We start from the raw sequence: 72089 nt of genomic DNA, 5'->3' as shown, positions 1-72089 counted from the left end.
CTTGGGTTTCCAATCTTTGTATTTTTTTTTTTCATTCTAGTGAGTATGTAGTGGTATTTTATTGTGGCTTTAATTGGATTTACACTAATAAATAATTGGTACAAAATTTGTTTCTAAAGTAATCAGTGCCTCCATCTTGGACCTGAAAGGCATTCATGGCAGTCTCAACTCATTATCTCAAGTTGTTATGGCTGATAGAATTGAGAGAACTGCCATGGATTTCCTTCTTGCAGGCCAATGTAGAGTTTTTGTGATCACTAATACATATTGCTGTATCTTGGGCTTTAATGCATGGACCAAGTGGAAAAGGTAATAGATAAATGTAAGGAGAAATCCATCTGGCATTCTAAGGTAGACATTGATGATTTATGGGAATTGTTTTGCTGGTTGTACCCTGGACTCTGTGTTTCAAAGTTGAACTCAGTACTGCCTATTGGTCTCATCCTGCTGTGTGCCTAGTAGATAATAGCATTAATTAAATGCTAGACTTGGCCCCATCCTCTTTTGGTCACATAAATCATCAGAAAATTCACCAGAAGCCAAGATGATATAGGAACAAGAGTGGATATAGTTGAGGAAACAATTATCCAAGGGTCTCCTGCAGTTCTACATACATCTTGCAAGTAGTGACACTGACTGCCCTTTGTCTTAGGCTATTTTTACAGGGTTATTTGAATTCCAAAAGATTTGGAAAATAGAGATAATATCTTCTTTTGAAGATAATATCTATCTTGTGAAAGATAGACATTCTTACACACCAGTACAAGAATGATGAAATGTCCCCTTCTGAAGTAAAGTAGCTAAAGCTTATTGCTAATTATCAAAGATTTGAGTTCCCTAAGCTTCGGGTTCTTCTATAACACAATCCACTGCATGTACGGTCATCATCTGGCCCTCTTCATGGTGCTCTGTAGGAGCTGGGACTCAGAGAACTAATGCAAAAAAATGCTAATATTTTGACTACTATTCTTATTGTGATTAATACACTACCCTTCATCTCCGACCCATGAAATTATGGCACACTAACATAACCTTGTTAGAAGGTAGAATCTCAGACCTTTGCAGTTCTTGACAGGGTCTATGTCCAGCAAAATCCAAGTACAAGAATGGTCATAGCTGTGTTATTTATTAACAACCAAACTCTGGGAACAAAGTGTCTACTAAAAGGATAATCAATTTTTAAAAATTGTTACAGTATATCTATACAACAAATACCATACAGCTATAACTGCATGACTACAAAAATTAAAGAAGTGACATCGCCAACAACATGGGTGAATCTCAAATAAAATATGTTGCATGATAGAAGGCACACACAAAATGATACATACAATATAATTTCATTTATATAACATACAACAATGATAAAATGTATCAATAGTGACAGATGTCAGGAAAATGGTTATTAAGGGGGGTTAGGTACTAACTCAGTAGGAGCATGAGGCCAGATTCTGGAGAAGCAGCAAATATTCTGGGATATACTTTCATATATATGTGAATATACATATGGAAAATGCATTTATCAGTGATTAAGAATAGTATACTCTTGTTATTTTACTGTTATATGGTACACCTTAATGAAAACATTTTTAAGCTATTTAAACTTTAGAGTAACTTTTTTAAATAAACTGTGGCTTGCAATATTGAAGAAATTATAATATTGAGAAATACTTAATCTAAGAAACTTGAGAAAAGTTATTTTGCTGAATTAAACATGGTATCTTTTGTCTGATAATATCCATGATTACACTTTATCAAGAAAGGAAGGAAGGAAGGAAGGCATCCCAAGTAATAGTTTACCTAAGACTTTATTTGAAAATTATTTAAATTGGTTTAGATAAAGAAAATGTTTTTTAGAGCAAGTATAGTATCAGATTTCTAAAATATTTATGTGTATCTCTTATCCTTAATTATCTATTACTTATTTATTTCTTATATTAATTATTGCAGATAAAGCTAATTTTAGCTTAGTTTCAAAAATAATTTTATTATCAAAGCTTAGACTCAACGTGTATTCTTTTTGAAGTGTCCTTAATGTGTCAGCTTTTTACTGATCAAAAGAGAGATGCTGTACTCAGAGGTTTCTTTCTTTTTATATATATTTCTTTATTTGAGAGAGAGAGAGAGAGCACACACATGCAGGTGAGACAGAGGGAGAAGGAGAAAGAGACAGAATCCTTAAGCCAACTCCTGGCTGAGCACAGAGCCTGACGTCAGGACCCTAAGATCATGACCTGAGATAAAATCAAGAGCAGGCTGCTTGACTGACTGAGCCACTCAGGCACCCCAAGATCTAGGTTTCTGATACCACTTTCCAATAAAAGGAAGTAGGGCTCCTTGGTGAAATGGCTGATTCTAGGAATGGAGTGAAGAATGTAGATGAGCCTGAGTACCTTTTAATTCCAGAAAGTAAGGAAGTGTTCAACAGGGAGAGAAAAAAAAAAAAAGATCCACAGTGATAGATGTATTAGTCTGCTAGGGGTGCCATAACAAAGTACCAGACTGAGTGGTTTAAACAACAGGAATTTATTTTCTCACAGTTTTGGAGGCCCAAAGTCAAAGATCAAAGTGCCATTTGATTTGGTTTCTGGTGAGAACTCTCTTCCTGGCATATAAATAGTCAGCTTATCACTGTATCCTCACATATTCTTTTCTGTATATGCATGGGGGAAAGAGAGGGAGACAAAGAAAGACAATGCTTTCTGGTATCTCTTCCTCTTTTTAGAAAGACAACTATTCTATTAGATTAGGGTTTTGACACACAAATTTTGGAGAGACTCAATTCAGCTGTAACAATGGGTATATATCAAAGGGACACAGATCAGTAGAAAGGGCTCCTAAAGGTCAAAGGTGGAACAAATTGAGCAATAAAGCAAATCAGTATCAATGAATCCATATGCTGCAAATATGAGTGAGTTAACAATTAATAGATAACAAACAAATAAGGTATGCAATAATCTATATAAATACTCTGTCCTCAAGGGGAAGGAGTATAATTCCACACTCGTAAACTGTAGGCTATGCATGGTGACTTCCTTCCAAAGATTACAGTCTGGGAAAGGGAAGTAATAACATTATAGTGGAGCAAACTGACAAACACTAATTCAGACAGATGTATGAGGTCAAATCAATCATGATAAGTCATGTTGATAATATGTTCTTTTGATATGATATGATGAAAATTGTAGTTTATCTCTGTGATCGTCCTCTTCCTCCCCAAAACATGGAGCCCTAGTTTAATCATAAGGAAGACATAGACAAATTCCAGTAGAGGGACAGTCTATAAAACACCTAACCAGCACACCTCAAACTATCAAGATCATTATAAACAAGGAAAGTCCGAGAAACTATCACAGCCAAGTGAGCTTAAGAAAACATGACCACTAGGGGCGCCTGGGTGGCTCAGTGTTGAGCATCTGCCTTAGGCCCAGGGAGTGATCCCAGGTTCTTGGGATCGAGCCCCACATCGGGCTCCCTGCCTTGCTGGGAGCCTGCTTCTTCCTCTCCCACTCCCCCTGCTGTGTTCCCTCTCTTGCTGGCTGTCTCTCTCTCTGTCAAATAAATAAATAAAATCTGAAAAAAAAAAAAGTGAAAGAAAACATGACCACTAAATTTAATATGGTGTACTGGATGATTTCCCAGAACAACAACAACAACAAAAATATATTAGGGAAAAACTAAAGATATCTCAACAAAATATGGACTTTATTTAATTAGTAATAATGTATCAGTTTATTGGCTCAATTATGACAAACATAGCACACTAATAATTATCAGGGAAACTGCATATGGGCATGGGTGGAAACTATGCTATCCTCACTTTTCTGTAAATCTAAAACTATTATAAGTAAAAGGTTTATTTAAATTTAAAAAAAAATTGCTACATATCCTCAGAGAGAAAGAGATTAGCTGATTTCTAAGGCACATGACTATTACCAGTTTTAAATGTTTTCCAATTTATCCCTATTTTTTGTAAGTATGTTGTTTTATCTCCCTCATTGTCTATTAGTCTTTAATCATATTTTCAAGGCCCCTTAGGAACATAATTAGTATCTACTTAAGTTGCATGTAGTGGTAAGTCATCCATGGGTGATTTTCCATTAGCAAATCTTCATTATTGATGTTTATAAACTACTTCATATTGTGCTTATAGACAATATTTACTATAAAGAAATCAACTGGCTCCACAATAGACCCCAGGATTATACTGTAACAAGTACCTGAGTTCTATATACATGTTATACAATTAGTATATTAAATGATTAATATCTCTTGCTAAAAAAATGAAATAAAAATGACTTGATATTTAATGTCTCATAAGCAAAATATTATTCCAGCAAACAGGAAAATTAGATCTTGACCATAATACCTTATAAGTTGGGAGCATTTTTTTTTTTTTTACTGAACTTTCAAATTATTGTTGCTTAGTTAAAAAAAAAAACCTCTCATATAAATCTGGCTTCAAATTATCAGATTTGCAGAATGGCAGATAACAGCCAATTGCCATTTAACAATTTTGTCAAATATGCACATAACTAAAGAGTTTATGATTTATTCCATTGGCCTATAAAAAATGGATATTTCAATGAATAAAATGGAGAACTGGAGAAACAACAATGACCTTGATAGAATATAATGCCAAATATAACAAAATCTGGTATCACAGGAAAAGTGGGCTGATCTATTCATTTTATACTGACCAGAATTTTGGCAATTATTTCTTTAAGTAACATATTTATAGAAATATCATAGGTAAGAAATTCAGCTGTCAAATCTGATTATAAATTCACATAACATTGTGATCATGTCTCCAGATGTTTAAAATAAAAATCTGAAGATTAGTTGTTAATGTAACTATTCCTGAGAAATTGTAATAATTCAAAAATAAATTTAGTATTAATAATTTGAGGCATTCATATGCTATACAATTTTCTGTCACTACCCATGTTGAATGAAAATCAGAACATAAACAGACTAAAATGCTAATAATTCTTTAAATTGCATTTTTAGCGCAAATACATTAATCTTTTTCATAATTTTGTGAAAGTATATACCCTAATATACCTTTTCCTTATAAGAACTCACCAATATAGAACTAAATTTCCTTTTATATTTAATAAAGCTACATGTATACATGTATACATGAATAAAACTTCAAAAAAGTGTGAATACATACCTGGGAATAAAATTTTAATCTGATTTCCATTGAAAAGAAGATATACCTGCACTTGGCCTGCCTAGTCTTAAGCAAGCTAATTATTTAATAAAAGATATGATCATATCAAAAAATAATTTGCCACATGAGAGGGACCAGACCAGGTAGAGGGGGATTTGTTTTACTTTTCCAAATGAATGTTTGTAATATATTTTGCAGGAAGAGATTGCTAAATCAATGCATAGTTTGTATATCCATTCTAAATATTAGGTATTATAACAGAATTTTCTAAAAGAAAGAATATGGAAGGGGGAAAAGATATTTGATTGGTATGAGTTTTCCGGATTACTCAGAATTGAATTTTTTCTTTATCTGTTATTGTAGTATTATTTTATCTCAAATTCCATTATAGGAATAGAAGTAGGTATCTAACAAAATATAATGAAGTCTATAGATAGAAATTACATTGCAGTAATCATTCCAGAGATGCTAATAGACACGCCATTGACTTTTCTTCTTTTTTTTTTAATCTTATGAGACCCATAATGGGCAGCCTTTTGTTTAATAGCAACTTTTGACATTTATTACTTTGCTTCTAACCATTCTTTTTCTCTTCAATTTATTAAGTTATAAGTGTATCATCTATTTTCTTGAATATTGTGTTATCACTAATATTCTAACTGGTTCTTATTTCTTCTGCTCTAAATGCACAGAGTTCTAATACAATGTCCTTGAATAATGAGCAGAATGTTTGTGTCTGTATAGCTAGCATTTTCAATAATATTGTAAGCTTTTCTATTCAATGGGAGATAAGCTATAGCTTAAAACTTAGGATAAAAGAAATTAAAATATGTATATGCATGACCCTCCAGTGCATATGTGTTCTCGTATGAGTGTGAGTAAATGTATGCATGTAATTGTGTGGGGAAAACATGTAAACCTATCATCTACACCAGACTACTGTCTACTAATCAAACTGACTTTTTTTTTTTTTAGTTATGGGATGCTAGTTTCTTGTACTTCCTGAGAATATTTCTTCTTTTAGAAGAAAGAAAAAGAAAGTCCTACCTTAAATGGCTTTTAGATTCTAAAGAAACAGAAAATAAACAAAATAATTACTGTAATTTCATTGTTCCCAGATTCTCTGTTTCTCCTTTGCAAAATTTAATTATGCTTTTCTTTCAAATTTTCAAAATTATTAACCAAACATACTTAGGTAAATAAATTCCACAGCAAAGTTTAATGGTAGAAAACAGGACAGAGTAGAAGTAATGAAATCATGGAGATTCGGGCACTCAATGCAATGCCATAAAATGCTATTCTTGCATTTTAGATACTTTATAGATTTATTTCAATACAGGATTTATTGAGTCTATAAAACTATATCTGAAAAAATATATAGACTTCTCTATTGACTCCAGTTATATGATTTTTGCTTTACCTATAGAATTTTTTGTCATGATTTACTTCATGTCTTAGCTAACATATTTCAATTATTTGACTTCAAAATAAGCATTTTTAGAGTCGCATGAAGACAAATATTCTGCAAGATCTAAGTTATCTTTAGACCGGAAACATTTAGTATAGCTTCTGAATGTTCTATTTATGCATTCCTTATAGAATCTTCCAATAGAATCTTCCATGGTTATTCAAATAAGAATTCTGATTTGGCTGGTGTGGTGGATATTCAGCTGAAATTCAGGAAGCTTGAGGTAAGAATTTATATTATCCTGACCGTGGCTTTTCCTTTGTTATATAAGGCCACTATCATAAGTGATGTGTAAGGTCCTTTCCCAAATCAAACTCTTCAAGCTTCTCTTGTGACACAGTTCCAAACCTGGGCATTCCCTCTCAGAGCACCCTAAATTTGACCACTTTGGAATCCCCAAAATAAGCAACCTCAAACTAAATTTAAAAAGTGCCTTCCTTGGGGAACGTGGGTGGCTTGGTCAATTGAATTTCCAACTCTTAGCTCCAGCTCAGGTCATCATCTCAGAGTCATGAGTTCGAGCCCTGTGTTGGGCTCTGCGCTTAGCATAGAGTCTGCTTAAGATTTTCTCTCTCTCCCTCTGCCTTCCCCCCCTGCTTTTTTTTTCTCTCTCTCTAATAAATAAATAAAATCTTTTTTTCAAAAAGTGGCTTCCTTAAGAGAGATACACAGCAGAAATTGAGAAGTTTGAAAGATTTGTTTGAGTAGAGTGATTATAAAAGAATCCAAAAAGAGCAGAGAGCAAAAAATTCTTCTCTTGATTCTAACGTCATGATTCCTGCTCTGGTTCTTATTCCTTTCGGACATCCACTTTCTAGCACTCATTGGCTAGCAAGCCTGATATTGTAGTAACATTAGCAACTGAGGTATACTCAAAAGAAGGGTGTTTTCCTGTTCATAATTCAAGACTCTGTTAAAAAGTTGTCTTCACCAGAATTATATTTGTCAACATGATCTGGTCATTTAAGAAAACATTAAAAAATGTTACGACATACTGATGTAGAGATTCAAATCTAGATCCATAGGAATAGGTGAAAAACTTGAATCATTAAGTCTACTGATGAAAAGATTTGGAGAAAATAATGTTGCTTAGTGCAAGATAATTCTATGAAAGCATGATATTTCTAAATGAAATAGTATTTTTTTGTTTACTGTCAGAAAAAAGCTGTGGAAGACCTGAGCATAGTCCAAAAAGAGTATTTGGTGTCTTTCATTTGGAAAAGTAGGTGCCTTCTAGGGTACCTGTCTGAATTGTTGCTACCTTTTATTGTCTTTGACCTATTTTATAATGGTGTAAATTACAGAAAATGGAAAATGCATATTAATTGTGTTCACAGAGAAGCAAATTAGTTGTCTTCAGTGTACTAATTATTGTCCTGTGCACAGACCTATTTGCACCACACGTAAATTCATTTAGGTATTCCTTTTCTGCCTACGTACATGGGATATTTTTATTTTCCTTTAACCACTTGAAACATTTTATGGATCCTCTCATTACATGAGTAAAGTAACATCTTTTACATCTGTTTATTTTATATTGTTATGGGAGTCATTTTACTGTTTTTACTCTTTAGTGTAGTATTCAAGCATTTGTGTTTACAAATATCAGATCAATAAGGATAAGAAGATATTTTGGGGCTATCTTTCACTTTTTTTAAATTATTTTTTACTTGGGAGATTCAGAAAGGTGCTAATCATTTGAGGGCATATCACATATATGTTGCCTTGCTATATATGTGGTACTCACATACACACACACATACTTCATAGCTCCAGTGTGGCTTATATGACATATCTATATTTTCTACTATATGTTAGTAACAAAGATGTCCTGTGATCTCCAGGAAAGACACAACTGTAACCAGACATCATTTTTTTTTAAAGATTTTATTTATTTATTCATTCGACAGGGATAGAGACAGCCAGCAAGAGAGGGAACACAAGCAGGGGGAGTGGGAGAGGGAGAAGCAGGATCCTAGCGGAGGAGCCTGATGTGGGGCTCGATCCCAGAACGCCGGGATCACGCCCTGAGCCGAAGGCAGATGCTTAACCGCTGTGCCACCCAGGTGCCCCGTGCAACCAGACATCATTTTTATCTACAAAGTCTCAGAAATAAAATTTAAAAATGTATTAGTTTTGCTTTAAAAATAAATTAATTTAATGGGGAACAGATTTTCAAAAGATAGTAAGTCTCTTTGTCTTTTTGGTAGGAATATAGTCTTCCATTATTTATATTCATTATTCATTATTTATTATTATTATCTATATTCATCCTAAATCAGCTACCTGATTTTAGTTATGATGTGACATGCCTAAATAAAAATCCCTGGCTTCGTGCCTGAAACTAATATACGTATATTTACTATGAAGGTTGTTCTCAATCCCTTTAGATGCATATGAGCAAAATAAATATGCAAGGCATCACAGGACAAAAGAACTCAAATTGACTCTATTAGCCTTACAGTCTATCCACAAACATAAACAAGGCAAAGTCCCTGTTAAATTATTGATAACCTGCTTCAGCCTCTACTAATTCTTTTCAATGGAGAAGTAAACATTCACATTGAAGGCCATAAAAATGGTCAATTAAGTCATAACTACTTGCCTGGTACCTATTTTCCCTACATACGTCTAAATCATGCATATTTATAATTTTGACTTTATTGTATGTCCTTAATTTATAAATAGCTATTAAAATATGTTTAACCAATTTAAGAATAATAGATGTCCTCTGTTACTTTGTTTTGTTTTTCTGAATTTGCATGTGGAAACCACATATGATAATTTTTTAATATCCATGATAATACTATAAATTATTTTTTATAATTAGGGACCCTTAATTTATTAGTAACAGATAACATTTTTGTATGTTTAATCACAGAATTTATTTGAACAAAATTATTTCTTCCAGTACAGTGCAATTAAAGTTGCATTTCTAGTCTACGTCCTATGCAAAAGAATAGTCTCTGAGCTTCAAAAATGTTAAGGAAAAATAAAACAATTTCACTGGGGCATGTGGGTGGCTCAGATGGTTAAGTGTCTGCCTTTGGGGCTCCAGTCATGATCTACAGGTCCTGGGATTGAGCCCCATGTCAAGCTCCCAGCTCAGCAGAGAGTCTGCTTCTCCCTCTCTCTCTGCCTCTCCCCCTGCTTGTGCTCTCTCTCTCAAATGAATAAATAAAATATTTTAAAAAATAATAATAAAATAAAAAAAAATCACTGCTTTATGTTGTAATCACAAAAGCATGAAAATTACTGTTAGTTTCTTTTATTTATATAGCTTAGGAAAATTAATATACACACGTAAAAATCAATACCTATGGTCATTCATGTTGTACTTTGGGAAGAGATGCTCTAGGAGGATTTATTATTAATGATTGTTATGATCTGAATGTTTCTATCCCACCACCACTCCTCCCCCCCAGTTCGTATATTGAAACTCTAACTGCCATTAATGATAGTATTCAGAGGTGGGCCTTTGGGGAGGTGATTGGGTCGTGAGGGTGGAGCTCTCATGAATTTGATTAGCACCTTATAAAAGAGGCTCAAGAGGGATCTCTAATCCTTTCTACTATATGAACATATAGCTAGGAGGTGCTGGCTATGAACCAGGAGGGGGATTCTTGCTAGATGGCATCATGCTGGCATCTTGATTTTGGACTTTCCACCTTCCAAAACTGTGAGCAATAAAATTTTGTTGTTTATAAGCTACTCAGTCAGTAATATTTTGTTATAGCAGCCTGAACAGACTAAGACAATGATATAGACACATAGCAGAATATGAATGTTTTAATATGAAAACTTATCAATTATATAAATATATATTTTTGTCACTTTGTTGCATCAGTAAACTCAAATGCACATATTTTCCCCGTACTACTAAGAAGTTTTTGAAAGTCAAGGCTTCCATAACCTTTAAGAAAATTTTGATCCTGGTTTTTCAGTTGTAATCATTTTAGTTCCGGAATTATTAGAATCATAAGCAGTCCCTGGGAGACTGTCCAAGAGGAGAGGTGGTCAATGAGCCAGGATTAGCAGATAAATGTTTTTACCAAAGGCCACTGTAAGAAAAATCTGAAAACAAAAAGCTTGTAGGAGATAAGAAATTGCTGCTGATTGCCTTACTTCCACAGATATGATATCCTGTGCCCAGGGCCTAAATGAGTTAAGTTACCTATCAGTATGTGCAGAGGGTATTTCCCTGGGATCACCTACCACCTCTAATTTACTGACAGGAATGGCCACTATCTATACCATAAGACCACATCTGTGGACAACTACCTATCAGATGACTGGGATACCTAAGCCATCCCTCACTCCCACCCCCCAAAAAAGGGAAAGTCCATAAATACAAGTTGAATAAGTGAAGAAGCCTCTTAGGAAGAAACTCAAATATTTTTGAGATTTTTCTGAATTAAAAGAGTTTTCTATGATACCAAGTTATAAGTAGAATATATAAAATATATCTGAATTGGCATAATATTCATGAATTGGTGTCTCCCATTTCACAATATCTGAAGAAATGCTTTATAAAAACTAAAGATAATTTAAGAATAGAAGATACACAAACATGTATACTTACATTTCTTTGGTATTTTGGGTTGTTTATTCTAGTCCCAGTATCTGAGGGCTGCGTAGGAAAGGGACTCTTCTCTCTTCACAACGTTCCTACTAAAACACATAAATAAGCAAAGTCATCCAATTCCTACCTGGTGACAGGAATTTTAGCTAGTTCTCCTCTTATTACTTAATTCTTTCCAGGAGAAGAGCAACTAATTATAAAAGACATTATATTAACTAGGCTGCATAATCGAGGATAGTTATTTTGTCTTTAAGCCTGAAATATACTCCAATGTGTCTAGTCTTATCTGACTTATGAATTGTTTATGAATATTATCTCCTCTCCTGAGTAATTTATTGAGCCTGTGCAAATCTTTCATTTGTGTGATGATTGACACTTAGTATTCATAAACAGGCAGTTTGTAGTAGAAATTGATATTCACAAGATGGATCATATAATCCACCCAATTATTGAGAGCCATCTCAAAGTGGAGGCACTTTTTTGCACACTCACAGGGCACACAAATATTTTCATGTTATGGATGCATTCCAGGAGGCCTATCCACATATCTAGCCTTGAAAAAATTTTCTCAGCAATCAAAAATATCGATTCCAAGAACCAGATGATTATCAAAACACCGAATTTTCTGGGTCATAAAAAATCAAGAAATAAAACGAGCTAAATTATAGTTTGGGATCACTTAAAAGGTACTTTCTTTGAGTCCAACTCCAAGGGGAAAGTCTTTTGAATCAGTGGAAGTAGAACATCTAGTTGTGACATATGTTGTCTTCAAAATTGAAGGAACTCCACGTTTTGTGAGTTTTTTTTTGGTAGCTTGGGGATAGATTGCATAGAGACTTATCTTTTACTGTGAAGACTATATGTCATCATTCCAAGTATATGAGATTCTCAGGATTTCAATTAGTTGTCTGGTTCCTGTATTTTTGTGAAATTCGTTTTCCACTTACAGACAGATACTTGTCTTCTTGAGTGAACATGGTATTGTTGGCATTGCTGGCTTTACAGATCATTTCAGCATGATGTCCTATAATAAGGTGAGAAAATCTAAGGCAACGGAAACCAGATTGTGGCACAAAGTAAGAGAGATGAGGTTACCATAAGTCAAGATGTTTCATTGTAGTCTTTCCCTGAAAAGTCATAACAATCTGCTATTCTCTATTAACTGGGATTGGGAGAAAAGGAGGATTTACCAGATTTGCAATTGTATACCAGCTCTACCTGTGCTCTGCTGACTAGCTTGAATACAGAAAACAACAGGGAAAAGTAATTGCTCTAGAAGTAATTAGCAAATTAAGTTTATAATAACCAAGATCCTTATGTCTTTTTACCTGCCAAGGAGTTGAAATTCCAGGATTATAGCTTCAGGTTCTAGATTTAAGCACTAATCTCGGTGATTTCTCCAAAGTTGCTCTTTACTCTTTTGGTCAGGAGGTATTCTAGAACCTTCTACATGGTTATTTTTACCATAGAAATTCATATTTTGTGGGTCAGGGTATCAAGGTAGGGTTTGTGACTTCTGCCGCTTGTTAGATATATAAATAGATAAGTAGATTCATACATACATGCCTGCATAGTTTTGCATACAATATGCAGAAACATGGAAAGTAATTATGAGAAGACATTAGGATTTCCAGTCATACCATTTTGAGGCAGACTTAGGTTAAAATTTCATTAATTATCTGACATCACTATGATTGTCAAGCCACCATTTTCCAGGGATTAGTATTAGCTCATATCCAGTATTGAACATCCACTAAGGATATCTCAATTTTTTCCCCCAAAGTATAGTTGCTTGTCATTGATCCCCTCTTGAAACTTCTGAGGAAAAGATCCACAAGATATACTTGTCATGCTATTTTGAGTTTGTATTTTAAAAGTACTTGAGCTTCACTTTATTTAAAAAGTATTAGATCTGTGAACTGACGTATTTGGAAATTCGGTGAGAAACTGTAATTCTCTTATAACTGCTCACGTCAGACCTATGTTTTCACATTTAATTTTTGTTTTTTCCAGTGCAAAACTGAATTTTAACTTAGTGGCTTGCCTTACTATGTCAGTCCTAGGACCACAAGACAAACAACTTCTTCAGGCCAGAACATTCTGATTAACAAAGAAATCCTTCTTCTCATTATGAAAACCAAACTTGCTTTGCATTCAGCACTGAAATGCCATTACTTGGTCTATGCCTCAGTGTGAAACTAGCATTCCTACAGAAATTAGAGAACCCATGTAAGGCATCTTTCACCAGCAGCCCTGGCCCGTCAATATCAGGCTCTGCTTTTCAAAAGTTGTAGCTCTCCCTTCACCAACGTGTTTTTCATTGCTTGTTGGAAAATATAATCATGGACCCTCTGCAATAAAGTTTGAAAGTGTGTACACAGATTGCTTTTAATAATTCCACTAAAATATTCTTATCTAAATCATTAAATTCTATCCTGTGCATTTGCCAAAGTATTCTGCCTACTTGGTGTAAGTTTATCTATTATAGATCTGGTTTCCAACAACCACCCGAATGGAACAATACATGTTCTTCCAGCCACTCCTGCTAGCACTTTGAAACCAGTGTATCTGATAGAAATCCCATGCTGATAATTCCACTTTTTTCAAAAATTGTATATTTCTGTATTTGATTGAACATCCCCAGCATCAATTTCCTTACGTATCCTTGTGATTTTGATTTTTATATGCCCTCTCAAAATGTGTATTGTCTTTGCAAGTGTATACTCTTTTGTTCAAGGTTTGACACTGTAATTATCCTTCCTGCTTCTTTCAGGTAGCACAAGTACAACTTTACTGTAATTAAATAGGGATTGCAAAGGATGGTCACAACTGGCCTCTCCTTTTAGAGTATCAGCCCCTTCAAACTGGGAAGGAGAAGTCTTATCAAATATGGAAAGAAGAGCTGCTTTAGCTGCTAAGTATGTTTCAGTAAAGTTTGAGAGTTCAACACTTAAATTATCAAAATGTCTCCATTCTAGTTTTTTGCCAATCAATGTGAACATATCATGTTAGTAACCTGGAGAGTCTGTGGATTTAAGTGTCTTTTGAAATTCAGTAAAGCACAGGATCAAAATGTGAGTTTGATTTTAGTCTGCCTGAAAACCATGGCTTCAAGAAAAAAAGTGTAGCACAGTAATATGAAGTTTTGATCGTCAGTGTATGATATGAGCCCAGGCTATGGAAATTTGGATTTATATTTCTAGTTGTCTAAGCTTCCCATGGTTTTTAGACTAGGGAAAAAACAAAGACCTCCACATTTGTTGATATTTATCTTGACTCTCATTTACTCTACAACAACAGTTCCTGGCTGCCTCCAAAGCTTTGCATTCGGTGGATGTTTCCTTCCGAATGACCACATATGGAAATAGGACAGTTTTTGTTCTATTAATTGGAGGTCTTTCTGAAGTTTTAATGCTTAAGAATAGCTATATTTTCACTGATTTCAGCCCTAAAATTTCAAGGAAATCAATCACAGAATCCTCACTCCTGTCTCCAAATAACCTAGGCAACATTTTCTATATCAATCTGGGTACACAGGTTCAAGCAATAGAAAGTGATTCCAGTAGAAGTAAGTTTTGGGCGGCATCTGGCTGGCTCACTCAGTAGAGCATGCAACTCTTGATCATGGAATTATGAGTTTGAGCCCACACTGGGCAGAGAGATTAACAAAAGAAAAGAGGAGGGAAGGGAAGGAAAAAGAAAAGAAATAGAAAAGAAAATTTGGGGGAGAGTCTCAGAATTGTTTCAATTCTCAAAGAAACGTTTGGAGTGTACTCTGAATAAAGAGTTCAAAATTAGAATGCAAAATTGATCCAGGAGTTGATACTTTCATTAGGTATAGACATTACATACACCACCAGCAAAATCACTGGGTACTAGATGCTGCCAGAATTAATGGCACCATTGTTGCCTCTAGAAGTAGACCTGATTAGACTAACTTTGTAATATTACCCAAATTATTTTCAGATTCAGCACAATCCCTATCAAGTTTCCAATGACAGTTTTTTTGCAAAAAATAGAAAAATCCATCCTAAAGCTCATATGAATAAAGGACCCCAAATAGCCTAAACGATCTTGGAAAAGAACAAAACTGAGTCACACCTCATGATTTCAAAACTTACTACAAACCTAGAGTAATCAAAACAGTTTGGTACTGGCATAAAGAGAGACATACAGACTAATGGAATAGAATAGACATCACAAATAATCATATATATATATTTTTTTCAAATAATTTTTGATAAGGGTACCAAAACCATTCAATGGAGAAAGGACAATCTTTTTAACAAATGGTGCTAGAGAAACTGGCTATTCACATGCAAAAGACTCATAACTGTTCAAGTCAGGCCTATGTTTTCACATTTAATTTTTGTTTTTTCCAGTGCAAAACTTAATATTAACTTAGTGGCTTGCCTTACTATGTCAGTCCTAGGACCACAAGACAAACAACTTCTGCAGGCCAGAACATTCTGATTAACAAAGAAATCCTTCTTCTCAATGAACTATTGGCCTAAATGTAAAATGCAAACTATAATACTTCTACAAGATAATGTAGGAGAAAATCCTATGTTAGGTGGCCTTGGTTTTGGCAACAGATTTTTAAATACAATAAAGGAATGATTCATGAAAGTAAAAATGTTTAATTTGGACTTCATAAACACACACACACATAAACTTCTGCTCTAGGAAAGATATTATAAAGAGAATAAAAGTACGTGCTTCAGAGTAGGAGACAATATTTGAAAATATATATCTAATATAAGACATGTATTCAATATATACAAAGAACTCTTAAAACTCATAGAAAACAACTCAATTAAAAAATAGGCAGAAAAGATTTGAATGGACACCTCATCAAATAAGATATACAAATGGCAAATAAGCATATGAAATATGCTCGACATATGTCATAAAGGATTTGTAAATTAAATGAGATATGACTACATACATATTAGAAGGACCAAAATCCAAAACACCAACAAGACCAAATGCTGGTGAGGATGTGGTACAACAAGAACTCCTATTCATTGTTAATGGGAATGCCAAAGGGTAGAGCCACTTTGGAAGACAGTTTGGTAGTTTTTTACAAAATTGATCATACTTTTACATATAATCCAGTAACTGCACTCTTAGGTATTTACCCAAATAAATGAAAACATGCTCACACAAAAACCAGCACGAGTGTTTGTAGCAGCTTTATTCATAATTGCCAAAAATCAGAAGCAATCACATGTCCTTCAATAGGGGAATGGATACCATATAGTATATATATACCATATACATTCATAAAGTAAAATATTATCTAGCAATAAAAATAAATGAGCTATCAAGCAATGAAAATACATGGGGAAATCTGAAATACATATTACTAAGTGAAAGAAGCCCATCTGAAAGGCTTCATATGTTATGATTCCAATTATATGAAATTCTGAAAAAGGCAAAATTATGGAGACAGTAAAAAATTAGTGTTTTACCAAGGGTTATGGGGGCAGAGAGGATAGGAGGAATGGAAAGGTGATACATGGGGGACTTTTAGGGCAATGACACTATTTTTGTGTCTCCCTCTCTCTCACATAAACAAATAAAATCCTTAAAAAAACAAAACAAAACTATGACACCAAGAGTGAATACTAGTATAAGCCATGACTTTATAGTTAATAACAATGTATCAATATTGACCTCTCAATTATAACTAATGTACCACATCAATGCAAGATATAAAATGGGGGAAGCTTAGGGTGTCTGGTTGGTTCAGTCAATTGAGCAGACTCTAGGTTTCTGCTCAGGTTGTGATCTCAGGGTTGTAGGATGGAGCCCAGTGTTGGGCTCCATGCTCAGTGTTGAGTCTGCTTCAGATTCTCTGCCTCTGCCCCTCCCCCCACTTGTTCTCTCTCTCTCTCTCTCTCTCTCAAATAAATAAAATCTTTTTTTAAAAAATGGCAGAAGTTATAGGATATATATAGAGAGAGTATATGGAACTCTAGTTTCTGTTCATTTTTTTCTGTAAATCAAAAATTGTTCTAAGAAATAAATTCTATTAATTAAAAATAAAATCATGACCCTCTATGATTTGGACCATCAACAGGCTGGATAAGGAGTTTGGAGTGTCCATTACAAATCCATATTTTCTTATGGACAAATGCCTACATCAAAACTTTTGAGGAAAACTAATTTTGTTCTCTGTCTTATATTTGAGATATACTGTTCATTTTTATGTCAGTAATAAGAATAATATTCTACCTTGATCCTCTTGTGAGTATTCTTTAAGGTTTGGTATCCACAGGAGAGATAAACTGAGTTATTAGTACCTTCAACACTATGAACATATGCTCATTCATGATTGTATACACAGTAATCTGAATCACTCATTCACTGTGGTATGTTCTTTTTTTTTTTCTTTTTTTTTTTTAATATTTTATTTATTTATTCGACAGAGATAGAGACAGCCAGCAAGAGAGGGAACACAAGCAGGGGGAGTGGGAGAGGAAGAAGCAGGCTCATAGCAGAGGAGCCTGATGTGGGGCTTGATCCCACAATGCCGGGATCATAGCCCTGAGCCGAAGACAGACGCTTAACCGCTGTGCCACCCAGGCGCCCCGGTATGTTCTTACTTTTGAAATTACTTTTACTAACATTATCAATGGCTTTCTAATTGACAAATCCAGTAGCCTCTTTTCAGTTCTTTCATTGTTTGAACTCTTCTTTCCATTCCATATGAGAGAGAGAAAGAAAAAAGAGCCTGTGGGAATTCCTAGACATTTTTTTTCCCTTCATCTCTTCTTAAAATGATATTTGGTCACCCTGCTTACTTACAGGATGACATTGCTCCAAAGCTCCCCTTTGTGATAGTTGGTAAGTCAAATCATACAAGATAACTTCATAGTAGGCTTTGAGTATAGCTCTCTTTGTCTTTGTTCTTAGATCCTGTCTAGTATTGACAGGAATGTTCCACCTTTCATCACTTTTTCTTTTTTTAAGATTTTAGTCAGGTTTAATTGTTGTGGAAAGTACACAGATGGCTTACTTTGGCTCTAAGCCTGGTAGACAATATAAATTACATTTTTAAAAATTCCATACTTGATCTAGCGTACCTTTGGGTATATAGTTCCTCTCCAGACTTCTAAGGAAGACTGACTATTCAGGATACAAGATTCTTGTTCTTAAAAATATTTGCCTTATATGATTTTTAAGCCAACCCTTAATAATGCTGTGTTCCATTAATCCTACCCAAGCTATCTTTCTTAGTAAAGAAAAAGAAATTTAAATAGGAAATTAAAAATCACATATTTTAATGTATTTTGTGTATAAAGAACTGAAATGTAAAACAAACTGACTTTGTGAAAAGGAAACTTATCTATACAAGTAACTGAAAACTGAAAGATGGGACTGGCTTTATATTATGGTTTGAACTACAGATGAAATATCTTTGTCATTGCTTTGAATCTGTCTTCTACTATCTTCTAATGGTAGTAAACATGGTTTTAGACATTTTAAACAAAACATCTGAGAGGTCTGTGCACTACTATTGTCAAAAAAATTCACATTAATTGGAGGACTTATTAGGACCTATTGCTATGACCAGGCAGCTATAATGATCCGACTGGCTTAAAGCTGATAAGAACACAACCCAAGAGGTACACTTAGGGATAATCCCAGACAGATATAGTAGGACATAAGGGTGAGGTTGGCAGATGCCCAAATATGATGTTAGAAAGAGGGAAAAGTGGAATGACTGTTAGTAAATAAAAATAAATGTATGTAAAAAATTAAAATACAAACACATTCAAAAGGATTTATATGAATTTGTGCATCCGTGATATATCTGTAAAACAGCTTTTAAAAGAACATTGAGAGAACAGAGAAGCTTCACCACATAAAGAGGGAATTACCTAGACAGTGTTTCCTAGTCTTTTTGTCCTCGTGACACATTTAGAAAGTAGGGATACTTTCACAGCAAAATGAGATAATTGGACAAGGCTATTCTGTGTGAGAAACACCTGGCCAAGAGCCCCTGGCTACCCCAGGTTCCCTGCTATGTCACAGGTAGGGGAAATCAACATTTCAGGTACATCTCTAATTCAGCCACTTCCAATTGATGTATTCTGCCAAGACACACTGATCAGAAAGTTCTTGACTACATCTTTCTCACTATTCTTTTCAATTCTAAAATTCTTTAATTTTTTGATCATTAGGACAAAACTTCTGTGTTCATCTGATAGCACAATAGAAAGGTGTAGTCTCTTTCTTCATTTTTGTAGGGTCAAGATCATAAAGAATAATTACATCCTCTTCTAAAGTTTGTCCTTTAAACACAGCAGAAGAGACTGTGTAAGAGATTTGAGAGACACTTGATCAGACTCGATATGGAATCCATTTTGCTTCCATTGATTCCTGTGAAATATTCCAGTGAATTTTGACTCCAGTTTTATGACCCATTTAAGAAAAAAAAAAAGAACTTTTGTTCCTGAAGCGTAAGATAGAAAAACCTAGAGTTTATTAATACAATCACAAAAGGAAACACAATTCACATTTGTAAATTTTAAATTTACAAAATTTAAAGCATCCAAAACGTTTCCAAAAACCTAAAATTATTTGTGGAGTGCTTGGAACAATTTAATTGCTACTTTACAAGGAAAGTTTAAAGTCACTCTTATTTTCTCTTTTAGATCATTATATATGCTATCCTTCTGCTGATTGAAACTTGACAATGACAATAATACCATGTATCAAGTATCAAAATATGGAATTAAAAAAATAATAAATCATCCATAGTCTCTTAGAGGGTATTTTGTTAATGTCCCAGAGTCACCCAGTGGCTCTCAACATGCCTTTAGATGCCTTCCTGGGACAAATAAAATCACACTTTGGTAATACAGTGATGATCTGTTAGATGAAAATGAGCTGACAAAATCTTATCTCGGTATGTGCATTCTTTTCTGGGTGCAATGAATTTGCTAGTCTGTGTTAGTCCATCCATGAAGAAATTCCTACCATTGTCCTGAAGGATCAGAAAGAGATAACTGCAGTACACCACACTTTTATTGATTGCTGAATATCCATAAATAAGCTTTTTAAAGGGAAAACCCAGAAGATATTTTAGAGAGTATGGCAACTTAGATTTTGTGTACTTGTATTCTTATATACACTTGCATTCTTACATACATTAACAATTTCAGTAATTCAGTAATTATTCATTGTTTATTTCAATAATTTAAGAAAACATTAATTTACACAAAGAATCTTGACATCTATGGAGAATTCCTGAAGCAAGATAAACGTATTCAGGTGGAACATCCTAAAGATGGCAGTTAAATGTGCATTTAGCTAAGGGCCTTTCCATTGTTGTGCACCCCCATAACCTCAGTGGTTAAGAGAATAAGTAGGTGTAAGTGGGCTTGAACTATATGCAGGGAGATCTTAGCTTCTGATAATTCAATACATTTTTAAATTGTTCAATTTGATTTATCAAAGAAGGCATGGTAATTTATACTATATTAGGAATAATTCCTTTGTAAAATTGCGTTTTTTTTATGGCAGTTCTAGATCTAGGCCTTAATTACCTGAACATGTCACTTTGAGAGAAAATCCAACTTCCTGATTTTTTTTCCTACAAATGAGGCATAACTATAAGTTATCTTAATTGTGATATATTTTCTTTGAGAAGTTTGCATTCGTTTTCCAATTCCAGAATGAACCAATAGAGTATATTATATTGAAATATATATTCCAGACCGCTAGGTAAGTGACAGGTTTCATTCTGTTTATAGTGTACTAAAACTAAGTGAGAAAAATTATCATTGTTTTTGTTGTTAAGAATGTCATGACAACCTTAGTTCTGAGTTCCTTCTTGTTGGATTAAGCTATGTCCTGAGGGGTTCAGCTCTCCCACACTTCACCAAATAATCTCATTCTCTTTCCTTAGAGAGCAAAGATTAATCATTCAGAAACCTAATGAGCTGGAAAAACAAATACCAGTAGAAGAAAGGTGCCTGAGAACTTTAAATAAAATAAATTAGTTTCCATTTGAAAAGTGAATTAGTTGATTTACAAATCTCTTTTCTGTTTTTCTTCTCCATTTGTACTTCTCTGCATTTTTACCATCTTCATCAGACACTCTGTGACTTCAAAGGTAAAGTCCAATTAGGAGAGCTTTTTTGTCTTTACTACTTTAGAACATATCTTCTGACCACCAGATATTTTTATATTTTGCACGTCTTTTCCTAAGTTGCCTTTCTTTCTAAATATTTTCTGATGATTTTGCTACTGATCAACTACAATTGACTTTTGAAAAATCATAAATAGAAAAATAAGAGAATAAAAATCAAAAATAAAGATGTATTTAATATCCCTTCAGAAAATATTTTCAGTTTTGATACATTCCTATGTGTTATTACCATGCTTATTAATATGGTGTCTCTTTAAAAGTTTATTTTAATAGTCAAATGTTTTCAAATATATTATTTTGTTATCATGGAATTTTATTTAGAAATAAGTTTCATAACATGAGCAATGTAGGAAGGCTCAATAATGTTTTCCTAATTTACGAAGACGATTCTTGGACTTGAGCTAGAATCTGTATATTCTTTCTCTAAACAATGCTTTAAATTTCAAACATTTAATCTATAGTTAGGCAATAGTAACATGAATTATTATAAAATAAAAATTCTTTGGAGGTATAAATATAAAAACAAACTGTGCACATACATAAATATTAAATTCTTATTTATTTGAAAATACACTTTTCTTCTTCTAGAACTTGTTCCATCATATCACCATTTCTCAACTCTTCCTAAGAAGTTCCTATATATCTTTTTGATTACAGCTTAAATATGACTTCTCCAAATGCCTTTTCTGACTTCTTGAATCTGAAGTGCCAGTTCAAGAATTGTGTTCCCATAGTGCTTTTACCAACCATATCCCTGATGTATTTGTTAAATCCTCTAGCACATAGATCGTGATACTGAATTTTCTAGTCAATATATGCCTTTAAGTTGTCATCTAGAAAATTCATAACTTGCCTTGAACTTAGAGAACTCTGAGTATTTACCTGTTAATGTTTAGGGGATCACAGGTCTTAATTTGAGGAAAAAAATAACTCATTCAGGCAATGCTTCCTTACAGATTCTGTATAGCCTTGTATGTCACATTAAAAGGGCTGGATTTTAGTTATAGAGCTTTGTGAAACTATTGGACGAATTTAAGCAAGAATGGACACAATAATTTTTCATATGGAGGGACTCCTCTTGCAGTGCTACAAAGAATAGATTTGGAATAGGGAGGTAAGACAGCTTCAGAAGCATGTTGACCAACAGATGGGAGGTGGCAAGTTCCTAAATAAAGACAATTGAAGTAGGGGTAGAAGAAAAGTGACAGGGAATAAAAATATATAGGAGATGAACATATTAGGTAATTGACAGTTAACCATATGTGAAAAGCAAGAGATGAAAGAGACAAGACTGACAACATCCTCGATTATACTGACACAATGAAGAATCCTCACACAGTGTTGTCTATTGTTCATGTGTGTGTGAGACTGTGTGGCAGTCATGGATACTCAGAGAAAAGATTTTTCCACTTTTTTATATAATATAATGAAATCTGAAGGTTATTCGAGATCTCTTTGTGCTTCCAACTATTCTTTATTTTTTCTATTTTATTTCAGTCATAATATTTTACTTACAATCATATAAGCTAGAGACATATAAATGAAATTTATTGACTAAAGAGGAAATTAGAGAATACATATAATGGTGAGGCTGTTGAGATCTTTAAAAAATCATTGCCATCAATCTGAACCCTTAAATGCACTTTTATTTAAAAATATAGTAGCTGTAAAAATATATATATACAGTAGCTGTTACCTAGATTTGTCCATTATCTCTATAAATGAATTGTTCATTAAATTTATAAATGAAGGGAAATAGGAATTGATTATAAGCATTAAATATTCATTTCTATAAGAAATGGGTATTATATTTATTTTAAGTAAGAAGTACCTTAAAAATAGTATTTGAGAAACAAAACATGAAATAAATGACAAAACAAAAATTATATCTTAAAATAGATTGCCATCTCTCTCATTTTTGTGAAACTAAATATTTTCTTTTTGTCTCAAATTTCAAATGTCTATATAAGGAGAATAAAAATGAATTTTGATATTCAGTAATCCTTTAGTACAGAAAATCTCTCCTAAGATCGTTCAATGCAGCCAGTCATCAAGTCAAGACATGCTGTCTGATGAATATCAAGCCAGACAAGGCAGCTGTCACTGTATAAGTTATAATTGCATTTCTGGAGTCACAAGTCCACAAAATTTATGTGAAATCAAATAGTAATAACTATCATAAGTGAATATTCTTAAGTGAAAATCCTCATGAAAAGGTAGAACAGGAGTGCCTGAGTGGCTCCTTTGGTTCAGCGTCTGACTCCTGATTTTAGCTCAGGTCATGATCTCAGGGTCATGAGATTGAGCCCTGAATTGGGCTCTGGGCCCAGCATGGAGTCTGCTTGGGATTCCTTTTCTCCCTCTCCCTCTGCCCCTCCCCCCCCCCACTCTCTCTCAAATAAATAAATAAATAAGTAAATTTAAGAAGGTAGAATAGTTGTGGTTTGATATCAAGATCATTGTTACTTCAGTGGCTAAGGACCAGTTGTTTTTTCTGCCCCTTATATTCTTTCTTCAATTTTTTCATGGTCGAGCACCTGTCATCATTAAGGCCTCAACCCCAAAGTTACTTCTTCATAGAGTTTCCCTGAATACACTATCTAAAGTAATGTTCTATCCCTGCCGCACCTCTGGTGCTTTCTCCTTTAGCTCTTTATTTTCCTCTCAGTGTTCTTCAAAAATTAAAAATTAAAAAAATTAATATATGTATCTTTTCATTGGAAATGGGCCCTATGGAGGCAAGAATGTTCCCTGACTTATTCACTGCTTTGACCTCAAAGCTCACAATAGGGCCTAGCTTAGTAGGGGAGCTCAAAAATAACTGTAAAAAAATGAAACTAATAAATGGAATTTGTTATTATAGGATATCCTTAAAGACCATTATAGGTAATTTTCCTTAGATTGCATAAATCAGGGCTAACTGATATCAGTGTCATTTTTGGTCTTACAATTATATATTGTATGTTACAAGTGTCAGCCCCTTAGCCAAACTAACTTCAGGGTGACTTTTAAGAAGTTTGATCTTTTCTTCACCTCTTGTTCTTTGGCTCTCCATCAGCTTTCAATCTAATCTGTCAATTTTCCTTACTCCTTGACTTTACATCTTACTTACATCTTACTCATCAATTCTGGTGCCAAATATTATAAAATGGTCCCTGAAAATCTAATTAATACATGATGTTTGTTTCATACCTATTTTTGATCCAAGGTGTAAAACCGCATAAAATACCAAGAAACTAGTAAAGAATGACCTCCCTTGTTTGAAGTTAGCTTAAATATATAATGTATCTTGTTCTTTTCTGGAAGTGTCAGTGATAATTTTAATAGTCTGTCTGTAAATTCGTGACTACAAGTATAGGTAAAGTGTAGTTTAAAGGTCATTCCTTCTTATTTATCCTTACTTGGCAATTTCTGTGCCATTATAATTTTCTTGCTCTGTGTGTGTGTGTGTGTGTGTGTGTGTGTGTGTATAAGAAGATGCCAGATAGGATACAAATATTATTTTTTAATTAAATTCAATTAATTAACATATAATGTATTATTCGTTTCAAGGGTACAGGTCTGTGATTCATCAGTTTTATATAATACCCAGTGCTCATTACAACACACACCCTCCCCAATGTCCATCCCCCAGTTACCCTATTCCCCCATCCCCCTCCCCTCCAGCAACCCTCAGTTTGTTTCCTATGATTAAGAGTCTCTTATGGTTTACAAATATTATTATGAGTACTTTAATATGGTACTTTTGTTTCTATTGGAAAAAGAAAAAGACTCCTACAGTCTTTTAAGGTGTTTAAAGAGTGAAAAAAATAACTGTTATGAAAATAACTTATTTCTCCTGGTAATAAAAGTCAGATATTTTTTGATACCAGGAATTTAAATGTCCGTTCAGTTGTTTTCAGTGCTAAAAATTATATTCAAAGAAAATATTTCAATATTTAATTTTTATTTATATGCAAGTTACAGTAAAAACTTTCCTTCCATAAATAGTAGTATTATGTAAATTGTAAAATATATTTTATTTCCATCTCAGTCATATTCTACAAAAAAAAAATGTGAATGAAACCTTGAGTATTTGTTTCAGTCCAGCAGCGTTAGTATCAGTAGACTAGAGGACATTTTTCTTCAGCACTCTTCACTCTATTTTCTTTCTTTGTCATGCTTGATTTTGATATTACCTGGGGTGTGTTTATTAAGATGGATGTGTTGCCATAAATTTCTGACTTGTGAAATGATTAATGATTCTTTCTTTTTGCACTATTTTTAACTTATTTTTAAAGTAATTTCAGATTTTCAGACATTACAAAAATAATATGAATAATTGCCTTACACCTAGTTTATCATTTAGTATTTTCTCTATGTCTGTTTGTTTCTGTCTCCCCAGTTCTTGGGGGTTCAGCAAAAGTCTTAAGACTAAAGTTTCCAGATTAAGCCAAAGATTAAAAAAAAAAAAAAAAAAAAAAAGACAGGACACCCAGTACATTTGAATTTTAGGTAAATAGCCAATTAAAGTTTTAGTACAAGTATATCCCATTCAAAATTTGACATACTTACATTTAAAAAGTATTTCTGTTTATCTAAATTTCACATTTAATTGGGTGTCCTGTATGTTTCCTGGCAACCCTCGTTGACATGGTACTCAGTGAAGAGGTTTATGCCCCCTGGAGTTTTCAGTATATCACCCCAGCCCTGTGTGACCATCAGAGACAGGGCTCTTTTCTCTGCTTCTCTCAGTGGCCCTATGCCTGGATCAAGCTTAGATTCACAGTTTTTCTAACCTGCAACCAGGATAGGCATCCAGAATAGTCAGAATGCTTCCAAAGACAGCTGCAGAACCTCAGCTCATCTCTGAAAGTTTATCACCTCTGTTGAGTTTTACTCCTAACAGTCCTCATTACTTCTTCAGCAATATGTAGATGTTACATATATGGTTTTTATAATTATTGCAGAGTTTCCAGGGTGCCTGGGTGGCTCAGTCAGTTAAGCCTCGGACTCTTGATTTCAGCTGAAGTCATGATCTCAGGGTGGTGGGATGAAGCCGTTGGCAGGGCTCAGCATTCAGTGTGGAGCTTGCTTGTCCCTCTCCCTCTGCTCCTCCCCCCACCCATCTATAAAAATAAATAAATACAAAAAATTATTCCGGATTTTCCTATTTGTTGTCAATGGAATGCTTGGGCTAATTGCAATCTATTCCATATTGCGGAGCATCCAAAATTTTTTTTTCCCAAATGGTTTTATATGAACTATATTGTATTCTTCTACGTTAAAATATTTTCTTAATCTTTTTAAAATTTCTTCTTTGACACACAAGTTACTTAAAAGTGTATTTTTAAAACGTTTGGCACAGCTTTTTCCCACGCGTCCCCGCCTCTCCCCACCCCCCACGGAGTGCCGCTCTGGCTGCACCTCCCTGGGTTAGAGCTTCGGCTGCTGCTAAAATAGCACCACCGTCGTCTTCCTCTAGCAGCAGGCATGATCATCTACCCGCATCTCGTCAGCCATGATGAGATGTTCCCCGACATCTGCAAGATCTGGGAGATCCCAGATGGGGGATCCCCGGATTCCTGGAGGTGGAGGGGAAGATGCTCAATAGGACAGAGTAACATTGATGACTCATTCATTGATGAAAATGCCTCCACGGAAGGTCTCAAGGGCAAAGGTACTGAGGGCAAAAGTATCAAAACCACAATAGTCACTGGTATTTATATTATCGTGAACCATCACGTGCACTTGCAGGAAACCAGCTTCACAAAAGAAGCCTACAAGAAGTACATCAGAGATTCTAGGGAATCAGTCAAAGGCAAACTTGAAGAACAGAGGCCAGATAGAGTAAAATCTTTTATGGCAGGGTTGCCTAACAAATCAAGCATATCCTTGCTGATTTCAAAAACTGCCAGTTCTTTATTGGTGAAAGCATGAATGTAGATGGCATGGATGCTCTGTTGGACTCCATGAGGATGATGTGACCCCATATATGATTTTCTTTAAGACTGGTTTAGAAATGGAAAAATGTTAATGAATTTGGCAGTTAACTTTGGAGGTGTCACCTGTTCTTGTAACTGGCTCTGCTTTTCATCCACACAATGCCAGGACTTAGACAAATGGGACTGATGTCATCTTGAGCTCTTCATTTATTTTCACCTTGATTTATTTTGAGTGGAGGCATTGTTTTTAAGGGAAAAAAAAAGTCATGTAGGTCCTCTAAAAATCAAATGCTTTTAAACTCAAAAAAAGTTTAGCACACAGCTTCTAAAGCACGTTTTATGTCATTGCTTTATGACTTAATTATATTTTGGTCAGAGGATGTGCTCTATACGATTCAGATGCTTGAAATTGCTTGAGATTTTCTTTATGATTCATTATGTGGTCCAATTTTATAAATATTCTATGTGTACTTGAAATGCACAGAGTTTGTGTAGTATTTTATATGTCAATTTAGTCAAATATGTTAATTATATGGTTCAAATATTCTATATTAATACTAACTTAAAACACTTTTTCACTGGACAACACAAACCATATTTTTAGTGTAACTTTATTGTTTCCTAATATTTTAAATATTTTCCTTATATTGCTGAATTATTTTAGTCAGACTGACAATCTTTGTCTTATTTAAAAACATTTGTTATTATTTTTTAATTGCAGTATAGTTTATAGACAATGTTACATTAGTTTCAGATATACAACATGATTCAACTTCTCTGTACAATGTCCTATGCTCACTGCAAATGTAGCTACCATCTGTCACCATAAAACACTGTTACTATACCATTGATTATTTCCCTATTCTGTACCTATTTTTCCCATGACTTATTCATTCCATAACTGAAAACTTGTATGTCTTACTTCCCTTCATCCATTTTGCCCATCTTCCAATCCCCTTCCCCATCAGTTTGTTCTCTATATTTATAGATCTAATTCTGCTTTTTGTTTGTTTATCATTTGTTTTGTTTTTTAGATTCCACATAAAAGTGGAATCATATGGTATTTGTCTTTCTTTGACTGACATCATTTAGCATAATACCCTTTAAGTCCACCCACGTTGTCACAAATGGCAAGATCTTATCTTTTTTATGGCTAAGCAATATTCCATTGTATTTATACACCACATCTTTTTTATCCATTCATCTGATAATGGACACTTAGGCTGCTTCCATATCTTGACTATTGTAAATTATGCTGCAATAAACACAGGGGTGCATATATCTTTTCAAATTAGTGTTTTTGTTTTCTCAGGGTAAATACCCAGTAGTGGAATTGTTGTATCATATGATATCTCTGTATAATTTTTTGAGGAACCATACTGTTTCCACAGTGGCTGCACCAGTTTGCATTCCCACCAACAGTGCATGAGGGTTTTTTTTTTTTTCTCTACATCCTCGTTCAACATCCCTAATCATCAGGGAAATGCAAATCAAAACTATAATGAGATATCACCTTGTACCTGTCAGAATGGCTAAAATCAAAAAGACAAAAAATAACAGTCTTTGTCTTTTAAATGGAGGTTGCATTGTTTATTGATATAATTAGACAAACACCAGTGTATTATTTGGTGCTTGCTATTGTTCTTTCTCTTTTTTCCATTTTTTTTTACTTTATTTTTATTTTTTTATCATTACACACATTTCCTTCTATTCATTTAGGAGATAAATACTTGATTTCTTTTAGAAGTTGCCCTACATATGTAAACATGAATATCTGACTCTCCAAAATTTGGGATAATTAGTATCTGCACTCCCTTTTTGAATAATGAAGACATTAGAACAGTCCATTTAGTCCATATCACTTTTGTGCTATTACTTTTTTTTTTTTTAATTTGTACTTTTTAAATCTCACTGTATTAGTTTGCTAGGATTCTTATAACAAAATAGCACACACAGGGTGTTTAAACTATGGAAACATACTTTCTCAGAATTCTGGAAGCTAGAAGTCAAGAGATCAAGGTGTGTCAGGTTTGGTTTCTTCTGAAGCCTCTTTTTCCAGCCTGCAGATTGCTACCTTTTGCTGTGTCCTTACAAGGTCATCTCTCTGACTGTTATTTGTGTCTTAATTTCTTATAATGTTCGGACACCAGTCATATTTGATTAGGGCCCACCCTACTGACCCCCTTTTAACTTAATCACATATTTAAAGCCCCTGTTTCTAAACAGAGGCACATTCTGAGGTTAAGGGGGTTAGAACTTTGACATATGAATTTGAAGGGAACACAATTCAACCCATAATATTCACTGAACTTATTATTTTTTAAATTTTTTTATTCAGCCAAACTGGTTAATCTTATTTAGATGTACCCATTTATTAATTTCTTGCTTTTTATTTATATATACATCTTAGACCTCATTATGAAGTTGCTTCATTTTCTTCTTGAATTACATGTTTGTAATTGCCTTTGGTGAGAGTGTACTTGACGCAAAGTCTCTTGGTTTTTGTTGGTCTGAAAATGACTGGGTGTATTATTTTCCTTGAGCACATTGAAAATATCATGTCACATATTCTGGCTTCTATCGTTTCTGATGAAGAGTGTTTTTATTGACTAAATTCAGTTACTAATTGAATTTTTATTAACTAATTCAATTAGTAATTCAAAATAATATCTTTCTTCTTAATGATTGTAACACCATTGCTTTGCTTAATATTTACAGGTTCACCATGATATACATATGTGTAAGTTTCCTTTTCATTTTTGGCATTTTTCAATATTTTTCTTTAATCTACAGACTCTAGATAGACATAATGTAAGTGACAGGTGATAGCAAGTATGTCAAAATACTGAGGGTAGCATTTATGTGTATGCTACAAAATTCTTCCAACTTTGCCATTTATTTGGCATTTTTTATAATAAAATGTTAGAAAAATAATTATACTCTATATAGCAGCAGGAAATATAAGAAAACTAAATATATTTTTAAAAAGTAGTATTCTAAAACATCAAATATTTAACATAGTATCCTAAAATATCAAAGATTTAGGAATACACTTAACAAATGCACCACAAGACTTCCGATTAGTAATTTACATGCAACATTAACACTAAAATAGATCCAAATAATAGTAGTACACTCATGTCTTTGTACTAGAAGACAATATTGCAAAAATGTCCAATTATCTCAAATTTCACTAATAATAAACAGTCCCAAAGTCTTTTCAGATTTTTATGGTATGTGGAAACTGACAAGTAATTTATATAACACATGACAAAAATTGACAAGTGAGTCTTAGAGAATTATAACAAACTGAGAAGACTTACACTGTAAAGATACAGTAATAAAGAGAATGCAGTATTGGTCAAGAGTAAACAAACAGGCATGTGAGCAAATGGAGAATATAGAAACCAACCCACACATGCATATGCTCACTTGATATATGACTAGAAGTCATAGCACTGCAGTGTGAAAAGTATAATGTTTAAGTAAGCATTGTTAAATAATTTGGATATTTAAAAGTGGGTGGGGGAGAATCTTGATCCCTAAAATATATTTTTTATAATAATTTTTTATTATGTTGTTAGTCACCATACAGTATATCCTTAGTTTTTGATGTAATGTTCCATGATTCATTAGTTGCATATAACACCCAGTGCACCATGCAATATGTGCCCTCCTTACTACCCATCACCAGCCTATCCCAATCCCCCACCCCCTCCCCTCTGAAGCCCTCAGTTTGTAACCCTAAAATATATTTTTAAAAAATCAATCTAGATGATTCAAATATAAAATGTAAAGAAAAGAATTCTTCTAGAAGAAAATAGAATATCTTCATGTTCTTAGAGTAGGAAAATGTTTCTTAAAAATAATACAAAATGCACTAACCATAGTGGAACCTATCGATTAATTTAACATTATTGAAATTAAGGACTTCTATTCATCAAAAAGACCCATTAAGAGATGATGTTTCAGAATAGAAGATATTTGCAATACATATGTATGACGAAGGACAACTATTAAGAATATGTAAGTAACTCCCACTCCTCAATAAGAAAATTTCAGACAACCCTACAAAACTCAATAAAAAATGAGCAAAATACTTGAATAGGCACTTTATTAAAGAGGACATTCTAATAATAAGTACATAAAAATATGTTGGATCTGTTTAGTCATAAGAAGAACATAGAGCAATGAGATATTAAAAATATCTACCCACGGGCAAAATTTAAAATGAACAATACTAAGTGTTGCTGAGGTTTGGAGAAGTTTAAAGTCTCATATACTATTTGTCAGACTATAAATTAGTGCAATCACTTTGGAAAAGTCTCTTGGTGGTATCTACTAAATCAGGATTTTTGCATTCTGTATGAAACAGAATTCTTATTCCTAGATATATATCCTAGAAAAGTGCATAGATGTGTGAATCAAAAGACAAATTTATGTATGGAAATTTTCATGACAACACTATTTAATAGTCTTGCTTCAATGTTCATCAACAGTAGAATGGATATAAAATTATGGTTTATTCATAAATGAAATAACGTATACAATAAGAAAAAAGAAATTATAGCAACAGACAACAGCACAAATGAAATTCACATATATAATTTAAAAGAAAAGATCCATACTCAAATGTGTACCTCCTGTGTGAATACCTTAAATTAGAAAACAAACATGGCGAAATCAGTTAAAATGGTCATTACTCTTGGGCTGGAAAGGGTCATGAGAGAGCTTTTCTGGGTACTGATAATATTTGGTATCCTGATCTAGGTGCTGGTTACACCAGTGTTTTTGAGTTGAGAAAATTCATCAAGCTCCACACTTGAAATTTATGTATTCTTCCATATTTCTGTTATCACTGTTTTTAAAAGGTCTTCAAATTTATTTTAAGTGCGTGAAACTTACAGAATATTAAAATATGAATAAAACAAATGTGATTCATAGTAAAGTTAAACATTTCATCAGTACTTTGTGAAAATTCAATTCTGAGTTGTTGAAAAATTATATTAACTGGTTTGTAGCATAACTAGAGGAATGTCAGAGAGCTTATGCATTTGTGCCATTGTGCTACCTTTTTTATGAGATTTCATATATGCCTAAGTATGTGGTAGTTTTTTTAATATGCCTACAGAAAGAAAAAAAAATTCTTAGAAACATATTTTTAGTGCCATGTCACAATTCAAAGATGACACTGAATGGAATTTGGATGTTAATAAAATATCAAATTTCACACTGAAATTTTTCAAAAATTAAAAAGGTTATTTCACTGAAAGTTCTTCTCCATCTCTATTTTCTATAACTAATTTCTTTTATTGCAGAGTACTCATTAAAAGGAAAGTTGATCTATTTCCATTAGTAAACATAAACCAGATGTATATGATTTCACACCCTGGCAATAACAGTTGAGATTCCAGCAGGAAAATAAATAAATAAATATAAATATAAATATAAATATATATATATATATATATATATATATATATATATATATATATATATATGAAAGCATCCTACCATTATGTGTTTCCTGCCTTAGTTTTATGTATGCATATATATATTACACACATGTATATTTACGTATATCTGTATATATATATTCACACACACACACACACATATATATATATTTATACACACACACACACACACACACACACAGCTAAGGCAGGAAATACATAATGTTAGGATGCTTTTCTTTCTCCCGTAAAAAGCATGCTGAACTTCGTAGATTTTTACAACAGTTACTGATCATGGAGGTAGAACATTTGCAGTGGGTACATAATTAGAAAGTGTTGCATGTTCTTTCATGAAAAGGTCAGTAGTGAGAAGAAAATCTCAGAAAGAGGAGTTAAGGTGTCCCCTTGCCCTTTTTATGGTTTTCAGCTAACCAAGTTTCTGAATGTCATGCTCAATTCTAAAAACTGGAAGAATATAATCAGAAAAAGATGTATCAATAATTGATCTTGAAACAAGTATTTTCAATTTTAAAGAATCTCAAGTTTATTAACATAACGAGTCTTAAAATTATTAATGAAATAGTCACAATAAATATCATACAATTTGATAATAAGCAGAAAAATATCAATCTACTCCATGAGTAACGATAAAGAGCATATACATAACCTGAAAATCCCTTTAGTTATCTTGAATACATGTTATTAAAATGAATTTTAAAAGAATGTCTAACAGATACAAGTATGTTGCATACCATTGGGTAATTATGTTTGTAGAATATAGTTTACATCTTCTAAAATTAAATATTTAATCTTTTTTATCGCTAGAGGTGTTCATGGCATTGCAATTAAATGATGTTATGTTTGTTCTCAATTCTGAGATTATGAAGAAGTATTTTCAGTTACATTATACAAAATAGAACCTCTGTAGGCAGCACAGGACTACCAGTCTGCACTGAAAATAGGGAAATCTGAACAAAACATTACAGAAGAAAGTCTTTGTGGGTTATTTAGTGCTTTTAAGCTGAAGACTTATAATGTTTCAGATTTAAATACTTCAGACTAAAACAAAACAAAATATACGCTGTGGAAGTGAAATATATGACTTGCTCATATTCTATTGACCATGTGAATAAAAAGAGATGAAAAAAATCCCCTAATTATATGAGGATTTTGATAACCTTCAAAGTTGAGAAGAGACAAGGTTCCTAAAGGCAATTTCATGTTTGATAATTCCCGTTAGAATGTCCTTTTTTTCTCTTCCCTTTTCTTTTTTCATTTCAATAATGATCTTGAAAAAAAATCTGTATGACCACCGTGTAATTGCTTCCATGCAATTTCTGCTCCCAACTTTATCCTGATACCAAGTCATTTTAATTATAGGAAGATGACAAAGAATTGTCCGTAGAATCAACTTACAAATAATGCAGTTATGTCAAGGGAAGCCTAAGTGATAGCACAGCATGTCAGATAAATATTTAAAATTGCAATAATTTGAATGCAAAGAAGCAGTCGTGAAACTGATTCAAGCTATACAGCTATAGGTACGTGTGAATTCCAAAAACACTATGCCTTTGGATCTACACCATGTCTTTGTGGCAAGTGGTGACTAAACTGCAAAACATCAGTGACACAATCATTATGATAAATTTAAATATACTGAGTTTTGTATTTTTTTAATTTAAATTCCAGTTAATTAACATACAGTGTAATATAAGCTTCAGGTGTACAATATAGTGATTTAACACTTCCATACATCACCTGGTGCTCATCACAAGTGCAACTCCTTAATCCCCATCACCTTTTCACCCATCCCCCTGCCCACCTCCCCTCTGGTAACCATCAGTTTGTTCTCTACAGTGAAGAGTCTTTCTCGGTTTGCCTCTCTCTCTCTTTCTCTCTCTTTCTTTTTCCCCTTTGCTCATTTGTTTTGTTTCTCAGATTCCACGTACCAGTGAAATCATATGGTAGTTGTCTTTCTTTGACTGACTTATTTCACTTAGCTTAATACTTTCTAGCTCCATCCACATTGTTGCAAATGGCAAGATTTCATTCTTATTTATGGCTGAGTAATACTCCAGTGTATATACATAACACAACTTCTTTACCCATTTGTCAGTCAGTGGGCCCTTGGGCTGTTTCCATAATTTTGCTGTTGTAGATAATGCTGTAATAAGCATCAGAGTGCATGTATCCCTTTGAATTATTATTTTCCTATTCTTTGGGTAAATACCTAGTAGTGCAATTGCTGGATCATAGGGTAGTTCTATTTTTAACTTTTTGAGGAAACTCCATAATGTTTTCCAGAGTGGCTACACCAGTTTGCTCATATTCTGTTTTTAATTCATAAATTTGTTTTGATTTTATAGCTGCATGTAGTTCTAAATATGGAAAGTTGATGCCTTGCTTTGTATTTTTATGTATTAAAGTGACATTGGGATAAAAATTATGATGTCAGCACTGGGGGTCCACAATGATTTTATTTTACTTTTCCCTTAAAAAATGTATATGTTACTTAAATATCTTAATTGAAGATTTTAAATTTTACACACAAAGGTCTAGCATTGTTTCTTTAGTTGGGCGGATGTCTTAAATAATTCATTCGAGAAACATTACTTAGGGGGCGCCTGGGTGGCTCAGTCATTAAGCATCTGCCTTCGGCTCAGGGCGTGATCCCAGGGTCCTGGGATCCAGCCTCACATCGGGCTCCCTGCTTCACTGGGAGCCTGCTTCTTCCTCTCCCACTCCCCCTGCTTGTGTTCCCTCTCTCGCTGGCTTTCTCTCTGTCTGTCAAATAGATAAATAAAATCTTAAAAAAAAAAAAAAAAGAAACACCACTTAGTCCAACTTGAAGCCTATATCCTTCATATGCTTACATGAGTGGCACATATGGAGACAGTACTGCTGGACCCGACCCTACAGATTTCAGCTGAAGCAACAAGAGAAAGAGCCATGGGTGAATTTTGGCTTGTGGCTTCAGTGCAGATGCTGGTGATCCATCTTGCATTCAAGGGTCACAATAAGCCAACAGGCTACTTCCAAGTTTTAAAATAATTTCATGACATTTTTTACATTCTTGAAAGGTAGCAACTTTATTGTATTCACTTGTAAGCACAAAACTCAGAACAATATCTGCCACACAGCATTAGCTTAGAAAAGCTTAAGGAATTGAACTTTGTCTAGTACCTAACTAGGTTCAAGGCGTAGAAGTTAAAGGGAAGCAGATACGACTCTGTTTTTTGCTCCAGTTATTATAGTTTTGGCCATTGAGAGCTCTTCCACTTGGCGCCTGTGTGTCCTTGACATACCCCCATAACTATGGGTAAGTTTTTTAATCACCTCTTTGCTTTTAAGAAATAATTTTTATGATTATCTTATATGGACCTACTCCTTGTTTAAACACAAAGGAGGTTATCAATTATGACATAGACATTCTTTTTTAACATAGACTTTTTTTTTATTAAACTTTAAAACTTTTTTTCAGCTGGCAAGAAATAGAAACACTGCCCAATTAATGGATGTAAAACCAACTCAAGTTCCATTACTATGATACATGAGATAATTTTTCAATGAATATACATTTTTATGTGTCCATGTGTGAATACTGTACTTGTAGAGATGGAATGAAAAGCGTCTACTGCTTCATACTCGCAGATAATTTCCTTCTATATAACCTCTAAGCTTTAGAGTCAAAGAAGACAGAATCATTGATTCTGCACTTAAGGGTTTTTTTAGTTCATTTTTAAAGTTTGACAGAAGTAAATAAAACATAATGCAGAAACTGTGCTCTATTGTGCATAGAATATATCATAATTAATTCATGTAGAGTGGATTAGAGCAATTACTAATTAAATTCAATGGTTAGTTTCATTTCTCATAACGAGATATAAAAAGTCATAATGGGGTAGGTATTTTTACTCTTTTTCCTTCACCTCTCCTTCTTAGTCATTCTTATGAGATATTTAATCTGTGGTTTTATTAAGATATTTAAAATAAGCCTTCCAAATAAATAAGAACACAGATATTCCCTTAGGAAATGTTGGCAGTGCATACAAACACATAAAATATTGTCACATTCTTCTGAATTCTCTATCTGGCCTTAGCCATTATTACTCAGATATTTGCAGAATGTGGCTGAGTACTCTATATATGGTAGAAATAAGGTCCATTGTTTCAAAGAAGCAATACGCGTGGCTAGTTTCCTGAAAGAAACACATATTTTCTGAGTGTATGATAGGAACTTTATATATTTTGCTGGCTGTATGTGTGTATCTGTGTCAGTATAAGAACAGAAACATTCCTGAAAAAGGTGATCACTTAAACCGTTAGTTTAGTTTTGCTTCATTCTACTGCATTTCCCTCAAATGCATGATTATTCCCTAATTTTGAATACTTATTGCTATGCTACTCAGATAATGTTACCAAGGGCTCAGAATTTCCAGTAAAGATAAATTCCACGATTTTCCCCCCTATTTTCCCATACATCATCCTGTCCAGGGAAGTTTGATATTTTGGCTTTCTAGTATACCGTTTAGGAACCTAGGGTTTGGAGTCCGTTAAACCTGGTTCAATCACTTACTGTGTGATCTTTTCTAAGTTACTTAACCTTTCCGCACTCCAGTTTCTTTGCCTGTTAAATGGCCTCGTTAGGAGTTTTATAAGGATTAAATGTTGTAATCTGCGCAAAGCACATAGTACAATGCCAGAAACCTTCACTGCAAAACTCTCCATGGGAGGTCAGCCATGTACAGGAAGTATGTGATAAATGTTAGTTATTGTTCTTATCATCAGCATCATTATTATTCAAAACACTCCTGCTCAGCTGTTCACAGCCAGACATAACATACAATTCTTTATAAAGAAGAACATTTCAAGCTTTGCTTAAGACTCTGATCACCTTATACCACAGAGAAAATGAGTTTTTGCTTAATTTTTAGACTGCTTTGGAAACCTAAAATCAGAGGCTGAGGTGAGGGAGTAATGGAATGCCAAGTAAGACTCTTAAATTTGTGGAAGACTTGCAGAATCTAGCCTGAGTCATGGCAGCTTTAGAGGATTTAAGTCCAACCCAGCATATAAAAAGAGGAGGGCAAAAGTAGGCCAGGGAAACTCTGCCTAATTTTTTACGTTTCATCCCTGAAAGCCACTAAACAGATGAGTATCCTTGGGGGTGGGGAGCTATTTGATGTTATGATATCTAAAATGGGAACTTCATGTCTAAAGCTTAATATTCAAACTAAAGAGCTTAACTGATGGCACCCTGATCAAAATACATGGGTATTTACTAGGTAATATATTAAGATTGAAACCCTGAAGTCAAAGACAACAACATATAGAAGGAAAAAACTTACATTGATAGTCAAACCTTTTTAGGTATGGCTCCAACTTAGAGATAGATCAGATCTTACAAATCATTTTGTGGGGCAACGTGGAAGCTGTTTAGAATCCTGCAAATCTGGTTAGATCTCACTTGCTGGTCCCACCCCCATTTATTGATATATGTCTTTGATATCTATCAAAGGAATTCAGTAATCAGCTGTTTAGAGACACATAAAGTAAAAATTTGAAAAACAAATAAATTATTAAACTGCACAAACCTATTGGAAGAAAGCAACATGAAGAAGCTGAGCCTGGGTTAGAATTCTGAAAGAGAGGATAAAGTTAGTAGTCAGGAGCCAGTTCCAAAGGAAGAAGATCACCCCTATGCCTCACTAAGTGGGGTAGGTGCCCAGAGGTTAGTGCGTAGGTCTGTCCTGAAGAGCTGACCGCATAAGCAAGAGTGAAATAGATAAGGTGATAGCGGACTAAAAGGTCAAGCACCTTGAAGGCAAGGATCAAAAGATTAGACTTGAGAAGAAACACGGCTGGCAGCTACTTCGGGATAATGAGAAGGAAGGTCATGTTGCTTTGAGGGAAATAATTCCAGTTGCTGAGGGTTGAATAAATTGGATAGGAGAGAGGTTGAAGACAGGTCTCTACCTTGAAGGCTGTCTCAGTAGCCCTGGCACAAGGTAAATGAATTCTAGATAAAGACAGTGGCAGTATGAATAATGAGTGGGTCTCAGCAATGTCCCAAAGGGCAAAGTGACAAGATAGTGATGGACTGAATGACAAAGTCAAAGGAGAGAGTGAGAAATCAAACATGATTTTATTCCTATGGCTCTCAGGACTATTAAGATGCTGGTATAAGAAAGTTTTTTAAAAAGTACACCGAACTGAAAGCTCTGTTTTTTTCAGGAGTCATATTTTACAGACTCTGATAAACATTGGGTGCAAGAATATGAAGAGCGAAGTACCTTTACATGTAGATGAGCTTCTGGAAACATGGAGAGATTACAGGGGAATATACACATGTAAGAAAATGACTGTTCTGCAGACTTTCATATATAAGGAGACACAGGAAACAAAAACCCAATGTCATCGATGATAATTAAACTGACTTTCAGACTGATAGACTTTTATTCCCTTTGTATGACCAGCTCAGTGCCTGGTATATGAAGGCTACTCAAAAATATTTGTTAATTAAGACCAATATAATCCTTGTCTTCCCTGTTAAATATTGGACAACTCACCAAGTAATCAGATTGAATAAGATGTGTGAGTGTGGGGGCGCCTGGGTGGCACAGCGGTTAAGCGTCTGCCTTCGGCTCAGGGCGTGATCCCGGCGTTATGGGATCGAGCCCCACATCAGGCTCCTCCGCTGGGAGCCTGCTTCTTCCTCTCCCACTCCCCCTGCTTGTGTTCCCTCTCTCGCTGGCTGTCTCTATCTCTGTCGAATAAATAAATAAAATCTTTAAAAAAAAAAAAAAAAAAGATGTGTGAGTGTGTGTGTCTGTGTGTGTGTGTGTGTGTGTGTGTGTGTGTGTGTGTGTGTTATAAAAAGGCTGAGGGTAAGGATGAGTCAGGAAATTAACTTTTAAGATTGGGTAAAATTCTCTCTACTAATTATCAGTTAGCAGGTTTTTTCCTCTGTTAAACAAATCTGCCTGTTAACTAAAATAGTTATTTTTCCTTTTCATCCTTAAGTAAGTTAACTAAGTTAGGTGAACTAAAATTCAAGTTAGACTTTTTCAGTATCATTACTATTTTTCTAGAACATATTGTACATTTATTTCACAGTGTGAAAAGAAAAGCTTCCATTTTGTATTTAGTTAGTGGAAACATGTTTATAGGCACTCACATTAAAAAGAAAACATGATGAGGTAAATTAATATAAAAAAGTAAGATTACTGAGACATGTGGATTTTGAAAGTCAAGGCAATTTATAGTCTGTGGTTTGCCTCCTCTAAATATTTATTTCTCCTTCAGTACCTACTGTGTTCCAAAAGATAGAAGAGGTCATTTGTTTTGTTGTGTTGTTTGTTTGTTTTTTTTTTAAGTAGTCTCCACACCCAGTGTGGAGCCCAATGCCAGGCTCAAACTAACAACTGTGAGATCAAGACCTGAGCCAAGATTAAGAGCCACCCAGGTGCCCCTTGGTCATCATTTTTAAGGCCCTTTGTTTAAAGAGAATTTAAAGAGGAGTCCTTGCAAAAGAATGTGCATTCCTCTCTAACAGTGAATGATTTTGGAAATCAATGTAGGGCCAACTTGAAAATTATATTCCATTTGATATGCTAATTAAAATATTATACTGCCCTCTTTTCTAATGTTTTGATAAAATTATAACTCAATCCAGCTACACACAAACAAATGCCTATCTTTGAAATTTTTATCGCTATTTTCCGGGAAAGGAGAAAGAATCTCCCTCAGTTACTAATTCTATTATACGTTTCTTTATGAATTACATGAAATAATAATTAGTTATATCAAAATCTATATCTTTCAGTTTTATCTAAATATAAATTAAATGTATCTAAGTTCCTTCTCATATAATTATGTCATATACTGAAACAAAGGAAATATTTTAAATAAAGCTAGATAGCGTAAAATCACCTAAAACTTGTAACTCAATTTAAGAGAGGTGAAAAGTAGGGGGGAAAAATCAAATATCTCAATATACCTGTTTCAGTGCTTTTTAAAAAACGGTAGCTTTATTCCCTAAGAACTACAACTTCCACCAGGGGGCCCCCTTTTCAATACTACAACTCTCTGTGGACTTAGTACACAATTTTCTCCCCTTGCTCCTTCAACCCTAAGCAGTCATTTTTGCCGTTCTCTTAACCCTGACTACATCTATGTCATGTAATCTCTTCTATCATTGAACTTGCCTGGATCCTGATTGAAACAGTGATTGGCACCAGAAGTAGCCTCAGGGAGTGGACTCTCCAGATAGCGTTCTGGTAAAGGATTTTACGTACATCTAAGATAGATAGGGATAACCTCCTTGCCGGGAGATATTCAGCACTAGTAATACATGACATTGTAGTGTAATTTTGTCTTCCAGAATTATGGTCTTCTAACGTAAATCTCATAAATACATTTATGCAGACTTTTTTCTTTTTCTTTTTTTTTTTTTTGAGAAATTCTCAACAGATCCCCTTTTCCTCAAATCATAAATCTTAGTCAATCTATCCACCACCAAGTAAGCTAATGAGCAGCTACTATGTTGGAAAAACTCTATTTCCTATTTTGATTGGTGAAAAAGCATAAGATAAAGGTCATCTAAATGCATAGTTATCTAAGTTTTAAAACTGGAGGAAATGAAATCCAAAAAATAAAAACTATTACATGAAAATAGCAATATGCAGGCATTGTACATGTGTGTGTGTTTCTCTGTCCATTATTTTTATGGCTAGAGCCATCTTTCTCAGGCTGTGTATGCACATGATTTATTTATGCTTTAAAAAAATTAGTTTAAATCTATGTCCTCCTTGATGATTAGACATGTAGCTAGATGGGGGTAGGAGAGAAAACCGAGCCAAAAGGCAGGTTTGTAAGGTGAGATAAGGAGGGTCAAGGTGCTCTGGGAGATAAGCTGGCAGGAGATGAATGTGTGTTAGAAGAAGAAGGATGGATCATGACAGCTGAACAGAGGAGATGAACAAGGGAAACAAGGTTTTAACCAGTGGAATACTGGAAGGAATCTATTCCCTTTGCTCAAATGCTTTATGTGTTTTATGTGTTTATGATAAGAAGGAAAATGTAGGTCAAAATAAAGTAGGCAAAATAAAGTAGAAATGATGTTAAAAATTTAGAAGAAGAGAAGTGATCAAGCTAAAGACAAATCTTAAAACATAATGGCTTTTTCATATAATATTTTAGAATTGTTTTCTGCTTAAAGGCATAAGTCAAATCTCAGTAGGAACATAAGTAGAGGAAAGTGGAAATTTTTAAAGGAAAAATAACGAAGTGCAACTGAAAATGTGTATATATGTAATATATAAATATATATGTGCATAATAAATATATATATATATTTTTACATTTATATATATGACAGTAAGCTAAGAACTGTTGGTGAATCAATTAAATGTATATAACAGTACATTTAAGGGGCTCAGACTCTGGTTCTGGTATCACTTCATATAAAGTTCTGGTAACACTTTATAATACTGGGTTCCATGAGCGTTGAGTTTCTAATTATTTACGATCCTGGTTCACTATTTTATTTGTAACCCATATAAATCTGTCTTTTCTTCTTGTATTAAATCTAGTCTTACCATATCTTTGCATTAAAAAGAAAAAAGTGCCTTGTTCCAAAAGCATTGGAAAGTTACAGAAATCCTCACTGAAACTTTCATCATTAAGGAGGGAATGAGATAGTACACCACACTGTGTAACTTCTTTAAAAATATCATTAAACATTTCTTCTTCTCACGAAAGTTTCACTCATTATGGCAGCCTCTTAAACAGAATGTATTACGGTTACTCGAATTCTGTTTATGTACCCATTATGCTGCCCAGGGAAATTAAAACTTAGTAGCTCAGCAAAATAAGTGGTATCCTTGAAAAATGATGTCTGTTGCTATTACTATGTAATTAACCTCCAAAATTTAGTGGATTAAAATGACAGTCATTTAATTATATATTATGTGGATCAATATTTCAGGCAGGGTTTGGCTGGTTGATTCTTGGGTTTCATGTTTGCCAACTGGAGGTCACTCAGTGGTATTCAGCTGGTGGCTGATCTGGTCTGAAGGGTCCAGAGAATTTTGGCTCACATATATATATGATTCCTTTCATCAGAAGTGATGGCTAGAAAGCTAGCTAAGTAGGCCTTGCTGGGATCCTCTTCCTCTTCATGTGGTCACTTCATACTGTCTGTCTAGCTGGAGAGTCCACTCCTCGCATTGAAACTCAGGGCTCCAACACCATGTGTGTCTAGAGTGTCTAGCAGAAGCTACAAGATCTCTTATGACCTAGCCTCAAAAATCCAAGAAAATTACTTCTATTCTGTGGCTCAAGCAGGTTACTAAGGCCAATATCATTCAAAGCAAAGGAAATTAGATTCCATCTTTCAGTGGGAGGAAGAGCAAAGAAAAGCTTTAAATTAACACAGAAGGTAGAGAAAATGGGGACTTAAAAAAATAGCATGATTTAATATGCTACTTTCTTTGACACAGTCAAAAGTCTGCACAAACTGGGGATGCATGAGGAAACGATTATATAGCCTGCTTCACAGATCGCTGAATGAATTGAAGAAACTGGACAGGGGGAAAGATACGTTACTTTCCAACACAGACCAAATTATTTGTATATATATATATATATTTTTTAAAGATTTTATTTATTTATTCGACAGAGATAGAGACAGCCAGCGAGAGAGGGAACACAAGCAAGGGGAGTGGGAGAGGAAGAAGCAGGCTCATAGCGGAGGAGCCTGACGTGGGGCTCGATCCCATAACGTCGGGATCACGCCCTGAGCCGAAGGCAGACGCTTAACTGCTGTGCCACCCAGGCGCCCCTATTTGTATATTTTTATTTAATTTTTATCTTTGTAAACTACTCAGGTATAATTGACAAACAAAAAGTTGTGTGTATTTAATGTATACAACGTATTGAGTTAGGAGATATATATAGACTGGTGAAACCATCACCACACCCTATTCCATAAATATATCCATTCCCTACAAAAGTTTTCTCCTGCCATCTTTATGATTATTATTATTATTATCATCATCATTATTATTATGTGATAAAATACTCAAGATCTACTCTCTTAGCAAATTTTTAAATATGCAGTATAGTTTTGTTAACCATAGGCACCATGCTGTACAGATCTCTAAGTCTTACCTTGTAAAACTGAAATGTATACCCTTTGACAAAACTTCCCTATTTCCCCCTTCCTCTAGCCCCTGGCAAGCACCATTCCACTCTCTGCTTCTAAAAGTTTGACTGTTTTAGATTCCTCATATAAGTGGTGTCATGTGCTATTTGTCCTTCTGTGCCTGCCAAATTTCACTAGGCATAATATCCTCCAGATTCATTCACATTGTCGCAAATAGTAGTATTTCCTTTTTTGAAGGCTGAATAATATTCCATTTTATGTAGATACCACATAATCAAAGAGGAGAGTCAAGATTACATCTATCTCACATTACAAAAATCTAAAGAGCTATAATCCATAAGAAAGACAATAAAAAGATGAAGTTTCTCTCCTTTGATTAGTGGACTGTCTGGTAGAAATATAATGTGAGCCCCCATATGTAATTAGATTTTTTCTAGTAGCCTCCTTAAAGGAAGGTAAAAAGAAACAGGTGAAATTTATTTAAATAATATTTAACACAACATATTCAAGAATGTTACCCTTTCAATGTGTAATCAATAATAAAGAAATTATAAGTGAAATATTTTACTCTTTATATATAAAGTCCTTGAAATCCAGAGTGTATTTTATACTTCCAGCACATCTGCATTCAAACTTGGCCATAATTAAAATGCTCATTAGCTACATGTTGTTAGTGATTACTTTATTGGACGAGCAGCTCTAGACTCTTGCTACTGAAAGTGATACTCAAAGCAGCAACTTTGACATCACCTGCGATCTTATTAGAAATAGGGAACTTTAGGGGCGCCTGAGTGTCTGCCTTCAGCTCAGGGCATGATCCCAGAGTCCTGGGATCGAGCCCCAAATCAGGTTCCTCTCCTGGGAGCCTGCTTCTTCCTCTCCCACTACCCCTGCCTGTGTTCCCTCTCTCGCTGGCTGTCTCTCTCTGTTAAATAAATAAATAAAATCTTTAAAAAAAGAAAAAAAAGAAAAAAAAAGAAATAGGGAACTTTAGGTTTCACCTAAGACCTACTGAATCAAAATCTGCATTTTAATGAGATCTCCAGGTGACACTGGATTTCAGCTTCTCCCTTTCTATTAGTTTGCTAAGGCTGCCCTAACACAATAGGGCACACCGGTGGCTCAAACAACAGAAATTTATAGTTCTAGAGGTTAGAAGGCCATGATCAAGCTGTCAGCAGATTTGACATTTCCTGAAGTCTCCCTCCTGCCTTGCAGATGGACTTTCCTTCTTGCCATGTCCTCACCCCTTTCTTCTGTTGTGTGCACACCTCTAGGGTCTCTTCCTCTTTCTATAAGGACGTTAGTCATATTGGATTAAGGTCCATCCTAATGCCTCATTTTAATTTAATCATCTCTTTAAAGGCCCCATCTCCAAATATAGTCCTATCCTGAGGTTATGAGGATTGGGACATCAACATAAAAATATGGGGGAAAACAGTCCATAATATTAGGTCCAAAATATCTTCATAGTCACCTACTCATCTCCAACCAGTGCTTTCCTCAAATCTTACTTCTTTCCTTTTCTGATCCCATCCACATTATACCCCTCCCATAACGGCAAGCTTTTGTCACTACTAGAATAGTCTATATAGTTTTCTGATTTTCTGCTACAATTTAAGCTCCACCAAAATATGCAACTTGAGAGAAGTGCTAGATCTTCTTTTCTGCAGTATCCTCTGAACTCATCACAACACCTGGCCTGTGAAATAGAAATAACGCAGTAGTTGAATGAATGAAACACAGTAACTATTGAAACCTAGGAGATAATTAGTTAAAGCTAGAAACAGGTATTCTTGGCATATTACATCATCTCTTACCTCCCTGAGGGGATAAGAGGGAGTGAAACCTTTAGAAAGAAACCACCTCAGCTTCCTCAGTAGAAAATCTGCAAATCTATACTCATTTGAATTAATAATTTTGCCTTTGCCATTTTCCTTTGAAGAAGGGTCCCCTATTTAATTGAAATCCAAATCTTCTACTTATGCTATGGGTCTCATGCCCTCTCACCCTCTCAGGATTGCATTCTTTGATTATTTCTGCTCTCCCCCGTATCTTCAAACCTTCTTTTTTCTCCATCCTAAAATGTTCCAGCACTTACAGCTTTGGGGAAAAGTCTTCCGAGGTTAGCTCTAACCATGTTACCCCTCCAGTTATCCTGTATGGACAAGTATTTTGAAAGAAGAAGCTACATTTATGATCTCAAATACTCATCTACTCCTCATACTTCAGTGAGGTAAGATTTACTTTCCTCATACTATTTTACTCATTTATTCTGGAAGAAACCATCTATCTTCTACATATCACTAAATTCAACAAGCAACTTTTAAACTTACTTAACTTTCAGTGACATTTAACACTGCTAATCAATTTCACATTCCTGAAAACTAGCTTCCCCCCTTTCTCTCTTCCAGTGGAAATAAACCCTCCTGGTTTTCTTCCCACCCATCTGCCTGTTCTTCCATCAGCTTGGCAAGTTCTCCTTCTTCAGCCATCAGTTGAATATATGTGGTCTTAGTCTCTCTTTTTTCTTTCTTTCTTTTTTAAAGATTTATTTATGTATTTGAGAGAGAGAGTGTGTGCGCAGAGGTGGGGGGAGGAGCAGAGGGAGAGAGACCGTTCAGGCAGACTCTCCGCTGAGCACAGAGCCTGATACGGCTTGATCCCAGGACACTGACCGGAGCCAAAACCAAGACCCAGATGCTTAACCAATTGAGCTACCCAGGTGCCTTTAGTTTCTCTCCTCTCATGCTACACATTATTCCTGGGCATCTTTATTCACTCCCTATATCCACTTATTATCTATATAGATACATAACTGCTTTAGATACATAACTGCCTAAAGGACATTTCCATCTCTACACCCTGCAGAATCCTTGAATTCAGCATGTACATAAATTAACTCGTTATTTTCTCCCCTTGCTTCCATTCAGTCATATTTATATTTCCTCTGTGTTTTCTGGATTGTATAATGACACCATGTATTCACCCAGTTGTTTGTCAGAAGTCTGGGGATTATTTTTTATTCTCCTTCCTTTCTTTATGCTCCAAATCTCATCAGTGGTCTTCTAAATAGATTTGAATTTCCAGTGCAGACAAGTCTCAACGGGCACAGTGCTGCTTAGCTTGTTTTACTTTCCCTTTGTTCCCCTCCAATCTACTCTAGATAAAATACTGAGATCAGAATGACTGGAAAGGCCACAGTGTTCTCCTCAATATATAAATTGTGGATGGACCCATCAGTTGATCTATGTATCTATCCATCCAGGAGTCATAATTTTCAAATGGCCCCCAAGAGTCCCACAACCTGATGTGTATGCCTTGTTTTGTTCCCTTCCCTTGAGTATGATACCTATAACTTTATTTTGAATATGATAAAAGTAATGTAATGGGATATCACTCTGTGATTATGTTACATTATATGGCAAAAGATGAAGGGCTTTTCCAGGTATAACTAATGTCCTTAATCAGTTTACTATAGGTTAATAAGAGTGATATTATCCTGGAGAGCCTGCCCTAAGCAGATGCCATTTAAAATAATTCTATTCTCTGGGCACCTAGGTGGCTCAGTTGATTAAGCGTCTGCCTTCAGCTCAGGTCATGATCCCGGTGTCCTGGGATTGAACCCTATGTCGGACTCCCTGCTTAGCAGGGAGTCTGCGTCTCCCTCTGCCCTCTATCCCTCCCCACTGTTCATGCTCTCTCTCTCTCAAATAAATAAATAAAATCTTAAAAAAAAAAAAAAAAAGAAGGAAGGAATACTACTCTCTTGCTGACCAAGAAGAAGCAAAGAAGCAAATAGCTGTGGTGTGAAGTCTAGTGGAGAGGGGCAGCCTCTCAGAGTTGATGATGGTCATACAACTGTGAGGAATTCAATTCTGCCAAACAACTAAATGAGTTCCAGAGGTATCAGAGCCTGGCCAACGTCCTGAATTCAGTCTTGTAGAACCCTGATCAGAGGAACCAGTGCCTGGACTCCTCCAACAGAAGCTGTGAGTTAATAAATGCCCATTGTTTTAAAAGGCTAAGTTGTTAATTCTTTTGTTTAAAATATTTCAGTGGATTCTCAGAGCACTCAGAATAAAATCTTTAGCATATCTTATAAGACTCTCCATGAAGTAGGCTGTGTCCCTCTCTCCAGCCCTCTGGTCTTTTCTCTTACCAACTTTTCTCTTGCTGCATAGGAACCAATGATTTAAGGCTTTTTTTTTTTTTTTTTCAAATTTTCACGAGAGTCAGACTCTCTCTTGGCTTCAAATTTTCACATTCATCTGGACAACTCTGCCATCACACACTACCACTCCAATAAAAGCCACAGTCATCCTTTTCCTGAATTGCTGTAATAATCTCCTCACTGATCTCCCTGCCCTTGCCCCTTTCCCTCCCACCGTAGCCTTTCCCTGACAGAGTCGTTAGACTAAAACTGCTAAAACATAAGTCACATAAAGATTCTACTGTGCTCAGAACTTCACAAAGTCTCTCTGTTCTCTTTGGTTTTTTACTTTGCTAAAAACCAAAGTCCTCAAAATGGCTTCAAAGGCTGTGAACAGCCTGACCTCCACTTGTCTCTCTAATCTCATTTCCTTCTCCTTTTCCACTAGCTTAGTGGCCCTGGCCTTTTTTTTTTTTTTTTCTCTATACTCCAGCTTTTTCTACCTAAGAGAGAGAGAGAGAGCACTGCTGTACTGTTTGTCTGAAATACTCTTCCCCTGGACAGACATCGCTTAGACTCACCTCTCTGGTCACTCAAATGTCAACTTACCACTCACTGTATCATTCCTTAACGGTGTTCTTCAGAATGAGAACCTCTCCCAGTACTCCAGAAGTCCTTCCTCTGATTTTTTCCTCTATAACATTTATCATGATCCCATTCTGTATGTACCTAGTTATTTTTTTGTACATCTGGCCACTAGAGTGTAAACTCCCGTGAGGACATGGATTCTTGTCCCTGTCACCGTAGAACAGTGACTAGTACCTAGTAGAAAGTGAACAAATACTTGTAAAATAACCAGTTTAAAACAAAACAAACAAAAAAAAACCTGGTTTGCTCTAACACACTATCCTCTTCCTTCTCCCTTCCCCCACCCAACTCCCAAGAAGGACTCCCTCTTTTATTTTTTTCTAATTAGCTTTTTTGTAGCCCATTCACTCTTAGAGTAGGTTGTGTCTCCACAAAACATTTTCCTAGGACCCTGTTTGTAGTTCAGTTACAGTAATAATTATATTTACCACTGCTACTAATTAATGTTAGTTTCAATTGTTGAATATGTATTGTAAAATATAGAGAAGCTTTTATATTCATTACTCTATCCCTTGTAACTAATACAGTACCTGCAACACATTATGTGCTGCATGGGTATTTGTTGTAAGCAGTAAGGCATATAGCATATAAAATAGCATATAGCATATAAAACACATAAGCAAAACAAGTGAATCTTTTTCTTTGTCTTCAATTCTTACCTTCACCTCGTTTTGCTTAGCAGAATGCCAGACATACAAATAGTCCTAGGCGCATATTTCTTGAATGATTCATTGGTTGAATTGGAGATCTTGCAAGTGTATTTGTCTACATAAAAATAAGGTGTTTGAGATATCATTCTGTTTTGTAAAACTAAATATTCACCACTGGGAAACAATAAGTGACTGACTGCCTCAGGTGCAGCAATAACACTTGAGAGTAAGAAAACGAGCACTAGGGGAAAATGGTCAAACTAACCATGAAGCAATGGGGTGGAGCCACAGAATTCAACCACAAGTGGCGATAACTAGATGCCTCTATGATCAAAAGACTATATAAAAATTAAAAGTTATTGAAGGAGGGGCGCCTGGGTGGCACAGTGGTTAAGCATCTGCCTTCGGCTCAGGGCGTGATCCCGGCGTTATGGGATCGAGCCCCACATCAGGCTCCTCCGCTATGAGCCTGCTTCTTCCTCTCCCACTCCCCCTGCTTGTGTTCCCTCTCTCGCTGGCTGTCTTTATCTCTGTCGAGTAAATAAATAAAATCTTTAAAAAAAAAAAGTTATTGAAGGAATGATACCTTTGAAAATATATTTGTATGAAATGAACACTTTGAAGTGTATGTATATAATGTACGTATATACACATATACACACATATGTATACATATATATTTCTCGGTGAAATTATTTAATGGAATTATTAAATTATGACAATGTATCTTTCCTTTAAAATAATTTTTAAATTGCATTTTTCCTTTGGATTTTTTTTTTAATAAATGAGTAAGTGACTGTGTTTTTCTTCAAAAGATTTCAGTAACAATTTTCCCTACATTTGAAACAAATGTGTTATCTCTCCTTTTAAACACTTTACCACACATGGTGCCCTTACTTGTAAAGCGGTGAAGCATAGGATTCCTGGCCAAAGTTCAATTCCTCCACTCCTGACCTCTGTCATAAATTTTTGTATTAAGTTCTAACTTACAACAGAAGAGACTTTTCATGCTGTTTGAATTTCTTATTATGACTCTATTCAGACCCTCCTCAAACCTCATAATGATTTAGATAACCTATTTAGCCAATATTAACTATTTAATAACCCATTTAAGTAATTAATTCTTCCATTTCTGCTCTGCTATATTTTATTCCAGTGTTTAAGATAGCCAACTTAGAAACTCAAATGACTTATTAATAGATATATAAAAACAAGGAATATATTTTTTAATAAAAAGTATTTTTAATATTTAAGTTTTCTGAACTGAAGAAATTTATAGACACTTATGCTTAGTATACACATTGCAGTTTTATAAACATGCCTATAATATATTATGCGCTCATATTTAGTGGAATGCTATTTTCCAGCATCCTTTAATAGCTTCATTTTGTGGTACAGGATTTATTTATTCCAATGCTGTCAGTTTTATAATAGTTCTTGTGTGTCATTTAGAGGCATCCATCCAACATAATGACAGATTATGAAGAAAGAGGACACGAGAATAAATGGCCATAATAGAGAAGGTAGATGTGGCAAGTTCCCCGTCTTGATTCTCTTAATCATAGTTAAAGTTTCATTTTCTATGTAAATTTTTTCCATCTGTCATTGAGTTCTACAAATGAAAGAATCATGAGTGAAACTATAAGTATTTATTTTCCACCTTAATGACAGATATTTAAGGAGGACAGAAAGCAAGTTTGTGATTTTGAATACAAAAGCCAGACCTCTTAAAATAGGAAAATCAGTGATTTAGTTACATTTTTATTTTTCCTCCCACCTACCCGATTACATGGCTCTTTTCTAGACTTGACGAGAGCCAGAGTTTTTCTACCTAATAAGTAATTGAGGTGTTGTTTAGCAGATAACGCACCACAAACTTGAACCCCATCAACCTAGCTGAGATGGGAAAATGGTCAGTGTGCAGACAGTGAAAGCAAAACTTACCAAGAGTTGCAAAGATGATAGATCAAAGCTGAGTGGTATGTATCTGTCAACATTAACAAAAGTAATGTTCCTTTGAGGATTGTTATTTTAGGGCGAAATAGGTCTTCATTAGGGAGTTAAGCTACATAATAAGAGAAACATCTCCAACATTCCACTTTCTGTAATAAAATATTTTTATTCATACAACTCAAGTGAAAACTGATTAGCATTTTGACTTTGGAATGGCTTGAGGCCCTAGGTCAAAAGAACCGTCTCCGTTAATGTTAGCTACTTTATAGGTCTCATTACTAGTCTTTAATCCTTGCTTAAAATTATGATATTGCCTTATTACCTGGAATTATGATTTATAAATGATAGCAGTGTAAAAGTGTCACTAATTCATAATTTTAGAGAGTAGAGCTCATCAAAATTTTCTCTGATGTGTTTTATGAAAGGGGAAAAACCCAAGCCCTTTAATTAATAACCTGTCCTGGAAAACCATCTTTCTAGAAGAGAACTGAAAAGACTTAAGGATAACCAATAATAGCCTGACATCCTCTTTTATTTCAAAAGGAATCATTTGCTATTAATAATGGTAAGCAGGGTTTCAGGACATTTTATGGGGGCATTATTCCTTTACCTTGTCAGTTGGTTTTATGTTATAAAGAGGATGGTGATGAGGTGAACCAAGCTTGCAGGCATATATAACATTATAGAAAGGGAAGAATCTATGATGCTTCATCAGACAGGCCATTTCATTTTGTCATTGAGTCATAGCAAAGTCACTGCTATCTGAGGAATTATTATCAAGCTATTATTTGCAATCTTAGGCCTTATAGAGCTACTTATATATGAACTTAATATCAGTTTCTGTAATCACATCATACGAGGGAAATTTAGATGCAAATATTTAAAGTATTTTGTTCCATTTCTTTAAAATATGTACATAAATTTAAATTTTGTTTGCAAAATTAGAAATATTATGGTAAATTTTTCATTACTTGACAGTACTACTGGTTGGTGAAAATTGTTATAGCTACACTGAGCATATTCTTCCTTCTTTCTAGTCTAATCCTCTCCTATCCCAACAGTAGGCAGAACTTCTAGAATAGGGGCACCTGGGCGGCTCAGTTGGTTAAGGATCCACCTGTTGATTTCAGCTCAGGTCATGATCTCAGGGTCGTGGGATCGGGCCCTACTGTTGGGCTTCGTGCTCAGTGTGGAGTCTGCTTGAGATTCTCTCTCTCCCTTTGCCCCTCTCCCCTGTGCTCTCACTCTCTCTCTCTCTCCAAAATAAATAAATAAATCTTAATATAAAAAAAAAAGAACTTCTAGAATACTAAGGAACATTACAACAACAAAGAATCAGGATATAGAAACTTGGAAATACAATTATAGATATTAGAATATTTACATAGCATTCCTTCAATACCCTGAGAAGCAAAGCCCCTTAACAAAGACAAAATAGCAAGTGATGGTTTCACCAGGATTTTATGAGTTCTAACATCATAAGAAAATTTATCATATTTATTTATGTTATAAGTAAACTTATATGAGATGTTCATTCACTCAGAAAAAAATGTATTGAGAGATTGTTCACTTCTGTGGAAAGGACTATGAATAAAACAGTTTTCACTGAGCTATTTTATCACATTATAGAAAGTAATGACAAAAAACACATGTTTAGGCAACACTTTAATCAGATATGTTATAGATCGGGTTATGTGCTATGTGGAAGAAATAAAATAGGATCCTGAAACAGAAAGTGAATGGGGAGGATGGGACTGTTCACAGAAGATCTTTCCAACATAGCATTTAGCTGAAACCTGAATGATGAGACTAGAATAAGCCCAGAAAATACTAAGGGAAGGCATTCCAGCTCAGAGCAGTAAATGTCATTTTTCTGTTGTCACTCCTGCCCCATGCTGAGAGGTTCCAGGACTGTACCATACATTTGTAGCCTGTCAATTCTACGAGATCTTCAACATCTCCCTAAATACTGAACACCCACGCCTCATAGACTTTCTGACCCTCAATCCTGAAACTCAAGAATTCATGTTTACAGCGCACTACACACTGTTGAAGTCTGGTAGCGCTTAAATAAACTGAGGCATTCAAACTAAGTTATCTACAGTTAAAAACAAAGAAAATATAGATGTCTAAACATTCCAAATCATTTTGCCTTGAAAGATCTCTGGCATAGTTAATAGTATATCTGAAAATAAGTAGTAAGAAAAATCCTAATTGGGGAGGGTTATTAGAACCTTATAAAATGCAAATGCATAATATCATGAGGAATCTGAATTTGCTCATGGTTAATTAACATCATCACATCTAAATCAGAAAATCTTACCCCAGATAAAATACAAGATAAGGAGCCTGATCTAGGTTTGGTCTCAAGGTGCAACACATGCCCTTTATCAGTAACATCCCTTTCAACTGTCCACAAGTCCCTAAAAGAAGTGGAGTAGAAAGCAGTGTTTCTCAGTGGACACAATATTGGTCCCTGGGGCTGAGGGGGGGAATGTGGGTCTCTGGCTCTCACCCACTTTGCCACTACCCAGTATTTGTGACAAACAAAAAAATGAAATGTTTTTACACATTTCCAAATGAGCATCAGACTAGATAATCATTTCTTAAACTGTGTTCTTAATAATACACTTCTGTGTGATATTAATATGCATTACAAAAAGAAAATGTGTTCAAAGCTCAAGCATTATGTTGGCCACATAATGCATCAAATTGTAAAGCAGATTTCTTTTTCTAGGAATTTTCCAGATCTTAATGTGTTCATGAGAACTAAAAATTCCAAAAGGATGGGGTGGGGCAAAATATTTATAAATATTCTAAGCTGATTTGACGAAGCAAATTTTTTTCAAAAACCATTTATGAGAAGTGAACTAAGTGATCTTTCAAATTCATACAACACCACGTTACCTATGCATAGCTGACAATTTTATTTACCCTGTTTTTGGAGATGCATTTTGAAAAACTAAAAAGCCTTGCAGGAAAGAAGCAAATATGGAAAATGTTTTATATACACAAAGAGTCAAATAAATAATGTAATGATAAGATGAATGATTCTACATTCAGAAAAGAATGGTAACATAATATGCCAGTTACCATGTTAAACATTTTCCTTAAGCATTCTCCTTTTATAACAGCCCTATGTGTAAAGTGATTATCTTTAATCTACTATTGGAAAAATGGAGATAGAGAGAGGTGATTTGCTCAGGTTATAGGCTAGTTGCTATGAAAAGGATCCAAAATGTAGTTGTTCAAATAAGATAGAAGTCATCTTCCCTCTCTTTTTTTTTTTTAATGTTACTGTCAAAATATAGATAGGTGATCAAGGGTCAGTAGATGGCTCAGATTCACAAAATCATCTAGGGAATCAGGTTCCCTCCATCTAATTTCTCTTCTGGCCCCTGGTGTTGCTTTTATTTGCATAGTTGAAGCTAGGTCACCCGTACCGTATCTATATTCTAGCCCCAGGAAGCAGGGAAATATTAAGAGGGGGAGAAGCTTTACAGAAAGTTTCAGGCAAGGGAATTTAAAAAAAAATAGTCCCCAGCAAGTTCCTGCTCAAGCTTGGTTAGGCAGGGGAGAAGTTCTATTCCTGGAAAGAAGGAAGAGAGAGTGGGTACTAGAGGGAAATTTTCAGTGTCTGCCAAAAGAGAACGAGAGTGGGAGAGAAACAGAAGGAAAGAGAAACAGAGAGAGAAGACCTATTTACGTTGAAACACAACGTCCCTCAAAATGCAAACCAAAGTGCATGATAATAATAATGCTATCGAATATTCATAACGAGCGCATTTTGTGCCACACAGTGTTCTAAATACTTTGCATATGTACATAAACCCATTTGATTCTCACAATAACCGTACGGTGTGTGTACTATTATTATTGCCACTTGACAGATGATGGAAATGAAGTAGAGGTTCAGGGACTTGTGCAAAATGACACACTAGTAAGCAGTGACCTAGGATTCTAAAATAGGCTGTGTGGCTCTGAAATCCCGCCCAGCTGCTTCTCCATGTCCTTTTTTCCACGAGTAGAAGAGCTCTTTACATAAATTTGTTCATCTCATGCCTGACTATATTGTAATCCAAGTTAACAATGGTTTTGTTAGAAAAATTTGGGAAATGAGGATTTAAGTCTGTGATAAATAACTTTATTTTCTGTATGTATTATGGTAGAAATAATGAGGGATGAGGCTTAACTAATCTAGGTCTAGGTGACACTACACCATTTTTAACTCCAGTAGCTACCAGACCTTGATATTTAGCCACATTGCGTTTCAGAAATTAGTGTGATTTGTCGTTGCTTAGAAAATCACCATTCACAGCATATCTGTCATGACGGAGTCTGCATATCAACAGTATAAACACAGATCTAAGTCCTTAGATTTTTTTTTTTAATACTCCTTTAAGTATGACATCAAGTAGAACATTAATACATAGTTTTTGGATATCTTCAAAAGTCCTGAATATTTGGCACCGTGTTAATAGACCTCATGTAATTCTATCCTGGCAATCACTCATTGTGCCTAAATTGTGTAGCTCTGAGAGTTTCCTGCCCCTTGCTCAAAGTGGAAGACACCTATGATTGGAATTAACATTGCCCTGAATAGGGTCTGTGCCAACAGAAGGGCAGTACTATCAGTGTCTGTGCCACACAGGGTATTTTGGTACACTCCCTGTATTGCTCATATCAGCAGTCCACCAGGGAAAGCCTAACCACAGAAGGAAAAAAGACGGACCTGAAGCATTTCCGCATTGCTCTGAGCCAGGAAGAGGCAAGAGGAGAATCTGAGTCAAAGGCTCACTTCAGAGCTATCACCGTACACCATGACTGTGGTTCAAGGTTCAGAAGCCCTAATTTACTCAGGGACCCGACTTAGGGAAACCAATCGAATGTAGTCTATTCATATGGAATGTGATTTTTTAAATTTCTAACATCAACTTCTCCATATTCATACCCCATCGAGAATCTGAATTAACTAGTTCAACATAGGTCATTTAACAAATATTGCCAACGAAATCAGCATAAAGTGGTTCTTTTATTCATTAATGGGTCTCAAATTATAAAGTGTAAAGTTTGAATTTTAAGTTCATAGGTGATTTTTTAAAGCTTTATTAAGCCATTATAAGATCTCTAAATTATCTACACACTGTTGCACAAGGGAGAAGTTTTCAACTACATATCTTTTGGTTCTTGATCTTTTTTTTCCCCTAGCAGTTTGCTCTCACAATAGTCCTAAATTATTGTATATTAACATGCTTAACTTGGTTTGCATTCAATACTGCTAGAGAACATTCCTTTCACAAGTATGAGGCAAAAATATGTCCTTGAAGCCTTAAACGGAGTACATAAATATTTTCTCTTGTTTAAGTGAGATACTCCCCAAAGTGACAGCTGTAAATAGATAAATGTTCTAAGTATGAATATCTTTTCTCACACTTACAAGTAATTTCTTCCCACAGGAGACGTGTAAGAGAGTGTTTATATCTCTTGAATCCTGATTGTTTTTTCTAAAGTGCGACCTAAAGTGCATGAGCAAATTAAAGACACAGAAATTCCAGTGATTTCTTTGTTGCCTTTTAAAAGTTAATTGTATTAGAATGTATCCCTGTAAAAATATAAAATAAACCCTAGTCTCTGCTCTTCTCACTTCCCCTCACATTCTCTCCTTTCTGTCTCCCTATCCAAATCAATATTAATTGGCTCACATTCCTCTCAGGAACCAAACACCCTTTTGAAAATGGTCTTTTAGTGCTTTTTCCAAGAATATCATTTACAACCAAGATTAATCTAGCATCAACTGATTTTTCAGGCCAGTGTAGTTAGGGGTATCAGTGTCTTTGAAACATTCTTAGAATTTTATCACAAAGGTAACTATTGTAAAAGTATAATTTTCAAAATTGAAACTAAAGAATGACAAAACTTGGTCAAAGGCCATTTGATGAATATATTGTTACCCAAGAAAGAACATTGGAAGACAATCACTAAATTAGATTAAGAGGCAATTAATAGCGGTGTCTGGGTGGCTCAGTCGTTTGACCGTCCAACTCTTGGTTTTGGTTCAGGTCATCATCTCGTGGGTCATGGGATGGAGCCCCACGTGGGGCTCTGTGCTCTGCAGGAAGTCTGCTTGGGATTCTCTCCCTCTCCCCTGCCCCTCCCCCCATCCCTCCTCAGGTTCTCTCTCTCCCTCTCCCTCTCTGTTAAATAAATAAATCTTTTTTTAAAAAAGAGCAGTTGATCACTTCAGAGAAATATAGCCATAACAGTTGGGGTTATTTTTAATTCCAAACAGAAATCATTTGAATCCTGACTAGACAAAAATCTACAACTGCACAGCCTATCACCACTAATCAATAGTAAGTAGCAAGTCAAACTAAACTAAGTTACCCTGGGGAAAAAAAATCTTTGAGTGGGCCTGTTAGATAATGTTCTGGAATGGCATTGAAAGGACACACCGGCATCCATTTTCCTTATTCCCTCGCTTTGGGTACTTTCACTTAACATTTCAATTCCTTTAATGAGAAAGGTTCACTCCTATAACAATTGAGCATTTTTAGCATAACAATGATTTCCTCTTAAATATGTATTTTGTCTTCATCTGAGATAGAGAAAAGTAAAAGTTCTAGATTAAATGAAATATAATTTTTAACACGAGAGTTGACAAAAAAAAAAAAAGAGAGAGAGAGAGCTATCATCTTCCCACAATTATCAGGATAATATATATAGGGTTTTCTAACATGGCTGTGATTTCCTATGATACTATTTTTTAATGAAGGTGGTTTTATATAACAGACATATTTAAAATATTTGCAGACCCTTTTATATAAACAAATTCACATATTAGAAAACTATACTTCATAAAATACGTTCTTAATATTAGCTCAAAAAAGAAGCTCATCCAATTATTAAGTAAGATTGTTTCTTCAGTCAACAAATAGTTATTGAGCATTACTAAGTGAAAGGTAGTAAGAGAAGGCTGAAAATAAGAACGAACATGCTTTTTTGTACTAAGAAGTTTACAATCTGGATGGTACATGAAAACATTTAGTTATGACATATGAAACACTGAGAGCAATATTCTAAGGAAGCTGGTAAAAAACAGTCACACTAGAGCACAGAAGGGAGAGACCTCTAATAAGTAGTGGGAACAGGTCTAACTTGGTCATGAATGAGCAGTGAGATTCAACAGGTTGAAATGAAGCAGCTTGTAAAGTTATGGTTTCAGGGAGATCAAGAGCAAAGCATGGAAAGCCAAAAGGAAATTTCCTAGGAATTTCAGATATTTGACTTGAGGATATTATACATTTACAGAGAAGACTAAGATGAATTATGTATGAAAAGCTAAGGCTAGGGCAGTTTTTGCTTCATCTTAGGGGTTAGTGTTTCTGTGTTTCTGGAGAAGACCAGACTAATGTGTCTACCACTTAGAACAATATAGATATTTTATCTACAAGATTATATCTACAAGATACAAATGAATTAGATTATGTTAATTTTTACTTTTTATCTTGTTTTTTTTTTGGCATTTGCTTTTAGTAGACATATGAAAAAAACTCACATTCGATGGTCTGTGTTTAAGCTTTTAAAAAATATAACTTACCAATATGACCTAGCATTCCACTAAGAGGACTGGCAGTCTTAAATGATCAAGTTTGAAAGCATAACTGGGATCCACTGAAGAGCATGAATAACCAACTTAAGGGTAATCACTGCAGTCCCCACACAATGCATTGGCATAAAGAGAGAAGGGAAGTGGGTGAAATAGAAGGTCTTAGAGGTAAATAATGGAGAAGAAGCAGTTGTGTTCAATTTGAGGGGGATAAAACATGACACAGAAAAAAGTAAGAATGTTAATTTGATAATAAATTATAATTTTATTCCACTGTGAATTGTTCATTTATTCTGAATCAAATCTAAGTACACATTACTCATATTATAAACTTTTTTTGTTTCATACTATAACTCTTTACGTACTATTTTGCCAAAGCATGCACTAATTTGTTCACTATTGACTTGCTTCATAATCTACTGTGATATACCCAGAAGCAACATCATTTAAATTATTAACAATCAAGGTATTAAAATAGAACTCAGGTGAAAATACTGATACCCAAATTTAAAATGAACACAGCAAAAAAATACTCTTTTTTTCTGTTTAATAAATTTGCAGATGTAGCATACTGAAGTGTAATCAGAGAACAGCATCCTCACTTAACCAAATGATAGGTCATGAAACATATAACACATATTTTCTAATTATTAAATATTTAGAAGCAATAATGAGTGATCAGTAATTATATAAGTAATCTATTACTTTAATTTTATTCATAATTAAATGAGCAAGCTATGCTGTATACAAACATATAAGATGGAGTGAAATAATAATTGTTAGATGTTCTTTGACAGGATTATTAAAATACCCCACAATTTATGATATCTATTATAGGTATATTTATCTCTTACTCTGGCAGTTAATAATTTACATATCTGAATGATATGGTGATATATAAGAAACTATTGTGACTTCAGATAATAATTTAAAAATCTAATCTAGGGGCTCCTGGCTGGGTCAGACAGTTAAGTGTCTGACTTTGGCTAAGGTCTTGATCTCAGGGCCCTGGCATTTAGCCCCACGGCAGGCTTCCCACTCAGCAGGGAGAATGCTTGTCCCTCTCCCTGTGCCCCCTCTTCCTGCTCATGCTGTCTTTCTCTCAAATAAATAAATAAAATCTTTAAAAAATAAAAAATAAATAAATAAAAATAAAAATCTAATCTAAAAGTAACCAAATATAAGGCATACTACTACATATTATTATTATGTATTTCTTAACTTAGGGGAGTGGATCTTAACTGGGGGCAATGTCCGTCTCCCTCTCTTTCCCCCAACTGAGGGGACATTTGGCAATGTCTGGGATATTTTTGATTGTCATCATGGATGGGATGGGGTTTGATACTAGGATCTAGCGGCAGAGGCCAGGATGTTTAGGCTATTAAACATCCTATAATTAAAAGGACAATGCCACCCCCCAAACAGAGAATTACCTGGTTCAAAATACAATGGTGCCAAGGTTGAGAAACCCTGACTTATAGTGTTGGTTTAAAATGTAAGCTGTAAAAACCAAATTTACTCAGTTTAATGCATTTATATGATTATATCTTGATGGGTGGCAAACAGATTGTGAAGATTAAATAACATTCTTTATGCATCAGATTTTGCCTTATTTCATTCAACAGTCTTTTTTTAGTGTATACATAAGAATACGGTGACTGATAATGTTCATTCTGTGTTTATATGAAAACTAAAATGAAGCAAAAACACTCTCCTACTCATTCTCTGTGAGTGAATATAAATACTTTCTTAAATGTTATTATTTTAAAATGAGAATTCCTCTATATTTGCCAACAAGAGGAATTTTATTAACCAGCTCTTGTACAAAAACGAAATCAGTGCCAAAGGACAAAGAAAGAATAAATCTAGAATAGGAAGGTTTCCACTTTGTGAGATGGCAAAGCTCAATGTTCTGTCAGTTTAGAATCATGCAACACCTGAAAGTGCAGAACATAGAATTCTGAAACTTTTAGGTGAGAATTTTCTTATTGCATCTAGATCCATCCCTAATTTTCTTCTCCTTAAAGGAAATCTCAGATTTGTTATGCAGTTTCATCTCTCTTCATTTATATTTCATACTTTTCACCCACACATTTCCTATCTCTTAGGACAGTTATAAGAAAGTATAGAAGAAATTTAATTTAATGTCACCTGAACAATGATAAGCAATAATAGACAATAAAGTGAGTGCAACTGGATAGGCCTATCACTGACAGAGACTTGTTACATTATTTCTCATATAGTGTCAATCTGGAAAATATTGTAGATTGGTTGATAGGGTTTTTAAGAAAAGTTTTAAAATATGTGTTCAGCAATCTTTTGATGATGGTGATAAAAGATAAGATGATGACAGAAGATAACAGAGGGGACACATCTTCACAGGAAGGATGGTACTCAATTAAAAGTAATATCCGCTCTGTAGTATTCTGTAGAATGAAGTCGAAAGCAATCTAACAAACACTTTATTCAACGTAGTGTGGAAAAAACCCTTGGGGACAATAAACAATAAGAATGGAAGACTGGTAATAAAGATCTAGGACATAAATGTTCAAAATTTAACAATGATTAAGTGTGTAATGTATGGAATCACCGTGTTGTGAACCTGAAAGTAATATAACATTATATGCCAACTATCCTTCAATAATAAAAATTTATTAAAATGGGGGGGGCACCTGGCTGGCTCAGTCGGTGGAGCATGTGACTTGATCTCGGGGTTGATAAGTTCAAGCCCCATGTTGGGTATAGAGCTTACTTAAAAATAAAATCTTTAAAAAAGAAAAAAGCTACTAGGAGTGCCCTTTTCAATTTGGGACAGTGCAATTGATAAGAAACACAGAGAACTTAGAGAGTCTTCGGGCAACAATGACAAAGACTAAAATATAAAACATAGTACACAATTAAGATCAGGAAAAAAGAAAATAATTACATATACAAAGTTGTGATTTAACCTATTATTTGTACAAATAGATTGAGGAAAAACACTTAGAGAAGTGTTTTCATTATTTGCAGTTTATAAACATTTGGAGTTTATTTCTATCTTACTATAATCTAGTCAATTGGAATAACCATGGTGAAATAATATCAGTTTTCTCAAACGTATTATCCATAACTTCTGACATAATTATAAAGGTTTTCTTTACTGTGATTAATTTCAAGATACATCAGAAAAATAAAATGACTAAGAAGTAATCCCCATGTATTGTTTAGGTAAGTATCTATGAGTATCACAAAGATCTTTCTAATACTACTAGGGATCTATCTAATTCATTTATGTGAAAATTAAAGAATAAAATTGCAGCTCCTGAAATGTAAAAACAGTATAATAACCTATTTGTGTAAACCAGTTGATAACAACAAATCACTTAACAAATTATTTCTCCAAATATTTATTGAGCTTCACTATTCAAGCTATTAATCTCTACTGAATAAAATCCAGTAACAAAAATGCTTATTCCCATTGTGCTTATCATTCTTGTAAGAGAAGAGAGCTAAACATCAACTTTAAATTATTTATTCATATCTGTAATACATAATATATAACTTTAATTTTTGGTGTATATATATATATATATATAATTATTTTAGATTGTGATCAGAGCTATAAGGATAACAAAATAAAAGAAAGGGAGATATGAGTGTAGAGGCATTAGTGGTAGTGGTGGGAGATTTTAAATAAGGTGGTCAGGGAAGGGATTGCATAAGCATTGATACTTCAGTGAAGACCTAAAGAAGGTTGTGTTAGGCTAGAAAATACCTCCCCCCAAAAGATATCAATGGCCTAATCCCTGGAGACCATAAGTGTTACCTTATATGGCAAAAAGGAGGGAAAAAAGGTCTTTACAGATGTGATTAATTTAGGGATTTTGAGGTGGCAGGATTGTCCTGTGTTATCCAGTTGGACCCTAAATGCTAAATGCAATCATGAATTCTTTTCATGTGGCAGTAGAACAGATTTTACCCTTAACCAAAAGAGGAAAAAAAATCTAATCGCAGAGGCAGAGACCTGTGAAATGCAGCCCCAAGCCAAAGAATGAGAGTAGACACCAGAAGCTGGACAGACAAAGAATGGATTCTCTCTTAGAACCTCCTTAGAAGTCCTTTCCACACTTTGATTTCAGTCCAGTGTTAGTGCTTTCAAACTTCTGATCTCTAGAATTCTAAAATTAAAAAAGAAACTATTTGTACTATAAGACACTAAACATGTGGTAATTTGTGAGAGAAGTCATAGGGAACAAATACAAGAGTAAGGATGCAAGTAATACAGATCTCTGGGAACAGAGAAGGTGTGTAGGGGAAATATCAAGAACCATCTTTTGGACATGGTAAGTTTGAGAGGTCTACTAGATGTCCAACTGAGGCTGTGGAGGAGAGTCAGGGGGAGTTCAGGGGATAGTTCTGGGCTATTTCAATAAACTTGAGAATTATTAACATGTAGACTGTCGTGAAGTCATGGAACCAGATGACTGAGATATTTAGAAAAAAGAAAAGATCAAATCAGGAACTATGGACCCCTTCAGTATTGGAGATGAAAGATATGAAAAGGAGCCAGAAAAAAAGGCTGTGAAAAGCCTGGCCTGAGTAGTCAGAGAGAAATCAGGCAAGAATGGTAACCCTGGAATTCAATAAAGACAGTGTTTCAAGGAGGACCGCACATCAACTGTATCAAAAACTTAGGGGCAGGGTAAGGGAGAGCTGTGGAATGACTTTGCTTTTAGCCACAAGAAGATCATTGCTAGAATGTTTAATAGTTTCAGTGGAAGGTACGGGAGTAAACACCTGATTGGACTGGAAAGAAACTGAAGATCACAAATACAGTCAACAAATCCAAATAAGGTCATTTAAAATTACATGGATTTCTTCTCTTAGTTGCTGAGCTTATTCTAGTCTGTAAATGAAAGTGAAGCTAACAATAACCAAATATGGTGACATCACGTACGTATAAAATCAGTCCTGCAAATATTTGTCCATGTCTTTTTTCCAAATGGGACATGGTACAAATCCATGATATATTAGGCATAGTGTTTTCTTCCCCTCCAATATAATATAACTATATGGTAGTCAGTTAGGATAGATACAGTGGAATAATCCTTGGTGATGTCACGGTGTAGATCACTTAGCCTGTCTTCATAGGAATATGTGTGAATTTTATCCCACAAATATTTATACTCTAAAGATTTACATTTATCAATTTATCATGGTGATTTCTCCTCTTCAACTTTGTTGTGAATATCTAAGTTAAAGTCAGAAAACTATAAATTCAATGAGAAGAGAAATCATATTTATCTTACCATAACAATCTCACTGTGTAAAATAGTGTCTGGGATGTGGCAAGTGTTCAATAAACATTTATTAAATAAAGGAGAAGTTAATCAGTGAAAGGCGATTTCCACTCATCTTTGAGCTTTACTTCTTATTAATTTAGATAGCCTAAAATCCTCAGATTTCCCACTCTTAAAGTGGAAAGAATTCTACTCTCCTTACAAGATTTCTGTGAGAATTTGAGACAATAATAAGAAAGCATCTTACCATTGAAAACTATTTAAATTTTATTATTCTGTAAAGAGCAGAATGACTACAACCTCCCCTCAAGACTCTTATCATTCCACCTACTTCCTTCAACCTTCCTGTGGCTTCTTCTTCAAAAAGGTTATTGAAATCTTCAGTAGCATTTTATACCACCCTCTTCCCCCAGAATACCAACCCCATTCACTTCATTTTTGTGGGTTTATTTCATTTTACATCGTTATATCATTAGGCTCTCAGAAAGGATTTTAGGTAAGGTCATATACCTACAGTACCATCCTGTGTTTGAGGTCTCACAGTCTTTACACTTCTAATATCCTATCATGTTACAAACTGTGTACATTCACCTTTGCCATCCTATACTCCTTGGATCTGGTTTTTCTTTCATGAAATCAAAACTCTGCTTTCTCCAATTTGTTATTTGAATTTTCTCATTACACTTGTCACACAGAAATACTATTACCACCATACCTACTATACTCTAAAATTATTTGAACCTATATTTATATAATAATGTCTACCACAATTATTGACCCTTTGTAAATATACAATAAATATTTGTTGAATAAACAAATACATGCATTAATGGATTTGTCCTCAGAACATATTTTTATAGTTGGTAAAGATAGTGCTATTGAGATTTTGTAACAGATTCATCAGAAATACAAGCTAATTGCTTACCAGAATAAGGTAATAGAGAAATTTATATTTAAGAACCTCATCCCAGTCCTCGCTGAACCAGATGGAACTGTGATGACCCCTGGAGATATAAAAATACAGCTCTTTAAGGCTGAATTTCCCAGAGCTTCTGCTTTCCAAATGCCTAATAGAAATTGTCTCATTTGTACAGAAAATGTAAGTCAAGTCCATGCATTACGGTTATTAGTGATTTTTAAGATGCAGTAATGGTATATCCCAAGGGTGACACCTATTCTAAACCCACCTTATTATTACTTTACTTATGACAAGAAGTTAGCAATGAAGAACAAGGTGCTGTGCACAATGTCTCATTCCTTGATAGCTGAGGATATTAATTCATGAGCTTCAGGCAAGTACATTGATCTTTCTAGCCATCCAGAAATAAAATGTCATGTAGAGCAACTACTTCATTGCTATTCCAGCACAGTTTTTCCCCTCCCTTGAGATTCTCACGTTAAGAATAAAAATGCACCCACCCTTTTCTGAGAAAAGATGACAAACACAACCACAGGTTTAGAGGTATACTCAGTCTCATTAGTGTCCTCTTTGATGAGCACTACAATATGCCTCAGGTAATAAAAATATACTATGGTTACCAGCTCCTTAGAAATAAAATGCTTTTCATTTCCTCCTGCATCAAATTAATATATCCTCATATTGACCCCAAAGAGAACAAGGCTGGACCTGGACAATTGCCCAGTCATGCATGTGGTGGAAAATATGGCTGAAAGGGTAAAATATAGAAGACCTCTCTACAAATCCTTTTGAGTAAAATTTCTGGATAATAGACTAGTGAATTAACATGCTGCATGAATTCCCTCCCTAAATTCTACCCATTTCCACAGACATCCTAAATATCCTTGAATATAGTATGATAAACGGAAACACACACAAATCCCAGCAATATCCCAGAACAGCTACAAATACAAAACATATTGAGCAATGCAAAGGAGGGAAAGGTAAGCTAGAGTGACATAATCCAATCACTAAGAAAAATGAAATAAAGTGGGAGGGTAAGAAAGAATGTCAGTTAATGTGTGTATATAAAATAAATATGATTATAAATAAATGTACAAATATAGACTATATATAGATCTGTTGAATTTTTAATCCTATAGCCCTTGTACACTTTGCTATAATGCTTCTAAACTAAAGTCTCTGAATTTCAGGATATAGTGAGTTAATAGGGTAACTGACCTTGAGAAAATAGGAAGTATTATAAATATTTTGTTTTAAGGGCAATTTTTTAAAGTTGAAATGTTGCAGAAAAATATAAATCAGACCTGTGAGAAACCAAGCAACACTCAGAGAAGTAGGAGAACTCTGGTTTATTTCACACCAGTGAACCCAGACGAGCTCTCACTCAAAATTCTGGGCCTCGGGCAGCGAGGTTACAGAGCCTTTATAGGGGAGTGCATGGGGTCAGGTTCCAAGGGCTATGCTGACTGCTGGTAGGTGAGTTTAAATTGGGGGGGGGGGGGCATTACTTTAGGTGGAAACACAGGTTAGTGCAGGGAGCTTGTGGCAGGAAGCCTGTTTACAGAAGCAGAAATGGCTCCTTATCTCTTGCTCCCTGAGGGGCTTCTGGTTATCTCTTGCTATTTCTAGTAACCTTCCATCCTCTGAGGTCTGCTGACCTGGGCCTGCTCTGAGTCATTTTCCTCTTCACTATACTTTGCAGTCAGAGAAATCTGGGTCCTAGTGATTACTGCATTTTTTCAGTTTGATCACTTATGTATCCTCCCTAAAATATTTTTTCATATAAAAATTGATAACACCAAAACCTTTGCCTATTTCAAAAACTTTTTTTTTTTATTCCTTTGAGGAAGAGAAATTTAAAAACCCCCATTTTATTACCATGCAAAATATTTATTTCTCATGATGTGGTCTCTCTCTCTCTCTCTCTCCATCTATTTTAATCCCAGTATAATTAACATTCAGTGTTATATTTGTTTCAGTTGTATAATATAATGATTCAGCAATTCTGTACATTACTGTTAATCCCATTCACCTATTTGAACCATTTCCCCAATGACCTCCCCTCTGGCAACCACCAGTTTGTTCTCTATATTTAAGAGTCTGTTTATTTTTCTGTCTTTTTTGTTTTGTTTCTTAAATTCCACATAGAAGTGAAATCGTGTGGTGTTTGTCTTTGACTGACTTATTTCACCTAGCATTATGCCCTCTAGATCTGTTGATGTTGTTGCGACTGGCAAGATTTCACTCTTTTTTATGGCTGACTAATATTTGTTGACCATATATACCACCTCTTTTTTATTCAGACATCTATGTATGGACACTTGGGTTGTCTCCATATCTTGGCTATTGTAAATAATGCTACAGTAAACATAGGGGCCCATATATTTTTTTCAAATAAGTGTTTTCATTTTCTTTGGGTCAATAGCAAGTAGTGGAATTACTAGATTATATGATAATTCTATTTTAAATTTTTTGAGGAACCTCCATACTGTTTTCCACAGTGGCTGCATTAATTTGCATTCCTATCAACAGTGCATGAGGGTTCCTTCTTCTCCACATTCTCGCCAATGTTGTTTCTTATGATTTTGAGTTTAGCCATTCTGACAGGTACGAGGCAGTATTGTGGTTTTGATTTGCATTTTCCTGATGATGAGTGATGTTGAGCATCTTTTCCTGTGTGTGTTGGTAATCCATATGCCTTCTTTGGAGAAATGTCTGCTTATGTCTTCCACCCATTTTTTAATTGGATTTCTCTTTTTCTGTTGTTGGGTTGTATAAAGGTTTATATTTTTTAGATATTAACCCATTATTAGATATGCCATTTACAAATATCTCCCATACAGTAGGTTGTCTTTTTGTTTTGTTGATTGTTTCCTTTGATTTGCAAAAGCTTTTTATTTTGATGTACTCCCAGTAGTTTATTTTTGCTTTTGTTTCTACTGACGCAGGAGAAATATCTAGAAAAGTGTTACTACAGCTGATGTCAAAGAAATTATTGCCTGTGCTTTCTTTTAAAATTTCTGTGGTTTCATGTTGCTCATTTAGGTCTTTAATCCATTTTGAGTTTCTTTTTGTGTATGGTATAAAAAAGTGGGCAAGTTTCATTCTTCTGCATGTGGCTATCCAGCTTTCCCAACACCATTGGTTGAAGAGACTGTCTCTTTCCCTTTGCATAATCTTGCATTCTTTCTCATAGATGAATTGACCATATAATTGTTAGTTTATTTATTTATTTTTTATTCCTGGGATCTCTATTCTGTTCTACTGTTCTATGTGTCTATTTTTGTGCCAGTACCATACTGTTTTGATTACCAGACCTTTGTAATATATCTTCCAGTCTGGAATTGTGATACTGCCAGGTTTGTTCTTTCTTAAGATTGCTTTGGCTATTTGGGGCCTTTCGTAGTTTCATACACATTTTATTTATTTATTTTTTTCAAATTTTAAGAACAAGCTTTTAAAGATTATTTGTTTATTTGTCAGAGAGAGAAAGAAAGCACAAACAGGGAGAGCAGCAGGCAGAGCAGGCAGATGGAGAAGCAGGCTCCCCACTGAGCAAGGAGCCCGATGCGGGACTCGATCCCAGAACCCTGGAATCATGACCCGAGCAGAAGGCAGATGCCCAACCGACTGAGCCACCCACGCATTCCCCCATACACATTTTAGGATTGTTTGTTCTAGTTTGCTGAAAAATGCTATTGGTATTTTGACAGAGACTATATTAAATCTGGAGATTGCTTTGGGTAGTATGGACATTTTAACAATATTTGTTTTCCTATTACATGAGCATGGAAGTATTTTTCCATTTTTTTGTGTTATCTTCAATTTCTTTCATCAGTGTTTTATAGTTTTGAGAGTACAAGGTTTTCACTTCCTTGGTTGAGTTTACTCCTAGATATTTTATTATTTTTGGTAAATGGGTAAATCACAATTCGATAAATTGTAAATGGGATTTTTTTTTTATTGCTCTTTCTACCACTTCATTATTAGTGTATAGAAACTCAACAGATTTCTGTATATTGACTTTGTATCCTGCAACCTTACTGAATTCATTTATCAGTTCTGGTAGTTTTTTGGCGGAGTCTTTATGATTTTCTAGATTTAGCATCATGTCATCTACAAATAGTGAAAATTTTACTTCTTCTTTACCAATTTGGATGCCTTTTCTTTTCTTGTCTAATTGCTGTGGCTAGGACTTCTAGTACTATGTTGAATAAAAGTAGTGAGAGTAGACATCCTTGTCTTGTTCCTGATCTAGGGGAAAAGCCCTCAGTTTTTCCATCATTGAGGATGATGTTGGCTGTGGGTTTTTTATATATGGTCTTTATTGTGTGGTGGTATATTCCCTCTATACCTATGTTGTTGAGGGTTTTTATCATGATTGGGTGTTGTATTTTGTCAAATATCTTTCTACATCTACTGAAATGATCAAATGGTGTTTATCCTTCTTCTTGTTGATGTGATACATCATGTTGATTGAGTTGTGAATACTAAACCACACTTGCGTCCTAGGAATAAATCCCACTTGGTGGTGGGGAATAATTTTTTTTAATGTATCGTTGGATTTGTTTTGCTAATATTTTGTTGAGGATTTTCGCATCTTTGTCCTTCAGAGATATTGACTTGTAATTCTCTTTTTTTGTCATGTTTTTAATCTGGTTTTGGTATCACTGGCCTCATAAAATGAATTTGGAAGTTTTCCTTCCTCTTCTATTTTTTGAAGTAGTTTGAGAAGAATAGGAATTACGTCTTCTTTAAATGTTTGGTAGAGTTCACCTGTACAGCCGTCTCTTCCCGGGCTTTTGTGGGAGTTTTTGATTACTGATTCAATTTAATTGCTAGCAATCAGTTTGTTCAAACTTTCTATTTCTTCTTGATTCAGTTTTAGGAGGCTATATGTTCCTAAGAATTAATCTATTTCTTCTAGACTTGCAAATTTATTGTCATATAATTTTTCATAATATCCTTTTAGAATATTTTGTGTTTCTGTGGTGTTGGTTGTTATTTCTCTTCTTCCATTTCTGATTTTGTTTGAGTCCTTTCTCTGTCTCTCTCTCTCTCTCTCTCTCGTATGTGTGTGTCTCTATCTCTCTGATGAGTCTGGGTAAACATTTATCAATTTTATTAATCTTCTCAAAGAACCAACTCCTGGTTTTATTGATCTGTTCTGTTGTGGGTTTTTGGGGGGCTTTATTTTGTTTTGTTTTGGTTTTTGGTTTTTAGTTTCATTTATTTCTCCTATCATCTTTATTTCCTCCCTTCTACTTGTTTGAGATTTTGTTTGTTCTTTTTTCTAGCTCCTTTAGGTATAAGATTAGTTTGTTTATTGGAGATTTTTCTTGCTTCTTGAGGTAGGCCTATATGCGATAAACTTCCTTTTATAACAACTTTTGCTGTGTCTCCAGAATTTTGGAGCTTTGTGTTTTCATTGTCATTTGTCTCCATGCATTTTTTTCATATCCTCTTTGATTTCTTTGATAACACATTCATTGTTTAGTGGCAATGTATTTAACCTCCATGTATTTGTGTTCTTTCCAGATTTTTTTCTTGTGGTTGATATCTAGTTTCATAGCATTGTGGTCAGAAAAAATGCGTAATGTGATTTCAGTCTTTTTGAATTTGTTAAGACTTGTTTTGTGGCCTAATATGTGATCTATTCTGGAGAATGTCCTATGTGCACTTGGAAATAATGTGTATTTCCTTGTTATAGGGTAGAATTTTCTGAATTTATCTCTTAGATCTATCTGGTCCAATGTATCTTTCAAAGTCATTGTTTCCGTGTTTCTTTCGTCTTTGGATGTTTTATCTATTGATGTAAGTGTGATATTAAAGTCCCCTACTATTATTGTATTACTATTGCTTTCTTTATGTTTGTTATTAGCTGTTTTACTTATTTGGTTGCTCCCATGTTGGGTGGATAAATATTTACAATTATTATATCTTGTTGTTGAATTCTTCCCTTTATGATATAGTCATGTCTTTCTTTGTCTCTTGTTACAGTCTTTGTTTTAAAGTCTATTTTGTCTGATATAAGTATTGCTATCACAACTTTCTTTGCACTTCCATTTGCATGATAAATGTTTTTGCCCCCCATCCTGTCACTTTCAATCTGCCTGTGTCTTTAGGTCTGAAATAAGTCTCTTGTAGGCAACATATAGATCTGTCTTGGTTTTTTATCCATTCTGTCACCCCATCTTTTGCTTGGAGTATTTATTCCATTTACGTTCAAAGTAATTATTGATAGGTATGTACTTATTGCACTTTTGTTACTTGTTTTAAGGTTTTTTTAATAGTTCTTCTCTGTTCCTTTCTTTTTCTCTCTTCCCTTGTGACTTGTTGGCTTTCTTTAGTGATATGCCTAGACCATTTTTCTCTTTATTTTTTCCATATCTATTACAGGGTTTTTATTTGTGGTTACCATTGCATTTATATATAATATCTTATTCATATAATAGTCTATATTAAGCTGATCATTGCATAAGTTTGAACCCATTCCGGAAGCACTAAATTTTTACACTCCTCCCCCCACAATGTTTTAGCTATATGGTATCATATTTTACATCCTTTTGTTTTGTGACTTCCTTGACTAATATTTATAGATATACTTGATTTTGTTGCTTTTCTGTTTTAATCTCATTCTTTTATTGTGTTTATACGTACCTTTGAAATTTTTTCCTTTCCTACTTTTTTTTTTATTCCTGCTTATGGTCTTCCCTTTCCACTGAAAGAATCCCCTTTAACATTTCTTATAAGACTGGTTTAGTGGTGATGAATTCTTTTATGTTTTTTTTTTTTTTTTTTTTTTTTTTTTTTTTGTCTGGGAAACTCTTTATCTCTCCTCTTCTGAATGATGCCTTGCTAAATGGAGTATTCTTGGTTGCAGGGTTTTTGTTTGTTTGTTTTTCTGTTTTGTTGGGTTTTGGTTTGGTTTTGTTTTTTC

At 34.6% G+C, this 72089-nt stretch overlaps 1 pseudogene; it reads left to right on the top strand.

Moving 5' to 3' along the window:
* Positions 1-26863: 26863 nt before the first annotated feature.
* LOC123787303 (translationally-controlled tumor protein-like) lies at positions 26864-27407 on the top strand (annotated as a pseudogene).
* Positions 27408-72089: the final 44682 nt, after the last annotated feature.

The sequence above is a fragment of the Ursus americanus genome, chromosome 17 (genome assembly GCF_024610735.1).
Source record: "Ursus americanus isolate L20-20 chromosome 17, mUrsAme1.1.p, whole genome shotgun sequence".
In the NCBI taxonomy this organism is placed as follows: domain Eukaryota; kingdom Metazoa; phylum Chordata; class Mammalia; order Carnivora; family Ursidae; genus Ursus; species Ursus americanus.
The sequence above is the reverse complement of the archived record's forward strand: the minus strand, read 5'-3'. Positions and strand labels throughout refer to the sequence as shown.